The sequence below is a fragment of the Narcine bancroftii genome, chromosome 8 (assembly GCF_036971445.1).
Source record: "Narcine bancroftii isolate sNarBan1 chromosome 8, sNarBan1.hap1, whole genome shotgun sequence".
NCBI classification, from domain to species: Eukaryota; Metazoa; Chordata; class Chondrichthyes; order Torpediniformes; family Narcinidae; genus Narcine; species Narcine bancroftii.
The window spans coordinates 111,983,498-112,055,350 of NC_091476.1; positions in this window are offsets into that span (position 1 = coordinate 111,983,498).

Here is a 71,853-nt window from a genome sequence, read left to right on the forward strand (position 1 = left end):
CAGAGCTGTGGAATCAGAGGCCGGGAATCAGAGGCAGGGAAACAGAGGCGGGGAATCAGATATGGGGAATCAGAGGTGGGGAATTAGAGGTTGCGAATCAGAGGCAGGGAATCCGAGGCGGGGAATCAGAGGCGGGGAAACAGAGGCAGGGAATCGGATGTGCGGAATCAGAGATGGGGAATCAGAGGTGGGGATTCAGAGGTGGTGAATCAGAGAAGGGGAATCAGAGGCTGGGAATCAGAGGCAGGGAATCAGACGCAGGGAATCAGAGGCGGGGAAATCATAGCTGGCGAATTAGAGGAGGGGAATCAGAGTTGGGGAATCAGAGGCGGGGAATCAGATATGGGGAAACAGAGGCGGGGAATCAGAGGCGGGGAAACAGAGGCGGGGAATCATAGGCGGGGAATCAGAGATGGGGAATCAGAGGCGGGGAATCAGAGGCAGGGAATCGGATGCCGGAAATCAGAGGCGGGAAATCAGAGCTGGGGAATCAGAGGCGGGGAATCAGAGTTGGGGAATCAGAGGCGGCAAAGTAGATATGGGGAAAATGAGGCGGGGAATCAGATATGGGGAATCAGAGGCGGGGAATCAGATATGGGGAATCAGAGGCTGGGAATCAGAGCGGGGGAAACAGAGGCGGGGAATAAGATATGGGGAATTAGAGATGTGGAATCAGTGGTGGGGAATCAGTGGCAGGGAATCAGAGGCGGGGAATCAGAGGCGGGGAATCAGAGGCAGGGAATCAGACGCGGGGAATCAGAGGCGGGGAATCAGAGCTGGGGAATCAGAGGTGGGGAATCAGAGTCGGGGAATCAGAGGCAGGGAATCGGATGTGCGGAATCAGAGATGGGGAATCAGAGGTGGGGAATCAGAGGCGGTGAATCAGAGATGGGGAATCAGAGGCGGGGAATCAGAGGCAGGAAATCAGACACGGGGATTCAGAGGCTGGGAATCAGACGGGGGGAATCAAAGGCGGGGAATCAGAGCTGGTGAATCAGAGGCAGGGAATCAGAGTTGGGGATTCAGAGGCGGGGAATCAGATATGGGGAAACAGAGGCGGGGAATCAGAGGCGGGCAAACAGAGGCGGGGAATTAGATATGGGGAATCAGAGGTGGGGAATCAGAGGTGGTGAATCAGAGATGGGGAATCACAGGCGGGGAATCAGAGGCAGGGAATAGAACGCGGGGAATCAGAGGCAGGGAATCAGAGCTGGGGAATCAGAGGCGGGGAATCAGATATGGGGAAACAGAGGCGGGGAATCAGAGGCGGGGAAAAAGAGCAGGGAATCAGACGCGGGGAATCAGAGCCCGGGATTCAGAGCTGGGGAATCAGAGGCGGGGAATCAGAGTTGGGGAATCAGAGGCGGGGAATCAGATATGGGGAATCAGAGGCAGGGAATCAGAGGCGGGAATACAGAGGCGGGGAATCAGATATGGGGAATCAGAGGTGGGGAATCAGGGGCAGGGAATCAGTGGCAGTGAATCAGACGCGGGGAATCAGAGGCGGGGAATCAGAGGCAGGGAATCAGACACGGGGAATCAGAGGCGGGGAATCAGAGATGGGGAATCAGAGGCGGGGAATCAGAGGCAGGGAATCGGATGCCGGGAATCAGAGGCGGGAAATCAGAGCTGGGGAATCAGAGGCGGGGAATCAGAGTTGGGGAATCAGAGGCGGCGAAGCAGATATGGGGAAATAGAGGCGGGGAATCAGATATGGGGAATCAGAGGCAGGGAATCAGATATGGGGAATCAGAGGCTGGGAATCAGAGGGGGGGAAACAGAGGCGGGGAATAAGATATGGGGAATCAGAGGTGGGGAATCAGGGGCGGGGAATCAGTGGCAGGGAATCAGAGGCGGGGAATCAGAGGCGGGGAATCAGAGGCAGGGAATCAGACACGGGGAATCAGAGGTGGGGAATCAGAGATGGGGAATCAGAGGCGGGGAATCAGAGGCAGGGAATCAGACACGGGGAATCAGAGGCGGGGAATAAGAGCTGGGGAATCAGAGGTGGGGAATCAGTGTCGGGGAATCAGAGGCAGGGAATCGGATGTGCGGAATCAGAAATGGGGAATCAGAGGTGGGGAATCAGAGGCGGTGAATCAGAGATGGGGAATCAGAGGCGTGGAATCAGAGGCAGGAATTCAGACACGGGGATTCAGAGGCTGGGAATCGAACGGGGGGAATCAAAGGCGGGGAATCAGAGCTGGTGAATCAGAGGCAGGGAATCAGAGTTGGGGTTTCAGAGGGGGGGAATCAGATATGGGGAAACAGAGGCGGGGAATCAGAGGCGGGCAAACAGAGGCGGGGAATTAGATATGGGGAATCAGAGGTGGGGAATCAGAGGTGGTGAATCAGAGATGGGGAATCACAGGCGGGGAATCAGAGGAAGGGAATGGAATGCGGGGAATCAGAGGCAGGGAATCAGAGCTGGGGAATCAGAGGCGGGGAATCAGATATGGGGAAACAGAGGCGGGGAATCAGAGGCGGGGAAACAGAGGCGGGGAAGCAGACATGGGGAATCGGATGCAGGGAATCAGAGGTGGGGAATCAGAGCTGGGGAATCAGAGGCGGGGAATCAGAGTTGGGGCATCAGAGGTGGGGAATTAGATATGGGGAAACAGAGGCGGGGAATCAGAGGCAGGGAATCAGATGCGGGGAATCAGAGGCGGGGAATCAGAGCTGGCGAATCAGAGGCGGGGAATCAGAGGTGGGCAATCAGAGCCGGGGAATCAGATATGGGGAATCAGAAGCGGGGAATCAGAGGCTGGGAAACAGAGGCGGGGAATCAGATATGGGGAATCAGAGGTGGGGAATCAGAGGTTGTAAATCAGAGATGGGGAATCAAGGCGGGGAATCAGAGGCAGGGAATCAGATGCGGGGAATCAGAGGCGGGGATTCAGAGCTGGGGAATCAGAGGCGGGGAATCAGAGTTGGGGAATCAGAGGCAGGGAATCAGATATGGGGAATCAGAGGCGGGGAATCAGAGGCGGGGAAACAGAGGCGGGGAATCAGATATGGGGAATCAGAAGTGGGGAATCAGGGGCAGGCAATCAGTGGCAGGGAATCAGAGGCGGGGAATCAGAGGCGGGGAATCAGAGGCAGGGAATCAGACACGGGGAATCAGAGGCGGGGAATCAGAGATGGGGAATCAGAGGCGGGGAATCAGAGGCAGGGAATCGGACGCCGGGAATCAGAGGCGGGGAATCAGAGCTGGGGAATCAGAGGCGGGGTATCAGAGTTGGGGAATCAGAGGCGGGGAATCAGATATGGGGAAATAGAGGCGGGGAATCAGATATGGGGAATGAGAGGTGTGGAATCAGAGGTTGGGAATCAGAGGCAGGGAATCAGAGGCGGGGAAACAGAGGCGGGGAATCAGATATGGGGAATCAGAGGTGGTGAATCAAAGGCGGTGAAACAGAGATGGGGAATCAGGGCAGGGAATCAGAGGCAGGGAATCAGAGCTGGGGAAACAGAGGCGGGGAATCAGATATGGGGACTCAGAGGTGGGGAATCAGGGGCGGGGAATCAGTGGCAGGGAATCAGAGCTGGGGAATCAGAGGTGGGGAATCAGAGCTGGGGAAACAGAGGCGGGGAATCAGATATGGGGAATCAGAGGTGGGGAATCAGGGGCGGGGAATCAGTGGCAGGGAATCAGAGGCCGGGAATAAAAGGCGGGGAATCAGAGCTGGGGAATCAGAGGCGGGGAATCAGAGTTGGGGAATCAGAGGAGGGGAATCAGATATGGGGAAACAGAGGCCGGGAATCAGAGGCAGGGAATCGGATGTGCGGAATCAGAGATGGGGAATCAGATGTGGGGAATCAGAGGCGGTGAATCAGAGATGGGGAATCAGAGGCGGGGAATCAGAGGCAGGAAATCAGACACGGGGATTCAGAGGCAGGGAATCAGACACGGGGAATCAGAGGTGGGGAATCAGAGATGGGGAATCAGAGGCGGGGAATCAGAGGCAGGGAATCAGACGCGGGGAATCAGAGGCGGGGAATCAGAGCTGGGGAATCAGAGGTGGGGAATCAGAGTCGGGGAATCAGAGGCAGGGAATCGGATGTGCGGAATCAGAGATGGGGAATCAGAGGTGGGGAATCAGAGGCGGTGAATCAGAGATGGGGAATCAGAGGCGGGGAATCAGAGGCAGGAAATCAGACACGGGGATTCAGAGGCTGGGAATCAGACGGGGGGAATCAAAGGCGGGGAATCAGAGCTGGTGAATCAGAGGCAGGGAATCGGAGTTGGGGATTCAGAGGCGGGGAATCAGATATGGGGAAACAGAGGCGGGGAATCAGAGGCGGGCAAACAGAGGCGGGGAATTAGATATGGGGAATCAGAGGTGGGGAATCAGAGGTGGTGAATCAGAGATGGGGAATCACAGGCGGGGAATCAGAGGCAGGGAATAGAACGCGGGGAATCAGAGGCAGGGTATCAGAGCTGGGGAATCAGAGGCGGGGAATCAGATATGGGGAAACAGAGGCGGGGAATCAGAGGCGGGGAAAAAGAGCAGGGAATCAGACGCGGGGAATCAGAGCCCGGGATTCAGAGCTGGGGAATCAGAGGCGGGGAATCAGAGTTGGGGAATCAGAGGCGGGGAATCAGATATGGGGAATCAGAGGCAGGGAATCAGAGGCGGGAATACAGAGGCGGGGAATCAGATATGGGGAATCAGAGGTGGGGAATCAGGGGCAGGGAATCAGTGGCAGGGAATCAGACGCGGGGAATCAGAGGCGGGGAATCAGAGGCAGGGAATCAGACATGGGGAATCAGAGGTGGGGAATCAGAGATGGGGAATCAGAGGCGGGGAATCAGAGGCAGGGAATCGGATGCCGGGAATCAGAGGCGGGAAATCAGAGCTGGGGAATCAGAGGCGGGGAATCAGAGTTGGGGAATCAGAGGCGGCGAAGCAGATATGGGGAAATAGAGGCGGGGAATCAGATATGGGGAATCAGAGGCAGGGAATCAGATATGGGGAATCAGAGGCTGGGAATCAGAGGGGGGGAAACAGAGGCGGGGAATAAGATATGGGGAATCAGAGGTGGGGAATCAGGGGCGGGGAATCAGTGGCAGGGAATCAGAGGCGGGGAATCAGAGGCGGGGAATCAGAGGCAGGGAATCAGACACGGGGAATCAGAGGTGGGGAATCAGAGATGGGGAATCAGAGGCGGGGAATCAGAGGAAGGGAATCAGACACGGGGAATCAGAGGCGGGGAATAAGAGCTGGGGAATCAGAGGTGGGGAATCAGTGTCGGGGAATCAGAGGCAGGGAATCTGATGTGCGGAATCAGAAATGGGGAATCGGAGGTGGGGAATCAGAGGCGGTGAATCAGAGATGGGGAATCAGAGGCGTGGAATCAGAGGCAGGAATTCAGACACGGGGATTCAGAGGCTGGGAATCAGACGGGGGGAATCAAAGGCGGGGAATCAGAGCTGGTGAATCAGTGGCAGGGAATCAGAGGCGGGGAAACAGAGGCGGGGAATCAGAGGCGGGCAAACAGATGCGGGGAATTAGATATGGGGAATCAGAGGTGGGGAATCAGAGGTGGTGAATCAGAGATGGGGAATCACAGGCGGGGAATCAGAGGCAGGGAATGGAATGCGGGGAATCAGAGGCAGGGAATCAGAGCTGGGGAATCAGAGGCGGGGAATCAGATATGGGGAAACAGAGGCGGGGAATCAGAGGCGGGGAAACAGAGGCGGGGAAGCAGACATGGGGAATCGGATGCAGGGAATCAGAGGTGGGGAATCAGAGCTGGGGAATCAGAGGCGGGGAATCAGAGTTGGGGCATCAGAGGTGGGGAATTAGATATGGGGAAACAGAGGCGGGGAATCAGAGGCGGGGAAACAGAGGCGGGGAATCAGATATTGGGAATCAGAGGTGGGGAATCAGAGGCAGGGAATCAGATGTGCGGAATCAGAGATGGGGAAACAGAGGCAGGGAATCAGAATCAGAAGCGGGGAATCAGATGCCGGGAATCAGAGGCCGGGAATCAAATGCTGGGAATAAGAGGCCGGGAATCAGAGGTGGGGAATCAGAGTCCGGGAATCAGAGATGGGGATTCAGAGGCGGGGAATGAGATATGGAGAATCAGAGGCGGGGAATCAGAGGCGGGGAAACAGAGGTGGGGAATCAGATATGGGGAATCAGAGGTGGCGAATCAAAGGCGGTGAATCAGAGATGGGGAATCAGAGGCGGGGAATCAGAGGCAGGGAATCAGACGCGGGGAATCAGAGGCGGGGAATCAGAGCTGGCGAATCAGAGGCGGGGAATCGGAGGTGGGCAATCACAGCCGGGGAATCAGATATGGGGAATCAGAAGCGGGGAATCAGAGGCTGGGAAACAGAGGCGGGGAATCAGATATGGGGAATCAGAGGTGGGGAATCAGAGGTTGTAAATCAGAGATGGGGAATCAAGGCGGGGAATCAGAGGCAGGGAATCAGACGCGGGGAATCAGAGGCGGGGATTCAGAGCTGGGGAATCAGAGGCGGGGAATCAGAGTTGGGGAATCAGAGGCAGGGAATCAGATATGGGGAATCAGAGGCGGGGAATCAGAGGCGGGGAAACAGAGGCGGGGAATCAGATATGGGGAATCAGAAGTGGGGAATCAGGGGCAGGCAATCAGTGGCAGGGAATCAGAGGCGGGGAATCAGAGGCGGGGAATCAGAGGCAGGGAATCAGACACGGGGAATCAGAGGCGGGGAATCAGAGATGGGGAATCAGAGGCCGGGAATCAGAGGCAGGGAATCGGACGCCGGGAATCAGAGGCGGGGAATCAGAGCTGGGGAATCAGAGGCGGGGAATCAGAGTTGGGGAATCAGAGGCGGGGAATCAGATATGGGGAAATAGAGGCGGGGAATCAGATATGGGGAATGAGAGGTGTGGAATCAGAGGTTGGGAATCAGAGGCAGGGAATCAGAGGCGGGGAAACAGAGGCGGGGAATCAAATATGGGGAATCAGAGGTGGTGAATCAAAGGCGGTGAAACAGAGATGGGGAATCAGGGCAGGGAATCAGAGGCAGGGAATCAGAGCTGGGGAAACAGAGGCGGGGAATCAGATATGGGGAATCAGAGGTGTGGAATCAGGGGCGGGGAATCAGTGGCAGGGAATCAGAGCTGGGGAATCAGAGGTGGGGAATCAGAGCTGGGGAAACAGAGGCGGGGAATCAGATATGGGGAATCAGAGGTTGGGAATCAGGGGCGGGGAATCAGTGGCAGGGAATCAGAGTTGGGGAATCAGAGGCGGCGAAGCAGATATGGGGAAATAGAGGCGGGGAATCAGATATGGGGAATCAGAGGCAGGGAATCAGATATGGGGAATCAGAGGCTGGGAATCAGAGGGGGGGAAACAGAGGCGGGGAATAAGATATGTGGAATCAGAGGTGGGGAATCAGGGGCGGGGAATCAGTGGCAGGGAATCAGAGGCGTGGAATCAGAGGCGGGGAATCAGAGGCAGGGAATCAGACACGGGGAATCAGAGGTGGGGAATCAGAGATGGGGAATCAGAGGCGGGGAATCAGAGGCAGGGAATCAGACACGGGGAATCAGAGGCGGGGAATAAGAGCTGGGGAATCAGAGGTGGGGAATCAGTGTCGGGGAATCAGAGGCAGGGAATCGGATGTGCGGAATCAGAAATGGGGAATCAGAGGTGGGGAATCAGAGGCGGTGAATCAGAGATGGGGAATCAGAGGCGTGGAATCAGAGGCAGGAATTCAGACACGGGGATTCAGAGGCTGGGAATCAGACGGGGGGAATCAAAGGCGGGGAATCAGAGCTGGTGAATCAGAGGCAGGGAATCAGGGTTGGGGATTCAGAGGCGGGGAATCAGATATGGGGAAACAGAGGCGGGGAATCAGAGGCGGGCAAACAGAGGCGGGGAATTAGATATGGGGAATCAGAGGTGGGGAATCAGAGGTGGTGAATCAGAGATGGGGAATCACAGGCGGGGAATCAGAGGCAGGGAATGGAATGCGGGGAATCAGAGGCAGGGAATCAGAGCTGGGGAATCAGAGGCGGGGAATCAGATATGGGGAAACAGAGGCGGGGTATCAGAGGCGGGGAAACAGAGGCGGGGAAGCAGACATGGGGAATCGGATGCAGGGAATCAGAGGTGGGGAATCAGAGCTGGGGAATCAGAGGCGGGGAATCAGAGTTGGGGCATCAGAGGTGGGGAATTAGATATGGGGAAACAGAGGCGGGGAATCAGAGGCGGGGAAACAGACACGGGGAATCAGAGGTGGGGAATCAGAGATGGGGAATCAGAGGCAGGGAATCAGAATCAGAAGCGGGGAATCAGATGCCGGGAATCAGAGGCCGGGAATCAAATGCTGGGAATAAGAGGCCGGGAATCAGAGGTGGGGAATCAGAGTCCGGGAATCAGAGATGGGGATTCGGAGGCGGGGAATGAGATATGGAGAATCAGAGGCGGGGAATCAGAGGCAGGGAAACAGAGGTGGGGAATCAGATATGGGGAATCAGAGGTGGCGAATCAAAGGCGGTGAATCAGAGATGGGGAATCAGAGGCGGGGAATCAGAGGCAGGGAATCAGATGCGGGGAATCAGAGGCGGGGAATCAGAGGCGGGGAATCAGAGGTGGGCAATCAGAGCCGGGGAATCAGATATGGGGAATCAGAAGCGGGGAATCAGAGGCTGGGAAACAGAGGCGGGGAATCAGATATGGGGAATCAGAGGTGGGGAATCAGAGGTTGTAAATCAGAGATGGGGAATCAAGGCGGGGAATCAGAGGCAGGGAATCAGACGCGGGGAATCAGAGGCGGGGATTCAGAGCTGGGGAATCAGAGGCGGGGAATCAGAGTTGGGGAATCAGAGGCAGGGAATCAGATATGGGGAATCAGAGGCGGGGAATCAGAGGCGGGGAAACAGAGGCGGGGTATCAGATATGGGGAATCAGAAGTGGGGAATCAGGGGCAGGCAATCAGTGGCAGGGAATCAGATGCGGGGAATCAGAGGCGGGGAATCAGAGGCAGGGAATCAGACACGGGGAATCAGAGGTGGGGAATCAGAGATGGGGAATCAGAGGCGGGGAATCAGAGGCAGGGAATCGGACGCCGGGAATCAGAGGCGGGGAATCAGAGCTGGGGAATCAGAGGCGGGGAATCAGAGTTGGGGAATCAGAGGCGGGGAATCAGATATGGGGAAATAGAGGCGGGGAATCAGATATGGGGAATGAGAGGTGTGGAATCAGAGGTTGGGAATCAGAGGCAGGGAATCAGAGGCGGGGAAACAGAGGCGGGGAATCAGATATGGGGAATCAGAGGTGGTGAATCAAAGGCGGTGAAACAGAGATGGGGAATCAGGGCAGGGAATCAGAGGCAGGGAATCAGAGCTGGGGAAACAGAGGCGGGGAATCAGATATGGGGAATCAGAGGTGGGGAATCAGGGGCGGGGAATCAGTGGCAGGGAATCAGAGCTGGGGAATCAGAGGTGGGGAATCAGAGCTGGGGAAACAGAGGCGGGGAATCAGATATGGGGAATCAGAGGTGGGGAATCAGGGGCGGGGAATCAGTGGCAGGGAATCAGAGGCCGGGAATAAAAGGCGGGGAATCAGAGCTGTGGAATCAGAGGCCGGGAATCAGAGGCAGGGAAACAGAGGCGGGGAATCAGATATGGGGAATCAGAGGTGGGGAATTAGAGGTTGCGAATCAGAGGCAGGGAATCAGAGGCGGGGAATCAGAGGCGGGGAATCAGAGGCAGGGAATCGGATGTGCGGAATCAGAGATGGGGAATCAGACGTGGGGATTCAGAGGTGGTGAATCAGAGAAGGGGAATCAGAGGCAGGGAATCAGACGCAGGGAATCAGAGGCGGGGAATCATAGCTGGCGAATTAGAGGAGGGGAATCAAAGTTGGGGAATCAGAGGCGGGGAATCAGATATGGGGAAACAGAGGCGGGGAATCAGAGGCGGGGAAACAGAGGCGGGGAATCAGAGGCGGGAAATCAGAGCTGGGGAATCAGAGGCGGGGAATCAGAGTTGGGAAATCAGAGGCGGCAAAGCAGATATGGGGAAAATGAGGCGGGGAATCAGATATGGGGAATCAGAGGCGGGGAATCAGATATGGGGAATCAGAGGCTGGGAATCAGAGCGGGGGAAACAGAGGCGGGGAATAAGATATGGGGAATCAGAGGTGGGGAATCAGTGGTGGGGAATCAGTGGCAGGGAATCAGAGGCGGGGAATCAGAGGCGGGGATTCAGAGGCAGGGAATCAGACACGGGGAATCAGAGGTGGGGAATCAGAGATGGGGAATCAGAGGCGGGGAATCAGAGGCAGGGAATCAGACGCGGGGAATCAGAGGCGGGGAATCAGAGGTGGGGAATCAGAGGTGGGGAATCAGAGTCGGCGAATCAGAGGCAGGGAATCGGATGTGCGGAATCAGAGATGGGGAATCAGAGGTGGGGAATCAGAGGCGGTGAATCAGAGATGGGGAATCAGAGTCGGGGAATCAGAGGCAGGAAATCAGACACAGGGATTCAGAGGCTGGGAATCAGACGGGGGGAATCAAAGGCGGGGAATCAGAGCTGGTGAATCAGAGGCAGGGAATCAGAGTTGGGGATTCAGAGGCGGGGAATCAGATATGGGGAAACAGAGGCGGGGAATCAGAGGCGGGCAAACAGAGGCGGGGAATTAGATATGGGGAATCAGAGGTGGGGAATCAGAGGTGGTGAATCAGAGATGGGGAATCACAGGCGGGGAATCAGAGGCAGGGAATAGAACGCGGGGAATCAGAGGCAGGGAATCAGAGCTGGGGAATCAGAGGCGGGGAATCAGATATGGGGAAACAGAGGCGGGGAATCAGAGGCGGGGAAAAAGAGGCAGGGAATCAGACATGGGGAATCGGATGCGGGGAATCAGAGGTGGGGTATCAGAGCTGGGGAATCAGAGGCGGGGAATCAGAGTTGGGGCATCAGAGGTGGGGAATTAGATATGGGGAAACAGAGGCGGGGAATCAGAGGCGGGGAAACAGAGGCGGGGTATCAGATATGGGGAATCAGAGGTGGGGAATCAGAGGCAGGGAATCAGATGTGCGGAATCAGAGATGGGGAATCAGAGGCAGGGAATCAGAATCAGAAGCGGGGAATTAGAGGCCGGGAATCAGAGGCCGGGAATCAGATGCTGGGAATAAGAGGCCGGGAATCAGAGGTGGGGAATCAGAGTCCGGGAATCAGACACGGGGATTCAGAGGCTGGGAATCAGACGGGGGGAATCAAAGGCGGGGAATCAGAGCTGGTGAATCAGGGGCAGGGAATCAGAGTTGGGGATTCAGAGGCGGGGAATCAGACATGGGGAAACAGAGGCGGGGAATCAGAGGCGGGCAAACAGAGGCGGGGAATTAGATATGGGGAATCAGAGGTGGGGAATCAGAAGTGGTGAATCAGAGATGGGGAATCACTGGCGGGGAATCAGAGGCAGGGAATAGAACGCGGGGAATCAGAGGCAGGGAATCAGAGCTGGGGAATCAGAGGCGGGGAATCAGAGGCGGGGAAACAGAGGCGGGGAATCAGACATGGGGAATCGGATGCGAAGAATCAGAGGTGGGGAATCAGAGCTGGGGAATCAGAGGCGGGGAATCAGAGTTGGGGCATCAGAGGTGGGGAATTAGATATGGGGAAACAGAGGCGGGGAATTAGAGGCCGGGAATCAGAGGCCGGGAATCAGATGCTGGGAATAAGAGGCCGGGAATCAGAGGTGGGGAATCAGAGTCCGGGAATCAGAGATGGGGATTCAGAGGCGGGGAATGAGATATGGAGAATCAGAGGCGGGGAATCAGAGGCGGGTCAACAGAGGTGGGGAATCAGATATGGGGAATCAGAGGTGGCGAATCAAAGGCGGTGAATCAGAGATGGGGAAACAGAGGCGGGGAATCAGAGGCGGGTAAACAGAGGTGGGGAATCACATATGGGGAATCAGAGGCGGGGAAACAGAGGCAGGGAATCCGATATGGGGAATCAGAGGCGGGGAATCAGAGGTGGGGAATCATAGGCAGGGAATCAGATGTGCGGAATCAGAGATGGGGAATCAGAGGCCGGGAATCAGAGTTGGTGAATCAGAGATGGGGAATCAGAGGCGGTGAATCACAGGTGCGCAATCAGAGGCGGGGAATCAGATATGGGGAATCAGAGGCGGGGAATCAGAGGCGGGGAAACAGAGGTGGGGAATCAGATATGGGGAATCAGAGGTGGGGCATCAGAGGTTGTGAATCACAGATGGGGAATCAGAGGCGGGGAATCAGAGGCAGGGAATCAGACGCGGGGAATCAGAGCCGTTGATTCAGAGCTGGGGAATCAGAGGCGGGGAATCAGAGTTGGGGAATCAGAGGAGGGGAATCAGATATGGGGAAACAGAGGCCGGGAATCAGAGGCAGGGAAACAGAGGCGGGGAATCAGATATGGTGAATCAGAGCTGGGGAATTAGAGGTTGCGAATCAGAGGCGGGGAATCAGAGGCGGGGAATCAGAGGCAGGGAATCGGATGTGCGGAATCAGAGATGGGGAATCAGAGGTGGGGATTCAGAGGTGGTGAATCAGAGAAGGGGAATCAGAGGCTGGGAATCAGAGGCAGGGAATCAGACGCAGGGAATCAGAGGCGGGGAATCATAGCTGGCGAATTAGAGGAGGGGAATCAGAGTTGGGGAATCAGAGGCGGGGAATCAGATATGGGGAAACAGAGGCGGGGAATCAGAGGCGGGGAAACAGAGGCGGGGAATCAGATATGGGGAATCAGAGGTGGGGAATCAAGGGCAGGGAATCAGTGGCAGGGAATCAGACGCGAGGAATCAGAGGCGGGGAATCAGAGGCAGGTAATCAAGCACGGGGAATCAGAGGCGGGGAATCAGAGATGGGGAATCAGAGGCGGGGAATCAGAGGCAGGGAATCGGATGCCGGAAATCAGAGGCGGGAAATCAGAGCTGGGGAATCAGAGGCGGGGAATCAGAGGCGGCGAATAAGATATGGGGAAATAGAGGCGGGGAATCAGATATGGGGAATCAGAGGCGGGGAATCAGATATGGGGAATCAGAGGCTGGGATTCAGAGGGGGGGAAACAGAGGCGGGGAATAAGATATGGGGAATCAGAGGTGGGGAATCAGGGGCGGGTAATCAGTGGCAGGGAATCAGAGGCGGGGAATCAGAGGCGGGGATTCAGAGGCAGGGAATCAGACACGGGGAATCAGAGGTGGGGAATCAGAGATGGGGAATCAGAGGCGGGGAATCAGAGGCAGGGAATCAGATGCGGGGAATCAGAGGCGGGGAATCAGAGCTGGGGAATCAGAGGTGGGGAATCAGAGTCAGGGAATCAGAGGCAGGGAATCGGATGTGCGGAATCAGAGATGGGGTATCAGAGGCGGTGAATCAGAGATGGGGAATCAGAGGCGGGGAATCAGAGGCAGGAAATCAGACACGGGGATTCAGAGGCTGGGAATCAGACGGGGGGAATCAAAGGCGGGGAATCAAAGCTGGTGAATCAGAGGCAGGGAATCAGAGTTGGGGATTCAGAGGCGTGGAATCAGACATGGGGAAACAGAGGCGGGGAATCAGAGGCGGGCAAACAGAGGCGGGGAATTAGATATGGGGAATCAGAGGTGGTGAATCAGATATGGGGAATCACAGGCGGGGAATCAGAGGCAGGGAATAGAACGCGGGGAATCAGAGGCAGGGAATCAGAGCTGGGGAATCAGAGGCGGGGAATCAGATATGGGGAAACAGAGGCGGGGAATCAGAGGCGGGGAAACAGAGGCGGGGAATCAGACATGGGGAATCGGATGCGGAGAATCAGAGGTGGGGAATCAGAGCTGGGGAATCAGAGGCGGGGAATCAGAGTTGGGGCATCAGAGGTGGGGAATTAGATATGGGGAAACAGAGGCGGGGAATTAGAGGCCGGGAATCAGAGGCCGGGAATCAGATGCTGGGAATAAGAGGCCGGGAATCAGAGGTGGGGAATCAGAGTCCGGGAATCAGAGATGGGGATTCAGAGGCGGGGAATGAGATATGGAGAATCAGAGGCGGGGAATCAGAGGCGGGGAAACAGAGGTGGGGAATCACATATGGGGAATCAGAGGCGGGGAAACAGAGGCAGGGAATCCGATATGGGGAATCAGAGGCGGGGAATCAGAGGTGGGGAATCATAGGCAGGGAATCGGATGTGCGGAATCAGAGATGGGGAATCAGAGGCCGGGAATCAGAGGTGGTGAATCAGAGATGGGGAATCAGAGGCGGTGAATCAGAGGTGCGCAATCAGAGGCGGGGAATCAGATATGGGGAATCAGAGGCGGGGAATCAGAGGCGGGGAAACAGAGGCGGGGAATCAGATATGGGGAATCAGAGGTGGGGCATCAGAGGTTGCGAATCACAGATGGGGAATCAGAGGCGGGGAATCAGAGGCAGGGAATCAGACGCGGGGAATCAGAGCTGGGGATTCAGAGCTGGGAATCAGAGGCGGGGAATCAGAGTTGGGGAATCAGAGGAGGGGAATCAGATATGGGGAAACAGAGGCCGGGAATCAGAGGCAGGGAAACAGAGGCGGGGAATCATATATGGGGAATCAGAGGTGGGGAATTAGAGGTTGCGAATCAGAGGCGGGGAATCAGAGGCGGGGAATCAGAGGCAGGGAATCGGATGTGCGGAATCAGAGATGGGGAATCAGAGGTGGGGATTCAGATGTGGTGAATCAGAGAAGGGGAATCAGAGGCTGGGAATCAGAGGCAGGGAATCAGACGCAGGGAATCAGAGGCGGGGAATCATAGCTGGCCAATTAGAGGAGGGGAATCAGAGTTGGGGAATCAGAGGCGGGGAATCAGATATGGGGAAACAGAGGCGGGGAATCAGAGGCGGGGAAACAGAGGCGGGGAATCAGATATGGGGAATCAGAGGTGGGGAATCAGGGGCAGGGAATCAGTGGCAGGGAATCAGACGCGGGGATTCAGAGGCGGGGAATCAGAGGCAGGTAATCAGACACGGGGAATCAGAGGCGGGAAATCAGAGCTGGGGAATCAGAGGCGGGGAATCAGAGTTGGGGAATCAGAGGCGGCAAAGCAGATATGGGGAAAATGAGGCGGGGAATCAGATATGGGGAATCAGAGGCGGGGAATCAGATATGGGGAATCAGAGGCTGGGAATCAGAGCGGGGGAAACAGAGGCGGGGAATAAGATATGGGGAATCAGAGGTGGGGAATCAGTGGTGGGGAATCAGTGGCAGGGAATCAGAGGTGGGGAATCAGAGGCGGGGATTCAGAGGCAGGGAATCAGACACGGGTAATCAGAGGTGGGGAATCAGAGATGGGGAATCAGAGGCGGGGAATCAGAGGCAGGGAATCAGACGCGGGGAATCAGAGGCGGGGAATCAGAGCTGGGGAATCAGAGGTGGGGAATCAGAGTCGGGGAATCAGAGGCAGGGAATCGGATGTGCGGAATCAGAGATGGGGAATCAGAGGTGGGGAATCAGAGGCGGTGAATCAGAGATGGGGAATCAGAGTCGGGGAATCAGAGGCAGGAAATCAGACACAGGGATTCAGAGGCTGGGAATCAGACGGGGGGAATCAAAGGCGGGGAATCAGAGCTGGTGAATCAGAGGCAGGGAATCAGAGTTGGGTATTCAGAGGCGGGGAATCAGATATGGGGAAACAGAGGCGGGGAATCAGAGGCGGGCAAACAGAGGCGGGGAATTAGATATGGGGAATCAGAGGTGGGGAATCAGAGGTGGTGAATCAGAGATGGGGAATCACAGGCGGGGAATCAGAGGCAGGGAATAGAACGCGGGGAATCAGAGGCAGGGAATCAGAGCTGGGGAATCAGAGGCGGGGAATCAGATATGGGGAAACAGAGGCGGGGAATCAGAGGCGGGGAAAAAGAGGCAGGGAATCAGACATGGGGAATCGGATGCGGGGAATCAGAGGTGGGGTATCAGAGCTGGGGAATCAGAGGCGGGGAATCAGAGTTGGGGCATCAGAGGTGGGGAATTAGATATGGGGAAACAGAGGCGGGGAATCAGAGGCGGGGAAACAGAGGCGGGGTATCAGATATGGGGAATCAGAGGTGGGGAATCAGAGGCAGGGAATCAGATGTGCGGAATCAGAGATGGGGAATCAGAGGCAGGGAATCAGAATCAGAAGCGGGGAATTAGAGGCCGGGAATCAGAGGCCGGGAATCAGATGCTGGGAATAAGAGGCCGGGAATCAGAGGTGGGGAATCAGAGTCCGGGAATCAGAGATGGGGATTCAGAGGCGGGGAATGAGATATGGAGAATCAGAGGCGGGGAATCAGAGGCGGGGAAACAGAGGTGGGGAATCAGATATGGGGAATCAGAGGTGGCGAATCAAAGGCGGTGAATCAGAGATGGGGAAACAGAGGCGGGGAATCAGACACGGGGATTCAGAGGTGGGGAATCAGAGATGGGGAATCAGAGGCGGGGAATCAGAGGCAGGGAATCAGACGCGGGGAATCAGAGGCGGGGAATCAGAGCTGGGGAATCAGAGGTGGGGAATCAGAGTCGGGGAATCAGAGGCAGGGAATCGGATGTGCGGAATCAGAGATGGGGAATCAGAGGCGGTGAATCAGAGATGGGGAATCAGAGGCGGGGTATCAGAGTCAGGAAATCAGACACGGGGATTCAGAGGCTGGGAATCAGACGGGGGGAATCAAAGGCGGGGAATCAGAGCTGGTGAATCAGGGGCAGGGAATCAGAGTTGGGGATTCAGAGGCGGGGAATCAGACATGGGGAAACAGAGGCGGGGAATCAGAGGCGGGCAAACAGAGGCGGGGAATTAGATATGGGGAATCAGAGGTGGGGAATCAGAAGTGGTGAATCAGAGATGGGGAATCACTGGCGGGGAATCAGAGGCAGGGAATAGAACGCGGGGAATCAGAGGCAGGGAATCAGAGCTGGGGAATCAGAGGCGGGGAATCAGAGGCGGGGAAACAGAGGCGGGGAATCAGACATGGGGAATCGGATGCGAAGAATCAGAGGTGGGGAATCAGAGCTGGGGAATCAGAGGCGGGGAATCAGAGTTGGGGCATCAGAGGTGGGGAATTAGATATGGGGAAACAGAGGCGGGGAATTAGAGGCCGGGAATCAGAGGCCGGGAATCAGATGCTGGGAATAAGAGGCCGGGAATCAGAGGTGGGGAATCAGAGTCCGGGAATCAGAGATGGGGATTCAGAGGCGGGGAATGAGATATGGAGAATCAGAGGCGGGGAATCAGAGGCGGGTCAACAGAGGTGGGGAATCAGATATGGGGAATCAGAGGTGGTGAATCAAAGGCGGTGAATCAGAGATGGGGAAACAGAGGCGGGGAATCAGAGGCGGGTAAACAGAGGTGGGGAATCACATATGGGGAATCAGAGGCGGGGAAACAGAGGCAGGGAATCCGATATGGGGAATCAGTGGCGGGGAATCAGAGGTGGGGAATCATAGGCAGGGAATCAGATGTGCGGAATCAGAGATGGGGAATCAGAGGCCGGGAATCAGAGTTGGTGAATCAGAGATGGGGAATCAGAGGCGGTGAATCACAGGTGCGCAATCAGAGGCGGGGAATCAGATATGGGGAATCAGAGGCGGGGAATCAGAGGCGGGGAAACAGAGGTGGGGAATCAGATATGGGGAATCAGAGGTGGGGCATCAGAGGTTGTGAATCACAGATGGGGAATCAGAGGCGGGGAATCAGAGGCAGGGAATCAGACGCGGGGAATCAGAGCCGGGGATTCAGAGCTGGGGAATCAGAGGCGGGGAATCAGAGTTGGGGAATCAGAGGAGGGGAATCAGATATGGGGAAACAGAGGCCGGGAATCAGAGGCAGGGAAACAGAGGCGGGGAATCAGATATGGTGAATCAGAGCTGGGGAATTAGAGGTTGCGAATCAGAGGCGGGGAATCAGAGGCGGGGAATCAGAGGCGGGGAATCAGAGGCAGGGAATCGGATGTGCGGAATCAGAGATGGGGAATTAGAGGTGGGGATTCAGAGGTGGTGAATCAGAGAAGGGGAATCAGAGGCTGGGAATCTGAGGCAGGGAATCAGACGCAGGGAATCAGAGGCGGGGAATCATAGCTGGCGAATTAGAGGAGGGGAATCAGAGTTGGGGAATCAGAGGCGGGGAATCAGATATGGGGAAACAGAGGCGGGGAATCAGAGGCGGGGAAACAGAGGCGGGGAATCAGATATGGGGAATCAGAGGTGGGGAATCAAGGGCAGGGAATCAGTGGCAGGGAATCAGACGCGGGGAATCAGAGGCGGGGAATCAGAGGCAGGTAATCAGACACGGGGAATCAGAGGCGGGGAATCAGAGATGGGGAATCAGAGGCGGGGAATCAGAGGCAGGGAATCGGATGCCGGAAATCAGAGGCGGGAAATCAGAGCTGGGGAATCAGAGGCGGGGAATCAGAGTTGGGGAATCAGAGTCGGCGAATAAGATATGGGGAAATAGAGGCGGGGAATCAGATATGGGGAATCAGAGGCGGGGAATCAGATATGGGGAATCAGAGGCTGGGATTCAGAGGGGGGGAAACAGAGGCGGGGAATAAGATATGGGGAATCAGAGGTGGGGAATCAGGGGCGGGTAATCAGTGGCAGGGAATCAGAGGCGGGGAATCAGAGGCGGGGATTCAGAGGCAGGGAATCAGACACGGGGAATCAGACGTGGGGAATCAGAGATGGGGAATCAGAGGCGGGGAATCAGAGGCAGGGAATCAGACGCGGGGAATCAGAGGCGGGGAATCAGAGCTGGGGAATCAGAGGTGGGGAATCAGAGTCGGGGAATCAGAGGCAGGGAATCGGATGTGCGGAATCAGAGATGGGGAATCAGAGGTGGGGAATCAGAGGCGGTGAATCAGAGATGGGGAATCAGAGTCGGGGAATCAGAGGCAGGAAATCAGACACAGGGATTCAGAGGCTGGGAATCAGACGGGGGGAATCAAAGGCGGGGAATCAGAGCTGGTGAATCAGAGGCAGGGAATCAGAGTTGGGGATTCAGAGGCGGGGAATCAGATATGGGGAAACAGAGGCGGGGAATCAGAGGCGGGCAAACAGAGGCGGGGAATTAGATATGGGGAATCAGAGGTGGGGAATCAGAGGTGGTGAATCAGAGATGGGGAATCACAGGCGGGGAATCAGAGGCAGGGAATAGAACGCGGGGAATCAGAGGCAGGGAATCAGAGCTGGGGAATCAGAGGCGGGGAATCAGATATGGGGAAACAGAGGCGGGGAATCAGAGGCGGGGAAAAAGAGGAAGGGAATCAGACATGGGGAATCGGATGCGGGGAATCAGAGGTGGGGTATCAGAGCTGGGGAATCAGAGGCGGGGAATCAGAGTTGGGGCATCAGAGGTGGGGAATTAGATATGGGGAAACAGAGGCGGGGAATCAGAGGCGGGGAAACAGAGGCGGGGAATCAGATATGGGGAATCAGAGGTGGGGAATCAGAGGCAGGGAATCAGATGTGCGGAATCAGAGATGGGGAATCAGAGGCAGGGAATCAGAATCAGAAGCGGGGAATTAGAGGCCGGGAATCAGAGGCCGGGAATCAGATGCTGGGAATAAGAGGCCGGGAATCAGAGGTGGGGAATCAGAGTCCGGGAATCAGAGATGGGGATTCAGAGGCGGGGAATGAGATATGGAGAATCAGAGGCGGGGAATCAGAGGCGGGGAATCAGAGGCAGGGAATCAGACGCGGGGAATCAGAGGCGGGGAATCAGAGCTGGGGAATCAGAGATGGGGAATCAGAGTCGGGGAATCAGAGGCAGGGAATCGGATGTGCGGAATCAGAGATGGGGAATCAGAGGCGGTGAATCAGAGATGGGGAATCAGAGGCGGGGTATCAGAGGCAGGAAATCAGACACGGGGATTCAGAGGCTGGGAATCAGACGGGGGGAATCAAAGGCGGGGAATCAGAGCTGGTGAATCAGGGGCAGGGAATCAGAGTTGGGGATTCAGAGGCGGGGAATCAGACATGGGGAAACAGAGGCGGGGAATCAGAGGCGGGCAAACAGAGGCGGGGAATTAGATATGGGGAATCAGAGGTGGGGAATCAGAAGTGGTGAATCAGAGATGGGGAATCACTGGCGGGGAATCAGAGGCAGGGAATAGAACGCGGGGAATCAGAGGCAGGAAATCAGAGCTGGGGAATCAGAGGCGGGGAATCAGAGGCGGGGAAACAGAGGCGGGGAATCAGACATGGGGAATCGGATGCGAAGAATCAGAGGTGGGGAATCAGAGCTGGGGAATCAGAGGCGGGGAATCAGAGTTGGGGCATCAGAGGTGGGGAATTAGATATGGGGAAACAGAGGCGGGGAATTAGAGGCCGGGAATCAGAGGCCGGGAATCAGATGCTGGGAATAAGAGGCCGGGAATCAGAGGTGGGGAATCAGAGTCCGGGAATCAGAGATGGGGATTCAGAGGCGGGGAATGAGATATGGAGAATCAGAGGCGGGGAATCAGAGGCGGGTCAACAGAGGTGGGGAATCAGATATGGGGAATCAGAGGTGGCGAATCAAAGGCGGTGAATCAGAGATGGGGAAACAGAGGCGGGGAATCAGAGGTGGGTAAACAGAGGTGGGGAATCACATATGGGGAATCAGAGGCGGGGAAACAGAGGCAGGGAATCCGATATGGGGAATCAGAGGCGGGGAATCAGAGGTGGGGAATCATAGGCAGGGAATCAGATGTGCGGAATCAGAGATGGGGAATCAGAGGCCGGGAATCAGAGTTGGTGAATCAGAGATGGGGAATCAGAGGCGGTGAATCACAGGTGCGCAATCAGAGGCGGGGAATCAGATATGGGGAATCAGAGGCGGGGAATCAGAGGCGGGGAAACAGAGGTGGGGAATCAGATATGGGGAATCAGAGGTGGGGCATCAGAGGTTGTGAATCACAGATGGGGAATCAGAGGCGGGGAATCAGAGGCAGGGAATCAGACGCGGGGAATCAGAGCCGGGGATTCAGAGCTGGGGAATCAGAGGCGGGGAATCAGAGTTGGGGAATCAGAGGAGGGGAATCAGATATGGGGAAACAGAGGCCGGGAATCAGAGGCAGGGAAACAGAGGCGGGGAATCAGATATGGTGAATCAGAGCTGGGGAATTAGAGGTTGCGAATCAGAGGCGGGGAATCAGAGGCGGGGAATCAGAGGCAGGGAATCGGATGTGCGGAATCAGAGATGGGGAATCAGAGGTGGGGATTCAGAGGTGGTGAATCAGAGAAGGGGAATCAGAGGCTGGGAATCAGAGGTAGGGAATCAGACGCAGGGAATCAGAGGCGGGGAATCATAGCTGGCGAATTAGAGGAGGGGAATCAGAGTTGGGGAATCAGAGGCGGGGAATCAGATATGGGGAAACAGAGGCGGGGAATCAGAGGCGGGGAAACAGAGGCGGGGAATCAGATATGGGGAATCAGAGGTGGGGAATCAAGGGCAGGGAATCAGTGGCAGGGAATCAGACGCGGGGAATCAGAGGCGGGGAATCAGAGGCAGGTAATCAGACACGGGGAATCAGAGGCGGGGAATCAGAGATGGGGAATCAGAGGCGGGGAATCAGAGGCAGGGAATCGGATGCCGGAAATAAGAGGCGGGAAATCAGAGCTGGGGAATCAGAGGCGGGGAATCAGAGTTGGGGAATCAGAGGCGGCGAATAAGATATGGGGAAATAGAGGCGGGGAATCAGATATGGGGAATCAGAGGCGGGGAATCAGATATGGGGAATCAGAGGCTGGGATTCAGAGGGGGGGAAACAGAGGCGGGGAATAAGATATGGGGAATCAGAGGTGGGGAATCAGGGGCGGGTAATCAGTGGCAGGGAATCAGAGGCGGGGAATCAGAGGCGGGGATTCAGAGGCAGGGAATCAGACACGGGGAATCAGAGGTGGGGAATCAGAGATGGGGAATCAGAGGCGGGGAATCAGAGGCAGGGAATCAGACGCGGGGAATCAGAGGCGGGGAATCAGAGCTGGGGAATCAGAGGTGGGGAATCAGAGTCAGGGAATCAGAGGCAGGGAATCGGATGTGCGGAATCAGAGATGGGGTATCAGAGGCGGTGAATCAGAGATGGGGAATCAGAGGCGGGGAATCAGAGGCAGGAAATCAGACACGGGGATTCAGAGGCTGGGAATCAGACGGGGGGAATCAAAGGCGGGGAATCAAAGCTGGTGAATCAGAGGCAGGGAATCAGAGTTGGGGATTCAGAGGCGTGGAATCAGACATGGGGAAACAGAGGCGGGTAATCAGAGGCGGGCAAACAGAGGCGGGGAATTAGATATGGGGAATCAGAGGTGGTGAATCAGATATGGGGAATCACAGGCGGGGAATCAGAGGCAGGGAATAGAACGCGGGGAATCAGAGGCAGGGAATCAGAGCTGGGGAATCAGAGGCGGGGAATCAGATATGGGGAAACAGAGGCGGGGAATGAGAGGCGGGGAAACAGAGGCGGGGAATCAGACATGGGGAATCGGATGCGGAGAATCAGAGGTGGGGAATCAGAGCTGGGAATCAGAGGCGGGGAATCAGAGTTGGGGAATCAGAGGAGGGGAATCAGATATGGGGAAACAGAGGCCGGGAATCAGAGGCAGGGAAACAGAGGCGGGGAATCATATATGGGGAATCAGAGGTGGGGAATTAGAGGTTGCGAATCAGTGGCGGGGAATCAGAGGCGGGGAATCAGAGGCAGGGAATCGGATGTGCGGAATCAGAGATGGGTAATCAGAGGTGGGGATTCAGATGTGGTGAATCAGAGAAGGGGAATCAGAGGCTGGGAATCAGAGGCAGGGAATCAGACGCAGGGAATCAGAGGCGGGGAATCATAGCTGGCCAATTAGAGGAGGGGAATCAGAGTTGGGGAATCAGAGGCGGGGAATCAGATATGGGGAAACAGAGGCGGGGAATCAGAGGCGGGGAAACAGAGGCGGGGAATCAGATATGGGGAATCAGAGGTGGGGAATCAGGGGCAGGGAATCAGTGGCAGGGAATCAGACGCGGGGATTCAGAGGCGGGGAATCAGAGGCAGGTAATCAGACACGGGGAATCAGAGGCGGGGAATCAGAGATGGGGAATCAGAGGCGGGGAATCAGAGGCAGGGAATCGGATGCCGGAAATCAGAGGCGGGAAATCAGAGCTGGGGAATCAGAGGCGGGGAATCTGAGTTGGGGAATCAGAGGCGGCGAATAAGATATGGGGAAATAGAGGCGGGGAATCAGATATGGGGAATCAGAGGCAGGGAATCAGATATGGGGAATCAGAGGCTGGGAATCAGAGGGGGGGGAACAGAGGCGGGGAATAAGATATGGGGAATCAGAGGTGGGGAATCAGGGGCGGGTAATCAGTGGCAGGGAATCAGAGGCGGGGAATCAGAGGCGGGGATTCAGAGGCAGGGAATCAGACACGGGGAATCAGAGCCGGGGATTCAGAACTGGGGAATCAGAGGTGGGTAATCAGAGTCGGGGAATCAGAGGCAGGGAATCGGATGTGCGGAATCAGAGATGGGGAATCAGAGGCGGTGAGTCAGAGATGGGGAATCAGAGGCGGGGAATCAGAGGCAGGAAATCAGACACGGGGATTCAGAGGCTGGGAATCAGACGGGGGGAATCAAAGGCGGGGAATCAGAGCTGGTGAATCAGAGGCAGGGAATCAGAGTTGGGGATTCAGAGGCGGGGAATCAGATATGGGGAAACAGAGGCGGGGAATCAGAGGCGGGCAAATAGAGGCGGGGAATTAGATATGGGGAATCAGAGGTGGGGAATCAGAGGTGGTGAATCAGAGATGGGGAATCACAGGTGGGGAATCAGAGGCAGGGAATAGAACGCGGGGAATCAGAGGCAGGGAATCAGAGCTGGGGAATCAGAGGCGGGGAATCAGATATGGGGAAACAGAGGCGGGGAATCAGAGGTGGGGAAACAGAGGCGGGGAATCAGACATGTGGAATCGGATGCGGGGAATCAGAGGTGGGGAATCAGAGCTGGGGAATCAGAGGCGGGGAATCAGAGTTGGGGCATCAGAGGTGGGGAATTAGATATGGGGAAACAGAGGCGGGGAATTAGAGGCCAGGAATCAGAGGCCGGGAATCAGATGCTGGGAATAAGAGGCCGGGAATCAGAGGTGGGGAATCAGAGTCCGGGAATCAGAGATGGGGATTCAGAGGCGGGGAATGAGATATGGAGAATCAGAGGCGGGGAATCAGAGGCGGGGAAACAGAGGTGGGGAATCAGATATGGGGAATCAGAGGTGGCGAATCAAAGGCGGTGAATCTGAGATGGGGAAACAGAGGCGGGGAATCAGAGGCGGGTAAACAGAGGTGGGGAATCACATATGGGGAATCAGAGGCGGGGAAACAGAGGCAGGGAATCCGATATGGGGAATCAGAGGCGGGGAATCAGAGGTGGGGAATCATAGGCAGGGAATCGGATGTGCGGAATCAGAGATGGTGAATCAGAGGCCGGGAATCAGAGGTGGTGAATCAGAGATGGGGAATCAGAGGCGGTGAATCAGAGGTGCACAATCAGAGGCGGGGAATCAGATATGGGGAATCAGAGGTGGGGAATCAGAGGCGGGGAAACAGAGGAGGGGAATCAGATATGGGGAATCAGAGGTGGGGCATCAGAGGTTGTGAATCACAGATGGGGAATCAGAGGCGGGGAATCAGAGGCAGGGAATCAGATGCGGGGAATCAGAGCCGGGGATTCAGAGCTGGGGAATCAGAGGCGGGGAATCAGAGTTGGGGAATCAGAGGCGGGGAATCAGATATGGGGAATCAGAGGCAGGGAATCAGAGGCGGGAAAACAGAGGCGGGGAATCAGATATGGGGAATCAGAGGTGGGGAATCAGGGGCAGGGAATCAGTGGCAGGGAATCAGACGCGGGGAATCAGAGGCGGGGAATCAGAGGCAGGGAATCAGACACGGGGAATCAGAGGCGGGGAATCAGAGATGGGGAATCAGAGGCGGGGAATCAGAGGCAGGGAATCGGATGCCGGGAATCAGAGGCGGGAAATCAGAGCTGGGGAATCAGAGGCGGGGAATCAGAGTTGGGGAATCAGAGGCGGCGAAGCAGATATGGGGAAATAGAGGCGGGGAATCAGATATGGGGAATCAGAGGCAGGGAATCAGATATGGGGAATCAGAGGCTGGGAATCAGAGGTGGGGAAACAGAGGCGGGGAACAAGATATGGGGAATCAGAGGTGGGGAATCAGGGGCGGGGAATCTGTGGCAGGGAATCAGAGGCGGGGAATCAGAGGCGGGGAATCATAGGCAGGGAATCAGACACGGGGAATCAGAGGTGGGGAATCAGAGATGGGGAATCAGAGGCGGGGAATCAGAGGCAGGGAATCAGACGTGGGGAATCAGAGGCGGGGAATAAGAGCTGGGGAATCAGAGGTGGGGAATCAGAGTCGGGGAATCAGAGGCAGGGAATCGGATGTGCGGAATCAGAAATGGGGAATCAGAGGTGGGGAATCAGAGGCGGTGAATCAGAGATGGGGAATCAGAGGCGGGGAATCAGAGGCAGGAATTCAGACACGGGGATTCAGAGGCTGGGAATCAGACGGGGGGAATCAAAGGCGGGGAATCAGAGCTGGTGAATCAGAGGCAGGGAATCAGAGTTGGGGATTCAGAGGCGGGGAATCAGATATGGGGAATCAGAGGTGGGGAATCAGAGGTGGTGAATCAGAGATGGGGAATCACAGGCTGGGAATCAGAGGCAGGGAATGGAACGCGGGGAATCAGAGGCAGGGAATCAGAGCTGGGGAATCAGAGGCGGGGAATCTGATATGGGGAAACAGAGGCGGGGAATCAGAGGCGGGGAAACAGAGGCGGGGAATCAGACATGGGGAATCGGATGCAGGGAATCAGAGGTGGGGAATCAGAGCTGGGGAATCAGAGGCGGGGAATCAGAGTTGGGGCATCAGAGGTGGGGAATTAGATATGGGGAAACAGAGGCGGGGAATCAGAGGCGGGGAAACAGAGGCGGGGAATCAGATATGGGGAATCAGAGGTGGGGAATCAGAGGCAGGGAATCAGATGTGCGGAATCAGAGATGGGGAATCAGAGGCAGGGAATCAGAATCAGAAGCGGGGAATCAGAGGCCGGGAATCAGAGGCCGGGAATCAAATGCTGGGAATAAGAGGCCGGGAATCAGAGGTGGGGAATCAGAGTCCGGGAATCAGAGATGGGGATTCAGAGGCGGGGAATGAGATATGGAGAATCAGAGGCGGGGAATCAGAGGCGGGGAAAAAGAGGTGGGGAATCAGATATGGGGAATCAGAGGTGGCGAATCAAAGGCGGTGAATCAGAAATGGGGAATCAGAGGCGGGGAATCAGAGGCAGGGAATCAGATGCGGGGAATCAGAGGCGGGGAATCAGAGCTGGCGAATCAGAGGCGGGGAATCAGAGGTGGGCAATCAGAGCCGGGGAATCAGATATGGGGAATCAGAGGCCGGGAATCAGAGGCGGGGAAACAGAGGCGGGGAATCAGATATGTGGAATCAGAGGTGGGGAATCAGAGGTTGTAAATCAGAGATGGGGAATCAAGGCGGGGAATCAGAGGCAGGGAATCAGACGCTGGGAATCAGAGGCGGGGATTCAGAGCTGGGGAATCAGAGGCGGGGAATCAGAGTTGGGGAATCAGAGGCAGGGAATCAGATATGGGGAATCAGAGGCGGGGAATCAGAGGCGGGGAAACAGAGGCGGGGAATCAGATATGGGGAATCAGAAGTTTGGAATCAGGGGCAGGGAATCAGTGGCAGGGAATCAGAGGCGGGGAATCAGAGGCGGGGAATCAGAGGCAGGGAATCAGACACGGGGAATCAGAGGCGGGGAATCAGAGATGGGGAATCAGAGGCGGGGAATCAGAGGCAGGGAATCATACGCCGGGAAACAGAGGCGGGGAATCAGAGCTGGGGAATCAGAGGCGGGGAATCAGAGTTGGGGAATCAGAGGCGGGGAATCAGATATGGGGAAATAGAGGCGGGGAATCAGATATGGGGAATGAGAGGTGTGGAATCAGAGGTTGGGAATCAGAGGCAGGGAATCAGAGGCGGGGAAACAGAGGCGGGGAATCAGATATGGGGAATCAGAGGTGGCGAATCAAAGGCGGTGAAACAGAGATGGGGAATCAGGGCAGGGAATCAGAGGCAGGGAATCAGAGCTGGGGAAACAGAGGCGGGGAATCAGATATGGGGAATCAGAGGTGGGGAATCAGGGGCGGGGAATCAGTGGCAGGGAATCAGAGCTGGGGAATCAGAGGTGGGGAATCAGAGCTGGGGAATCAGACGCGGGGAATCAGAGTTGGGGAATCAGAGGCGGGGAATCAGATATGGGGAATCAGAGGCAGGGAATCAGAGGCGCACAATCCGAGGCGGGGAATCAGATATGGCGAATCAGAGGCGGGGAATCAGAGGCGGGGAAACAGAGGCGGGGAATCAGATATGGGGAATCAGAGGTGGGGCATCAGAGGTTGTGAATCACAGATGGGGAATCAGAGGCGGGGAATCAGAGGCAGGGAATCAGACGCGGGGAATCAGAGGCGGGGATTCAGAGCTGGGGAATCAGAGGCGGGGAATCAGAGTTGGGGAATCAGAGGCGGGGAATCAGATATGGGGAAACAGAGGCGGGGAATCAGAGGCGGGCAAACAGAGGCGGGGAATTAGATATGGGGAATCAGAGGTGGGGAATCAGAGGTGGTGAATCAGAGATGGGGAATCACAGGCGGGGAATCAGAGGCAGGGAATGGAATGCGGGGAATCAGAGGCAGGGAATCAGAGCTGGGGAATCAGAGGCGGGGAATCAGATATGGGGAAACAGAGGCGGGGTATCAGAGGCGGGGAAACAGAGGCGGGGAAGCAGACATGGGGAATCGGATGCAGGGAATCAGAGGTGGGGAATCAGAGCTGGGGAATCAGAGGCGGGGAATCAGAGTTGGGGCATCAGAGGTGGGGAATTAGATATGGGGAAACAGAGGCGGGGAATCAGAGGCGGGGAAACAGACACGGGGAATCAGAGGTGGGGAATCAGAGATGGGGAATCAGAGGCAGGGAATCAGAATCAGAAGCGGGGAATCAGATGCCGGGAATCAGAGGCCGGGAATCAAATGCTGGGAATAAGAGGCCGGGAATCAGAGGTGGGGAATCAGAGTCCGGGAATCAGAGATGGGGATTCGGAGGCGGGGAATGAGATATGGAGAATCAGAGGCGGGGAATCAGAGGCAGGGAAACAGAGGTGGGGAATCAGATATGGGGAATCAGAGGTGGCGAATCAAAGGCGGTGAATCAGAGATGGGGAATCAGAGGCGGGGAATCAGAGGCAGGGAATCAGATGCGGGGAATCAGAGGCGGGGAATCAGAGGCGGGGAATCAGAGGTGGGCAATCAGAGCCGGGGAATCAGATATGGGGAATCAGAAGCGGGGAATCAGAGGCTGGGAAACAGAGGCGGGGAATCAGATATGGGGAATCAGAGGTGGGGAATCAGAGGTTGTAAATCAGAGATGGGGAATCAAGGCGGGGAATCAGAGGCAGGGAATCAGACGCGGGGAATCAGAGGCGGGGATTCAGAGCTGGGGAATCAGAGGCGGGGAATCAGAGTTGGGGAATCAGAGGCAGGGAATCAGATATGGGGAATCAGAGGCGGGGAATCAGAGGCGGGGAAACAGAGGCGGGGTATCAGATATGGGGAATCAGAAGTGGGGAATCAGGGGCAGGCAATCAGTGGCAGGGAATCAGATGCGGGGAATCAGAGGCGGGGAATCAGAGGCAGGGAATCAGACACGGGGAATCAGAGGTGGGGAATCAGAGATGGGGAATCAGAGGCGGGGAATCAGAGGCAGGGAATCGGACGCCGGGAATCAGAGGCGGGGAATCAGAGCTGGGGAATCAGAGGCGGGGAATCAGAGTTGGGGAATCAGAGGCGGGGAATCAGATATGGGGAAATAGAGGCGGGGAATCAGATATGGGGAATGAGAGGTGTGGAATCAGAGGTTGGGAATCAGAGGCAGGGAATCAGAGGCGGGGAAACAGAGGCGGGGAATCAGATATGGGGAATCAGAGGTGGTGAATCAAAGGCGGTGAAACAGAGATGGGGAATCAGGGCAGGGAATCAGAGGCAGGGAATCAGAGCTGGGGAAACAGAGGCGGGGAATCAGATATGGGGAATCAGAGGTGGGGAATCAGGGGCGGGGAATCAGTGGCAGGGAATCAGAGCTGGGGAATCAGAGGTGGGGAATCAGAGCTGGGGAAACAGAGGCGGGGAATCAGATATGGGGAATCAGAGGTGGGGAATCAGGGGCGGGGAATCAGTGGCAGGGAATCAGAGGCCGGGAATAAAAGGCGGGGAATCAGAGCTGTGGAATCAGAGGCCGGGAATCAGAGGCAGGGAAACAGAGGCGGGGAATCAGATATGGGGAATCAGAGGTGGGGAATTAGAGGTTGCGAATCAGAGGCAGGGAATCAGAGGCGGGGAATCAGAGGCGGGGAATCAGAGGCAGGGAATCGGATGTGCGGAATCAGAGATGGGGAATCAGACGTGGGGATTCAGAGGTGGTGAATCAGAGAAGGGGAATCAGAGGCAGGGAATCAGACGCAGGGAATCAGAGGCGGGGAATCATAGCTGGCGAATTAGAGGAGGGGAATCAAAGTTGGGGAATCAGAGGCGGGGAATCAGATATGGGGAAACAGAGGCGGGGAATCAGAGGCGGGGAAACAGAGGCGGGGAATCAGAGGCGGGAAATCAGAGCTGGGGAATCAGAGGCGGGGAATCAGAGTTGGGAAATCAGAGGCGGCAAAGCAGATATGGGGAAAATGAGGCGGGGAATCAGATATGGGGAATCAGAGGCGGGGAATCAGATATGGGGAATCAGAGGCTGGGAATCAGAGCGGGGGAAACAGAGGCGGGGAATAAGATATGGGGAATCAGAGGTGGGGAATCAGTGGTGGGGAATCAGTGGCAGGGAATCAGAGGCGGGGAATCAGAGGCGGGGATTCAGAGGCAGGGAATCAGACACGGGGAATCAGAGGTGGGGAATCAGAGATGGGGAATCAGAGGCGGGGAATCAGAGGCAGGGAATCAGACGCGGGGAATCAGAGGCGGGGAATCAGAGGTGGGGAATCAGAGGTGGGGAATCAGAGTCGGCGAATCAGAGGCAGGGAATCGGATGTGCGGAATCAGAGATGGGGAATCAGAGGTGGGGAATCAGAGGCGGTGAATCAGAGATGGGGAATCAGAGTCGGGGAATCAGAGGCAGGAAATCAGACACAGGGATTCAGAGGCTGGGAATCAGACGGGGGGAATCAAAGGCGGGGAATCAGAGCTGGTGAATCAGAGGCAGGGAATCAGAGTTGGGGATTCAGAGGCGGGGAATCAGATATGGGGAAACAGAGGCGGGGAATCAGAGGCGGGCAAACAGAGGCGGGGAATTAGATATGGGGAATCAGAGGTGGGGAATCAGAGGTGGTGAATCAGAGATGGGGAATCACAGGCGGGGAATCAGAGGCAGGGAATAGAACGCGGGGAATCAGAGGCAGGGAATCAGAGCTGGGGAATCAGAGGCGGGGAATCAGATATGGGGAAACAGAGGCGGGGAATCAGAGGCGGGGAAAAAGAGGCAGGGAATCAGACATGGGGAATCGGATGCGGGGAATCAGAGGTGGGGTATCAGAGCTGGGGAATCAGAGGCGGGGAATCAGAGTTGGGGCATCAGAGGTGGGGAATTAGATATGGGGAAACAGAGGCGGGGAATCAGAGGCGGGGAAACAGAGGCGGGGTATCAGATATGGGGAATCAGAGGTGGGGAATCAGAGGCAGGGAATCAGATGTGCGGAATCAGAGATGGGGAATCAGAGGCAGGGAATCAGAATCAGAAGCGGGGAATTAGAGGCCGGGAATCAGAGGCCGGGAATCAGATGCTGGGAATAAGAGGCCGGGAATCAGAGGTGGGGAATCAGAGTCCGGGAATCAGACACGGGGATTCAGAGGCTGGGAATCAGACGGGGGGAATCAAAGGCGGGGAATCAGAGCTGGTGAATCAGGGGCAGGGAATCAGAGTTGGGGATTCAGAGGCGGGGAATCAGACATGGGGAAACAGAGGCGGGGAATCAGAGGCGGGCAAACAGAGGCGGGGAATTAGATATGGGGAATCAGAGGTGGGGAATCAGAAGTGGTGAATCAGAGATGGGGAATCACTGGCGGGGAATCAGAGGCAGGGAATAGAACGCGGGGAATCAGAGGCAGGGAATCAGAGCTGGGGAATCAGAGGCGGGGAATCAGAGGCGGGGAAACAGAGGCGGGGAATCAGACATGGGGAATCGGATGCGAAGAATCAGAGGTGGGGAATCAGAGCTGGGGAATCAGAGGCGGGGAATCAGAGTTGGGGCATCAGAGGTGGGGAATTAGATATGGGGAAACAGAGGCGGGGAATTAGAGGCCGGGAATCAGAGGCCGGGAATCAGATGCTGGGAATAAGAGGCCGGGAATCAGAGGTGGGGAATCAGAGTCCGGGAATCAGAGATGGGGATTCAGAGGCGGGGAATGAGATATGGAGAATCAGAGGCGGGGAATCAGAGGCGGGTCAACAGAGGTGGGGAATCAGATATGGGGAATCAGAGGTGGCGAATCAAAGGCGGTGAATCAGAGATGGGGAAACAGAGGCGGGGAATCAGAGGCGGGTAAACAGAGGTGGGGAATCACATATGGGGAATCAGAGGCGGGGAAACAGAGGCAGGGAATCCGATATGGGGAATCAGAGGCGGGGAATCAGAGGTGGGGAATCATAGGCAGGGAATCAGATGTGCGGAATCAGAGATGGGGAATCAGAGGCCGGGAATCAGAGTTGGTGAATCAGAGATGGGGAATCAGAGGCGGTGAATCACAGGTGCGCAATCAGAGGCGGGGAATCAGATATGGGGAATCAGAGGCGGGGAATCAGAGGCGGGGAAACAGAGGTGGGGAATCAGATATGGGGAATCAGAGGTGGGGCATCAGAGGTTGTGAATCACAGATGGGGAATCAGAGGCGGGGAATCAGAGGCAGGGAATCAGACGCGGGGAATCAGAGCCGTTGATTCAGAGCTGGGGAATCAGAGGCGGGGAATCAGAGTTGGGGAATCAGAGGAGGGGAATCAGATATGGGGAAACAGAGGCCGGGAATCAGAGGCAGGGAAACAGAGGCGGGGAATCAGATATGGTGAATCAGAGCTGGGGAATTAGAGGTTGCGAATCAGAGGCGGGGAATCAGAGGCGGGGAATCAGAGGCAGGGAATCGGATGTGCGGAATCAGAGATGGGGAATCAGAGGTGGGGATTCAGAGGTGGTGAATCAGAGAAGGGGAATCAGAGGCTGGGAATCAGAGGCAGGGAATCAGACGCAGGGAATCAGAGGCGGGGAATCATAGCTGGCGAATTAGAGGAGGGGAATCAGAGTTGGGGAATCAGAGGCGGGGAATCAGATATGGGGAAACAGAGGCGGGGAATCAGAGGCGGGGAAACAGAGGCGGGGAATCAGATATGGGGAATCAGAGGTGGGGAATCAAGGGCAGGGAATCAGTGGCAGGGAATCAGACGCGAGGAATCAGAGGCGGGGAATCAGAGGCAGGTAATCAAGCACGGGGAATCAGAGGCGGGGAATCAGAGATGGGGAATCAGAGGCGGGGAATCAGAGGCAGGGAATCGGATGCCGGAAATCAGAGGCGGGAAATCAGAGCTGGGGAATCAGAGGCGGGGAATCAGAGGCGGCGAATAAGATATGGGGAAATAGAGGCGGGGAATCAGATATGGGGAATCAGAGGCGGGGAATCAGATATGGGGAATCAGAGGCTGGGATTCAGAGGGGGGGAAACAGAGGCGGGGAATAAGATATGGGGAATCAGAGGTGGGGAATCAGGGGCGGGTAATCAGTGGCAGGGAATCAGAGGCGGGGAATCAGAGGCGGGGATTCAGAGGCAGGGAATCAGACACGGGGAATCAGAGGTGGGGAATCAGAGATGGGGAATCAGAGGCGGGGAATCAGAGGCAGGGAATCAGATGCGGGGAATCAGAGGCGGGGAATCAGAGCTGGGGAATCAGAGGTGGGGAATCAGAGTCAGGGAATCAGAGGCAGGGAATCGGATGTGCGGAATCAGAGATGGGGTATCAGAGGCGGTGAATCAGAGATGGGGAATCAGAGGCGGGGAATCAGAGGCAGGAAATCAGACACGGGGATTCAGAGGCTGGGAATCAGACGGGGGGAATCAAAGGCGGGGAATCAAAGCTGGTGAATCAGAGGCAGGGAATCAGAGTTGGGGATTCAGAGGCGTGGAATCAGACATGGGGAAACAGAGGCGGGGAATCAGAGGCGGGCAAACAGAGGCGGGGAATTAGATATGGGGAATCAGAGGTGGTGAATCAGATATGGGGAATCACAGGCGGGGAATCAGAGGCAGGGAATAGAACGCGGGGAATCAGAGGCAGGGAATCAGAGCTGGGGAATCAGAGGCGGGGAATCAGATATGGGGAAACAGAGGCGGGGAATCAGAGGCGGGGAAACAGAGGCGGGGAATCAGACATGGGGAATCGGATGCGGAGAATCAGAGGTGGGGAATCAGAGCTGGGGAATCAGAGGCGGGGAATCAGAGTTGGGGCATCAGAGGTGGGGAATTAGATATGGGGAAACAGAGGCGGGGAATTAGAGGCCGGGAATCAGAGGCCGGGAATCAGATGCTGGGAATAAGAGGCCGGGAATCAGAGGTGGGGAATCAGAGTCCGGGAATCAGAGATGGGGATTCAGAGGCGGGGAATGAGATATGGAGAATCAGAGGCGGGGAATCAGAGGCGGGGAAACAGAGGTGGGGAATCACATATGGGGAATCAGAGGCGGGGAAACAGAGGCAGGGAATCCGATATGGGGAATCAGAGGCGGGGAATCAGAGGTGGGGAATCATAGGCAGGGAATCGGATGTGCGGAATCAGAGATGGGGAATCAGAGGCCGGGAATCAGAGGTGGTGAATCAGAGATGGGGAATCAGAGGCGGTGAATCAGAGGTGCGCAATCAGAGGCGGGGAATCAGATATGGGGAATCAGAGGCGGGGAATCAGAGGCGGGGAAACAGAGGCGGGGAATCAGATATGGGGAATCAGAGGTGGGGCATCAGAGGTTGCGAATCACAGATGGGGAATCAGAGGCGGGGAATCAGAGGCAGGGAATCAGACGCGGGGAATCAGAGCTGGGGATTCAGAGCTGGGAATCAGAGGCGGGGAATCAGAGTTGGGGAATCAGAGGAGGGGAATCAGATATGGGGAAACAGAGGCCGGGAATCAGAGGCAGGGAAACAGAGGCGGGGAATCATATATGGGGAATCAGAGGTGGGGAATTAGAGGTTGCGAATCAGAGGCGGGGAATCAGAGGCGGGGAATCAGAGGCAGGGAATCGGATGTGCGGAATCAGAGATGGGGAATCAGAGGTGGGGATTCAGATGTGGTGAATCAGAGAAGGGGAATCAGAGGCTGGGAATCAGAGGCAGGGAATCAGACGCAGGGAATCAGAGGCGGGGAATCATAGCTGGCGAATTAGAGGAGGGGAATCAAAGTTGGGGAATCAGAGGCGGGGAATCAGACGGGGGGAATCAAAGGCGGGGAATCAGAGCTGGTGAATCAGGGGCAGGGAATCAGAGTTGGGGATTCAGAGGCGGGGAATCAGACATGGGGAAACAGAGGCGGGGAATCAGAGGCGGGCAAACAGAGGCGGGGAATTAGATATGGGGAATCAGAGGTGGGGAATCAGAAGTGGTGAATCAGAGATGGGGAATCACTGGCGGGGAATCAGAGGCAGGGAATAGAACGCGGGGAATCAGAGGCAGGGAATCAGAGCTGGGGAATCAGAGGCGGGGAATCAGAGGCGGGGAAACAGAGGCGGGGAATCAGACATGGGGAATCGGATGCGAAGAATCAGAGGTGGGGAATCAGAGCTGGGGAATCAGAGGCGGGGAATCAGAGTTGGGGCATCAGAGGTGGGGAATTAGATATGGGGAAACAGAGGCGGGGAATTAGAGGCCGGGAATCAGAGGCCGGGAATCAGATGCTGGGAATAAGAGGCCGGGAATCAGAGGTGGGGAATCAGAGTCCGGGAATCAGAGATGGGGATTCAGAGGCGGGGAATGAGATATGGAGAATCAGAGGCGGGGAATCAGAGGCGGGTCAACAGAGGTGGGGAATCAGATATGGGGAATCAGAGGTGGTGAATCAAAGGCGGTGAATCAGAGATGGGGAAACAGAGGCGGGGAATCAGAGGCGGGTAAACAGAGGTGGGGAATCACATATGGGGAATCAGAGGCGGGGAAACAGAGGCAGGGAATCCGATATGGGGAATCAGTGGCGGGGAATCAGAGGTGGGGAATCATAGGCAGGGAATCAGATGTGCGGAATCAGAGATGGGGAATCAGAGGCCGGGAATCAGAGTTGGTGAATCAGAGATGGGGAATCAGAGGCGGTGAATCACAGGTGCGCAATCAGAGGCGGGGAATCAGATATGGGGAATCAGAGGCGGGGAATCAGAGGCGGGGAAACAGAGGTGGGGAATCAGATATGGGGAATCAGAGGTGGGGCATCAGAGGTTGTGAATCACAGATGGGGAATCAGAGGCGGGGAATCAGAGGCAGGGAATCAGACGCGGGGAATCAGAGCCGGGGATTCAGAGCTGGGGAATCAGAGGCGGGGAATCAGAGTTGGGGAATCAGAGGAGGGGAATCAGATATGGGGAAACAGAGGCCGGGAATCAGAGGCAGGGAAACAGAGGCGGGGAATCAGATATGGTGAATCAGAGCTGGGGAATTAGAGGTTGCGAATCAGAGGCGGGGAATCAGAGGCGGGGAATCAGAGGCGGGGAATCAGAGGCAGGGAATCGGATGTGCGGAATCAGAGATGGGGAATTAGAGGTGGGGATTCAGAGGTGGTGAATCAGAGAAGGGGAATCAGAGGCTGGGAATCTGAGGCAGGGAATCAGACGCAGGGAATCAGAGGCGGGGAATCATAGCTGGCGAATTAGAGGAGGGGAATCAGAGTTGGGGAATCAGAGGCGGGGAATCAGATATGGGGAAACAGAGGCGGGGAATCAGAGGCGGGGAAACAGAGGCGGGGAATCAGATATGGGGAATCAGAGGTGGGGAATCAAGGGCAGGGAATCAGTGGCAGGGAATCAGACGCGGGGAATCAGAGGCGGGGAATCAGAGGCAGGTAATCAGACACGGGGAATCAGAGGCGGGGAATCAGAGATGGGGAATCAGAGGCGGGGAATCAGAGGCAGGGAATCGGATGCCGGAAATCAGAGGCGGGAAATCAGAGCTGGGGAATCAGAGGCGGGGAATCAGAGTTGGGGAATCAGAGTCGGCGAATAAGATATGGGGAAATAGAGGCGGGGAATCAGATATGGGGAATCAGAGGCGGGGAATCAGATATGGGGAATCAGAGGCTGGGATTCAGAGGGGGGGAAACAGAGGCGGGGAATAAGATATGGGGAATCAGAGGTGGGGAATCAGGGGCGGGTAATCAGTGGCAGGGAATCAGAGGCGGGGAATCAGAGGCGGGGATTCAGAGGCAGGGAATCAGACACGGGGAATCAGACGTGGGGAATCAGAGATGGGGAATCAGAGGCGGGGAATCAGAGGCAGGGAATCAGACGCGGGGAATCAGAGGCGGGGAATCAGAGCTGGGGAATCAGAGGTGGGGAATCAGAGTCGGGGAATCAGAGGCAGGGAATCGGATGTGCGGAATCAGAGATGGGGAATCAGAGGTGGGGAATCAGAGGCGGTGAATCAGAGATGGGGAATCAGAGTCGGGGAATCAGAGGCAGGAAATCAGACACAGGGATTCAGAGGCTGGGAATCAGACGGGGGGAATCAAAGGCGGGGAATCAGAGCTGGTGAATCAGAGGCAGGGAATCAGAGTTGGGGATTCAGAGGCGGGGAATCAGATATGGGGAAACAGAGGCGGGGAATCAGAGGCGGGCAAACAGAGGCGGGGAATTAGATATGGGGAATCAGAGGTGGGGAATCAGAGGTGGTGAATCAGAGATGGGGAATCACAGGCGGGGAATCAGAGGCAGGGAATAGAACGCGGGGAATCAGAGGCAGGGAATCAGAGCTGGGGAATCAGAGGCGGGGAATCAGATATGGGGAAACAGAGGCGGGGAATCAGAGGCGGGGAAAAAGAGGAAGGGAATCAGACATGGGGAATCGGATGCGGGGAATCAGAGGTGGGGTATCAGAGCTGGGGAATCAGAGGCGGGGAATCAGAGTTGGGGCATCAGAGGTGGGGAATTAGATATGGGGAAACAGAGGCGGGGAATCAGAGGCGGGGAAACAGAGGCGGGGAATCAGATATGGGGAATCAGAGGTGGGGAATCAGAGGCAGGGAATCAGATGTGCGGAATCAGAGATGGGGAATCAGAGGCAGGGAATCAGAATCAGAAGCGGGGAATTAGAGGCCGGGAATCAGAGGCCGGGAATCAGATGCTGGGAATAAGAGGCCGGGAATCAGAGGTGGGGAATCAGAGTCCGGGAATCAGAGATGGGGATTCAGAGGCGGGGAATGAGATATGGAGAATCAGAGGCGGGGAATCAGAGGCGGGGAATCAGAGGCAGGGAATCAGACGCGGGGAATCAGAGGCGGGGAATCAGAGCTGGGGAATCAGAGATGGGGAATCAGAGTCGGGGAATCAGAGGCAGGGAATCGGATGTGCGGAATCAGAGATGGGGAATCAGAGGCGGTGAATCAGAGATGGGGAATCAGAGGCGGGGTATCAGAGGCAGGAAATCAGACACGGGGATTCAGAGGCTGGGAATCAGACGGGGGGAATCAAAGGCGGGGAATCAGAGCTGGTGAATCAGGGGCAGGGAATCAGAGTTGGGGATTCAGAGGCGGGGAATCAGACATGGGGAAACAGAGGCGGGGAATCAGAGGCGGGCAAACAGAGGCGGGGAATTAGATATGGGGAATCAGAGGTGGGGAATCAGAAGTGGTGAATCAGAGATGGGGAATCACTGGCGGGGAATCAGAGGCAGGGAATAGAACGCGGGGAATCAGAGGCAGGAAATCAGAGCTGGGGAATCAGAGGCGGGGAATCAGAGGCGGGGAAACAGAGGCGGGGAATCAGACATGGGGAATCGGATGCGAAGAATCAGAGGTGGGGAATCAGAGCTGGGGAATCAGAGGCGGGGAATCAGAGTTGGGGCATCAGAGGTGGGGAATTAGATATGGGGAAACAGAGGCGGGGAATTAGAGGCCGGGAATCAGAGGCCGGGAATCAGATGCTGGGAATAAGAGGCCGGGAATCAGAGGTGGGGAATCAGAGTCCGGGAATCAGAGATGGGGATTCAGAGGCGGGGAATGAGATATGGAGAATCAGAGGCGGGGAATCAGAGGCGGGTCAACAGAGGTGGGGAATCAGATATGGGGAATCAGAGGTGGCGAATCAAAGGCGGTGAATCAGAGATGGGGAAACAGAGGCGGGGAATCAGAGGTGGGTAAACAGAGGTGGGGAATCACATATGGGGAATCAGAGGCGGGGAAACAGAGGCAGGGAATCCGATATGGGGAATCAGAGGCGGGGAATCAGAGGTGGGGAATCATAGGCAGGGAATCAGATGTGCGGAATCAGAGATGGGGAATCAGAGGCCGGGAATCAGAGTTGGTGAATCAGAGATGGGGAATCAGAGGCGGTGAATCACAGGTGCGCAATCAGAGGCGGGGAATCAGATATGGGGAATCAGAGGCGGGGAATCAGAGGCGGGGAAACAGAGGTGGGGAATCAGATATGGGGAATCAGAGGTGGGGCATCAGAGGTTGTGAATCACAGATGGGGAATCAGAGGCGGGGAATCAGAGGCAGGGAATCAGACGCGGGGAATCAGAGCCGGGGATTCAGAGCTGGGGAATCAGAGGCGGGGAATCAGAGTTGGGGAATCAGAGGAGGGGAATCAGATATGGGGAAACAGAGGCCGGGAATCAGAGGCAGGGAAACAGAGGCGGGGAATCAGATATGGTGAATCAGAGCTGGGGAATTAGAGGTTGCGAATCAGAGGCGGGGAATCAGAGGCGGGGAATCAGAGGCAGGGAATCGGATGTGCGGAATCAGAGATGGGGAATCAGAGGTGGGGATTCAGAGGTGGTGAATCAGAGAAGGGGAATCAGAGGCTGGGAATCAGAGGTAGGGAATCAGACGCAGGGAATCAGAGGCGGGGAATCATAGCTGGCGAATTAGAGGAGGGGAATCAGAGTTGGGGAATCAGAGGCGGGGAATCAGATATGGGGAAACAGAGGCGGGGAATCAGAGGCGGGGAAACAGAGGCGGGGAATCAGATATGGGGAATCAGAGGTGGGGAATCAAGGGCAGGGAATCAGTGGCAGGGAATCAGACGCGGGGAATCAGAGGCGGGGAATCAGAGGCAGGTAATCAGACACGGGGAATCAGAGGCGGGGAATCAGAGATGGGGAATCAGAGGCGGGGAATCAGAGGCAGGGAATCGGATGCCGGAAATAAGAGGCGGGAAATCAGAGCTGGGGAATCAGAGGCGGGGAATCAGAGTTGGGGAATCAGAGGCGGCGAATAAGATATGGGGAAATAGAGGCGGGGAATCAGATATGGGGAATCAGAGGCGGGGAATCAGATATGGGGAATCAGAGGCTGGGATTCAGAGGGGGGGAAACAGAGGCGGGGAATAAGATATGGGGAATCAGAGGTGGGGAATCAGGGGCGGGTAATCAGTGGCAGGGAATCAGAGGCGGGGAATCAGAGGCGGGGATTCAGAGGCAGGGAATCAGACACGGGGAATCAGAGGTGGGGAATCAGAGATGGGGAATCAGAGGCGGGGAATCAGAGGCAGGGAATCAGACGCGGGGAATCAGAGGCGGGGAATCAGAGCTGGGGAATCAGAGGTGGGGAATCAGAGTCAGGGAATCAGAGGCAGGGAATCGGATGTGCGGAATCAGAGATGGGGTATCAGAGGCGGTGAATCAGAGATGGGGAATCAGAGGCGGGGAATCAGAGGCAGGAAATCAGACACGGGGATTCAGAGGCTGGGAATCAGACGGGGGGAATCAAAGGCGGGGAATCAAAGCTGGTGAATCAGAGGCAGGGAATCAGAGTTGGGGATTCAGAGGCGTGGAATCAGACATGGGGAAACAGAGGCGGGTAATCAGAGGCGGGCAAACAGAGGCGGGGAATTAGATATGGGGAATCAGAGGTGGTGAATCAGATATGGGGAATCACAGGCGGGGAATCAGAGGCAGGGAATAGAACGCGGGGAATCAGAGGCAGGGAATCAGAGCTGGGGAATCAGAGGCGGGGAATCAGATATGGGGAAACAGAGGCGGGGAATGAGAGGCGGGGAAACAGAGGCGGGGAATCAGACATGGGGAATCGGATGCGGAGAATCAGAGGTGGGGAATCAGAGCTGGGAATCAGAGGCGGGGAATCAGAGTTGGGGAATCAGAGGAGGGGAATCAGATATGGGGAAACAGAGGCCGGGAATCAGAGGCAGGGAAACAGAGGCGGGGAATCATATATGGGGAATCAGAGGTGGGGAATTAGAGGTTGCGAATCAGTGGCGGGGAATCAGAGGCGGGGAATCAGAGGCAGGGAATCGGATGTGCGGAATCAGAGATGGGTAATCAGAGGTGGGGATTCAGATGTGGTGAATCAGAGAAGGGGAATCAGAGGCTGGGAATCAGAGGCAGGGAATCAGACGCAGGGAATCAGAGGCGGGGAATCATAGCTGGCCAATTAGAGGAGGGGAATCAGAGTTGGGGAATCAGAGGCGGGGAATCAGATATGGGGAAACAGAGGCGGGGAATCAGAGGCGGGGAAACAGAGGCGGGGAATCAGATATGGGGAATCAGAGGTGGGGAATCAGGGGCAGGGAATCAGTGGCAGGGAATCAGACGCGGGGATTCAGAGGCGGGGAATCAGAGGCAGGTAATCAGACACGGGGAATCAGAGGCGGGGAATCAGAGATGGGGAATCAGAGGCGGGGAATCAGAGGCAGGGAATCGGATGCCGGAAATCAGAGGCGGGAAATCAGAGCTGGGGAATCAGAGGCGGGGAATCTGAGTTGGGGAATCAGAGGCGGCGAATAAGATATGGGGAAATAGAGGCGGGGAATCAGATATGGGGAATCAGAGGCAGGGAATCAGATATGGGGAATCAGAGGCTGGGAATCAGAGGGGGGGGAACAGAGGCGGGGAATAAGATATGGGGAATCAGAGGTGGGGAATCAGGGGCGGGTAATCAGTGGCAGGGAATCAGAGGCGGGGAATCAGAGGCGGGGATTCAGAGGCAGGGAATCAGACACGGGGAATCAGAGCCGGGGATTCAGAACTGGGGAATCAGAGGTGGGTAATCAGAGTCGGGGAATCAGAGGCAGGGAATCGGATGTGCGGAATCAGAGATGGGGAATCAGAGGCGGTGAGTCAGAGATGGGGAATCAGAGGCGGGGAATCAGAGGCAGGAAATCAGACACGGGGATTCAGAGGCTGGGAATCAGACGGGGGGAATCAAAGGCGGGGAATCAGAGCTGGTGAATCAGAGGCAGGGAATCAGAGTTGGGGATTCAGAGGCGGGGAATCAGATATGGGGAAACAGAGGCGGGGAATCAGAGGCGGGCAAATAGAGGCGGGGAATTAGATATGGGGAATCAGAGGTGGGGAATCAGAGGTGGTGAATCAGAGATGGGGAATCACAGGTGGGGAATCAGAGGCAGGGAATAGAACGCGGGGAATCAGAGGCAGGGAATCAGAGCTGGGGAATCAGAGGCGGGGAATCAGATATGGGGAAACAGAGGCGGGGAATCAGAGGTGGGGAAACAGAGGCGGGGAATCAGACATGTGGAATCGGATGCGGGGAATCAGAGGTGGGGAATCAGAGCTGGGGAATCAGAGGCGGGGAATCAGAGTTGGGGCATCAGAGGTGGGGAATTAGATATGGGGAAACAGAGGCGGGGAATTAGAGGCCAGGAATCAGAGGCCGGGAATCAGATGCTGGGAATAAGAGGCCGGGAATCAGAGGTGGGGAATCAGAGTCCGGGAATCAGAGATGGGGATTCAGAGGCGGGGAATGAGATATGGAGAATCAGAGGCGGGGAATCAGAGGCGGGGAAACAGAGGTGGGGAATCAGATATGGGGAATCAGAGGTGGCGAATCAAAGGCGGTGAATCTGAGATGGGGAAACAGAGGCGGGGAATCAGAGGCGGGTAAACAGAGGTGGGGAATCACATATGGGGAATCAGAGGCGGGGAAACAGAGGCAGGGAATCCGATATGGGGAATCAGAGGCGGGGAATCAGAGGTGGGGAATCATAGGCAGGGAATCGGATGTGCGGAATCAGAGATGGTGAATCAGAGGCCGGGAATCAGAGGTGGTGAATCAGAGATGGGGAATCAGAGGCGGTGAATCAGAGGTGCACAATCAGAGGCGGGGAATCAGATATGGGGAATCAGAGGTGGGGAATCAGAGGCGGGGAAACAGAGGAGGGGAATCAGATATGGGGAATCAGAGGTGGGGCATCAGAGGTTGTGAATCACAGATGGGGAATCAGAGGCGGGGAATCAGAGGCAGGGAATCAGATGCGGGGAATCAGAGCCGGGGATTCAGAGCTGGGGAATCAGAGGCGGGGAATCAGAGTTGGGGAATCAGAGGCGGGGAATCAGATATGGGGAATCAGAGGCAGGGAATCAGAGGCGGGAAAACAGAGGCGGGGAATCAGATATGGGGAATCAGAGGTGGGGAATCAGGGGCAGGGAATCAGTGGCAGGGAATCAGACGCGGGGAATCAGAGGCGGGGAATCAGAGGCAGGGAATCAGACACGGGGAATCAGAGGCGGGGAATCAGAGATGGGGAATCAGAGGCGGGGAATCAGAGGCAGGGAATCGGATGCCGGGAATCAGAGGCGGGAAATCAGAGCTGGGGAATCAGAGGCGGGGAATCAGAGTTGGGGAATCAGAGGCGGCGAAGCAGATATGGGGAAATAGAGGCGGGGAATCAGATATGGGGAATCAGAGGCAGGGAATCAGATATGGGGAATCAGAGGCTGGGAATCAGAGGTGGGGAAACAGAGGCGGGGAACAAGATATGGGGAATCAGAGGTGGGGAATCAGGGGCGGGGAATCTGTGGCAGGGAATCAGAGGCGGGGAATCAGAGGCGGGGAATCATAGGCAGGGAATCAGACACGGGGAATCAGAGGTGGGGAATCAGAGATGGGGAATCAGAGGCGGGGAATCAGAGGCAGGGAATCAGACGTGGGGAATCAGAGGCGGGGAATAAGAGCTGGGGAATCAGAGGTGGGGAATCAGAGTCGGGGAATCAGAGGCAGGGAATCGGATGTGCGGAATCAGAAATGGGGAATCAGAGGTGGGGAATCAGAGGCGGTGAATCAGAGATGGGGAATCAGAGGCGGGGAATCAGAGGCAGGAATTCAGACACGGGGATTCAGAGGCTGGGAATCAGACGGGGGGAATCAAAGGCGGGGAATCAGAGCTGGTGAATCAGAGGCAGGGAATCAGAGTTGGGGATTCAGAGGCGGGGAATCAGATATGGGGAATCAGAGGTGGGGAATCAGAGGTGGTGAATCAGAGATGGGGAATCACAGGCTGGGAATCAGAGGCAGGGAATGGAACGCGGGGAATCAGAGGCAGGGAATCAGAGCTGGGGAATCAGAGGCGGGGAATCTGATATGGGGAAACAGAGGCGGGGAATCAGAGGCGGGGAAACAGAGGCGGGGAATCAGACATGGGGAATCGGATGCAGGGAATCAGAGGTGGGGAATCAGAGCTGGGGAATCAGAGGCGGGGAATCAGAGTTGGGGCATCAGAGGTGGGGAATTAGATATGGGGAAACAGAGGCGGGGAATCAGAGGCGGGGAAACAGAGGCGGGGAATCAGATATGGGGAATCAGAGGTGGGGAATCAGAGGCAGGGAATCAGATGTGCGGAATCAGAGATGGGGAATCAGAGGCAGGGAATCAGAATCAGAAGCGGGGAATCAGAGGCCGGGAATCAGAGGCCGGGAATCAAATGCTGGGAATAAGAGGCCGGGAATCAGAGGTGGGGAATCAGAGTCCGGGAATCAGAGATGGGGATTCAGAGGCGGGGAATGAGATATGGAGAATCAGAGGCGGGGAATCAGAGGCGGGGAAAAAGAGGTGGGGAATCAGATATGGGGAATCAGAGGTGGCGAATCAAAGGCGGTGAATCAGAAATGGGGAATCAGAGGCGGGGAATCAGAGGCAGGGAATCAGATGCGGGGAATCAGAGGCGGGGAATCAGAGCTGGCGAATCAGAGGCGGGGAATCAGAGGTGGGCAATCAGAGCCGGGGAATCAGATATGGGGAATCAGAGGCCGGGAATCAGAGGCGGGGAAACAGAGGCGGGGAATCAGATATGTGGAATCAGAGGTGGGGAATCAGAGGTTGTAAATCAGAGATGGGGAATCAAGGCGGGGAATCAGAGGCAGGGAATCAGACGCTGGGAATCAGAGGCGGGGATTCAGAGCTGGGGAATCAGAGGCGGGGAATCAGAGTTGGGGAATCAGAGGCAGGGAATCAGATATGGGGAATCAGAGGCGGGGAATCAGAGGCGGGGAAACAGAGGCGGGGAATCAGATATGGGGAATCAGAAGTTTGGAATCAGGGGCAGGGAATCAGTGGCAGGGAATCAGAGGCGGGGAATCAGAGGCGGGGAATCAGAGGCAGGGAATCAGACACGGGGAATCAGAGGCGGGGAATCAGAGATGGGGAATCAGAGGCGGGGAATCAGAGGCAGGGAATCATACGCCGGGAAACAGAGGCGGGGAATCAGAGCTGGGGAATCAGAGGCGGGGAATCAGAGTTGGGGAATCAGAGGCGGGGAATCAGATATGGGGAAATAGAGGCGGGGAATCAGATATGGGGAATGAGAGGTGTGGAATCAGAGGTTGGGAATCAGAGGCAGGGAATCAGAGGCGGGGAAACAGAGGCGGGGAATCAGATATGGGGAATCAGAGGTGGCGAATCAAAGGCGGTGAAACAGAGATGGGGAATCAGGGCAGGGAATCAGAGGCAGGGAATCAGAGCTGGGGAAACAGAGGCGGGGAATCAGATATGGGGAATCAGAGGTGGGGAATCAGGGGCGGGGAATCAGTGGCAGGGAATCAGAGCTGGGGAATCAGAGGTGGGGAATCAGAGCTGGGGAATCAGACGCGGGGAATCAGAGTTGGGGAATCAGAGGCGGGGAATCAGATATGGGGAATCAGAGGCAGGGAATCAGAGGCGCACAATCCGAGGCGGGGAATCAGATATGGCGAATCAGAGGCGGGGAATCAGAGGCGGGGAAACAGAGGCGGGGAATCAGATATGGGGAATCAGAGGTGGGGCATCAGAGGTTGTGAATCACAGATGGGGAATCAGAGGCGGGGAATCAGAGGCAGGGAATCAGACGCGGGGAATCAGAGGCGGGGATTCAGAGCTGGGGAATCAGAGGCGGGGAATCAGAGTTGGGGAATCAGAGGCGGGGAATCAGATATGGGGAATCAGAGGCAGGGAATCAGAGGCGGGAAAACAGAGGCGGGGAATCAGATATGGGGAATCAGAGGTGGGGAATCAGGGGCAGGGAATCAGTGCCAGGGAATCAGACGCGGGGAATCAGAGGTGGGGAATCAGAGGCAGGGAATCAGACACGGGGAATCAGGGCGGGGAATCAGAGATGGGGAATCAGAGGCGGGGAATCAGAGGCAGGGAATCGGATGCCGGGAATCAGAGGCGGGAAATCAGAGCTGGGGAATCAGAGGCGGGGAATCAGAGTTGGGGAATCAGAGGCGGCGAAGCAGATGTGGGGAAATAGAGGCGGGGAATCAGATATGGGAATTCAGAGGCAGGGAATCAGATATGGGGAATCAGAGGGTGGGAATCAGAGGGGGGGAAACAGAGGCGGGGAATAAGATATGGGGAATCAGAGGTGGGGAATCAGGGGCGGGGAATCAGTGGCAGGGAATCAGAGGCGGGGAATCAGAGGCGGGGAATCAGAGGCAGGGAATCAGACACGGGGAATCAGAGGTGGGGAATCAGAGATGGGGAATCAGAGGCGGGGAATCAGAGGCAGGGAATCAGACGCGGGGAATCAGAGGCGGGGAATAAGAGCTGGGGAATCAGAGGTGGGGAATCAGAGTCGGGGAATCAGAGGCAGGGAATCGGATGTGCGGAATCAGAAATGGGGAATCAGAGGTGGGGAATCAGAGGCGGTGAATCAGAGATGGGGAATCAGAGGCGGGGAATCAGAGGCAGGAATTCAGACACGGGGATTCAGAGGCTGGGAATCAGACGGGGGGAATCAAAGGCGGGGAATCAGAGCTGGTGAATCAGAGGCAGGGAATCAGAGTTGGGGATTCAGAGGCGGGGAATCAGATATGGGGAAACAGAGGCGGGGAATCAGAGGCGGGCAAACAGAGGCGGGGAATTAGATATGGGGAATCAGAGGTGGGGAATCAGAGGTGGTGAATAAGAGAAGGGGAATCACAGGCGGGGAATCAGAGGCAGGGAATGGAACGCGGGGAATTCGAGGCAGGGAATCAGAGCTGGGGAATCAGAGGCGGGGTATCAGATATGGGGAAACAGAGGCGGGGAATCAGAGGCGGGGAAACAGAGGCGGGGAATCAGACATGGGGAATCGGATGCAGGGAATCAGAGGCGGGGAATCAGAGGCAGGAATTCAGACACGGGGATTCAGAGGCTGGGAATCAGACGGGGGGAATCAAAGGCGGGGAATCAGAGCTGGTGAATCAGAGGCAGGGAATCAGAGTTGGGGATTCAGAGGCGGGGAATCAGATATGGGGAATCAGAGGTGGGGAATCAGAGGTGGTGAATCAGAGATGGGGAATCTCAGGCTGGGAATCAGAGGCAGGGAATGGAACGCGGGGAATCAGAGGCAGGGAATCAGAGCTGGGGAATCAGAGGCGGGGAATCTGATATGGGGAAACAGAGGCGGGGAATCAGAGGCGGGGAAACAGAGGCGGGGAATCAGACATGGGGAATCGGATGCAGGGAATCAGAGGTGGGGAATCAGAGCTGGGGAATCAGAGGCGGGGAATCAGAGTTGGGGCATCAGAGGTGGGGAATTAGATATGGGGAAACAGAGGCGGGGAATCAGAGGCGGGGAAACAGAGGCGGGGAATCAGATATGGGGAATCAGAGGTGGGGAATCAGAGGCAGGGAATCAGATGTGCGGAATCAGAGATGGGGAATCAGAGGCAGGGAATCAGAATCAGAAGCGGGGAATCAGAGGCCGGGAATCAGAGGCCGGGAATCAAATGCTGGGAATAAGAGGCCGGGAATCAGAGGTGGGGAATCAGAGTCCGGGAATCAGAGATGGGGATTCAGAGGCGGGGAATGAGATATGGAGAATCAGAGGCGGGGAATCAGAGGCGGGGAAAAAGAGGTGGGGAATCAGATATGGGGAATCAGAGGTGGCGAATCAAAGGCGGTGAATCAGAAATGGGGAATCAGAGGCGGGGAATCAGAGGCAGGGAATCAGATGCGGGGAATCAGAGGCGGGGAATCAGAGCTGGCGAATCAGAGGCGGGGAATCAGAGGTGGGCAATCAGAGCCGGGGAATCAGATATGGGGAATCAGAGGCCGGGAATCAGAGGCGGGGAAACAGAGGCGGGGAATCAGATATGTGGAATCAGAGGTGGGGAATCAGAGGTTGTAAATCAGAGATGGGGAATCAAGGCGGGGAATCAGAGGCAGGGAATCAGACGCTGGGAATCAGAGGCGGAGATTCAGAGCTGGGGAATCAGAGGCGGGGAATCAGAGTTGGGGAATCAGAGGCAGGGAATCAGATATGGGGAATCAGAGGCGGGGAATCAGAGGCGGGGAAACAGAGGCGGGGAATCAGATATGGGGAATCAGAAGTTTGGAATCAGGGGCAGGGAATCAGTGGCAGGGAATCAGAGGCGGGGAATCAGAGGCGGGGAATCAGAGGCAGGGAATCAGACACGGGGAATCAGAGGCGGGGAATCAGAGATGGGGAATCAGAGGCGGGGAATCAGAGGCAGGGAATCATACGCCGGGAATCAGAGGCGGGGAATCAGAGCTGGGGAATCAGAGGCGGGGAATCAGAGTTGGGGAATCAGAGGCGGGGAATCAGATATGGGGAAATAGAGGCGGGGAATCAGATATGGGGAATGAGAGGTGTGGAATCAGAGGTTGGGAATCAGAGGCAGGGAATCAGAGGCGGGGAAACAGAGGCGGGGCATCAGATATGGGGAATCAGAGGTGGCGAATCAAAGGCGGTGAAACAGAGATGGGGAATCAGGGCAGGGAATCAGAGGCAGGGAATCAGAGCTGGGGAAACAGAGGCGGGGAATCAGATATGGGGAATCAGAGGTGGGGAATCAGGGGCGGGGAATCAGTGGCAGGGAATCAGAGCTGGGGAATCAGAGGTGGGGAATCAGAGCTGGGGAATCAGACGCGGGGAATCAGAGTTGGGGAATCAGAGGCGGGGAATCAGATATGGGGAATCAGAGGCAGGGAATCAGAGGCGCACAATCCGAGGCGGGGAATCAGATATGGCGAATCAGAGGCGGGGAATCAGAGGCGGGGAAACAGAGGCGGGGAATCAGATATGGGGAATCAGAGGTGGGGCATCAGAGGTTGTGAATCACAGATGGGGAATCAGAGGCGGGGAATCAGAGGCAGGGAATCAGACGCGGGGAATCAGAGGCGGGGATTCAGAGCTGGGGAATCAGAGGCGGGGAATCAGAGTTGGGGAATCAGAGGCGGGGAATCAGATATGGGGAATCAGAGGCAGGGAATCAGAGGCGGGAAAACAGAGGCGGGGAATCAGATATGGGGAATCAGAGGTGGGGAATCAGGGGCAGGGAATCAGTGCCAGGGAATCAGACGCGGGGAATCAGAGGTGGGGAATCAGAGGCAGGGAATCAGACACGGGGAATCAGGGCGGGGAATCAGAGATGGGGAATCAGAGGCGGGGAATCAGAGGCAGGGAATCGGATGCCGGGAATCAGAGGCGGGAAATCAGAGCTGGGGAATCAGAGGCGGGGAATCAGAGTTGGGGAATCAGAGGCGGCGAAGCAGATGTGGGGAAATAGAGGCGGGGAATCAGATATGGGAATTCAGAGGCAGGGAATCAGATATGGGGAATCAGAGGGTGGGAATCAGAGGGGGGGAAACAGAGGCGGGGAATAAGATATGGGGAATCAGAGGTGGGGAATCAGGGGCGGGGAATCAGTGGCAGGGAATCAGAGGCGGGGAATCAGAGGCGGGGAATCAGAGTCAGGGAATCAGACACGGGGAATCAGAGGTGGGGAATCAGAGATGGGGAATCAGAGGCGGGGAATCAGAGGCAGGGAATCAGACGCGGGGAATCAGAGGCGGGGAATAAGAGCTGGGGAATCAGAGGTGGGGAATCAGAGTCGGGGAATCAGAGGCAGGGAATCGGATGTGCGGAATCAGAAATGGGGAATCAGAGGTGGGGAATCAGAGGCGGTGAATCAGAGATGGGGAATCAGAGGCGGGGAATCAGAGGCAGGAATTCAGACACGGGGATTCAGAGGCTGGGAATCAGACGGGGGGAATCAAAGGCGGGGAATCAGAGCTGGTGAATCAGAGGCAGGGAATCAGAGTTGGGGATTCAGAGGCGGGGAATCAGATATGGGGAAACAGAGGCGGGGAATCAGAGGCGGGCAAACAGAGGCGGGGAATTAGATATGGGGAATCAGAGGTGGGGAATCAGAGGTGGTGAATAAGAGAAGGGGAATCACAGGCGGGGAATCAGAGGCAGGGAATGGAACGCGGGGAATTCGAGGCAGGGAATCAGAGCTGGGGAATCAGAGGCGGGGTATCAGATATGGGGAAACAGAGGCGGGGAATCAGAGGCGGGGAAACAGAGGCGGGGAATCAGACATGGGGAATCGGATGCAGGGAATCAGAGGTGGGGAATCAGAGCTGGGGAATCAGAGGCGGGGAATCAGAGTTGGGGCATCAGAGGTGTGGAATTAGATATGGGGAAACAGAGGCGGGGAATCAGAGGCGGGGAAACAGAGGCGGGGAATCAGATATGGGGAATCAGAGGCAGGGAATCAGATGTGCGGAATCAGAGATGGGGAATCAGAGGCAGGGAATCAGAATCAGAAGCGGGGAATCAGAGGCCGGGAATCAGAGGCCGGGAATCAAATGCTGGGAATAAGAGGCCGGGAATCAGAGGTGGGGAATCAGAGTCCGGGAATCAGAGATGGGGATTCAGAGGTGGGGAATGAGATATGGAGAATCAGAGGCGGGGAATCAGAGGCGGAGAAACAGAGTTGGGGAATCAGATATGGGGAATCAGAGGTGGCGAATCAAAGGCGGTGAATCAGAGATGGGGAATCAGAGGCGGGGAATCAGAGGCAGGGAATAAGATGCGGGGAATCGGAGGCGGGGAATCAGAGCTGGCGAATCAGAGGCGGGGAATCAGAGTTGGGCAATCAGAGCCGGGGAATCAGATATGGGGAATCAGAGGCGGGGAATCAGAGGCGGGGAAACAGAGGCGGGGAATCAGATATGGGGAATCAGAGGTGGGGAATCAGAGGTTGTAAATCAGAGATGGGGAATCAAGGCGGGGAATCAGAGGCAGGGAATCAGACGCGGGGAATCAGAGGCGGGGATTCAGAGCTGGGGAATCAGAGGCGGGGAATCAGAGTTGGGGAATCAGAGGCAGGGAATCAGATATGGGGAATCAGAGGCGGGGAATCAGAGGCGGGGAAACAGAGGCGGGGAATCAGATATGGGGAATCAGAAGTGGGGAATCAGGGGCAGGGAATCAGTGGCAGGGAATCAGAGGCGGGGAATCAGAGGCGGGGAATCAGAGGCAGGGAATCAGACACGGGGAATCAGAGGCGGGGAATCAGAGATGGGGAATCAGAGGCGGGGAATCAGAGGCAGGGAATCGGACGCCGGGAATCAGAGGCGGGGAATCAGAGCTGGGGAATCAGAGGCGGGGAATCAGAGTTGGGGAATCAGAGGCGGGGAATCAGATATGGGGAAATAGAGGCGGGGAATCAGATATGGGGAATGAGAGGTGTGGAATCAGAGGTTGGGAATCAGAGGCAGGGAATCAGAGGCGGGGAAACAGAGGCAGGGAATCAGATATGGGGAATCAGAGGTGGCGAATCAAAGGCGGTGAAACAGAGATGGGGAATCAGGGCAGGGAATCAGAGGCAGGGAATCAGAGCTGGGGAAACAGAGGCGGGGAATCAGATATGGGGAATCAGAGGTGGGGAATCAGGGGCGGGGAATCAGTGGCAGGGAATCAGAGCTGGGGAATCAGAGGTGGGGAATCAGAGCTGGGGAAACAGAGGCGGGGAATCAGATATGGGGAATCAGAGGTGGGGAATCAGGGTCGGGGAATCAGTGGCAGGGAATCAGAGGCCGGGAATAAAAGGCGGGGAATCAGAGCTGTGGAATCAGAGGCCGGGAATCAGAGGCAGGGAAACAGAGGCGGGGAATCAGATATGGGGAATCAGAGGTGGGGAATTAGAGGTTGCGAATCAGAGGCAGGGAATCAGAGGAGGGGAATCAGAGGCGGGGAATCAGAGGCGGGGAAACAGAGGCGGGGAATCAGATATGGGGAATCAGAGGTGGGGAATCAGAGGTTGCAAATCAGAGATGGGGAATCAAGGCGGGGAATCAGAGGCAGGGAATCAGACGCGGGGAATCAGAGCCGGGGATTCAGAGCTGGGGAATCAGAGGCGGGGAATCAGAGTTGGGGAATCAGAGGCGGGGAATCAGATATGGGGAATCAGAGGCAGGGAATCAGAGGCGGGAAAACAGAGGCGGGGAATCAGATATGGGGAATCAGAGGTGGGGAATCAGGGGCAGGGAATCAGTGGCAGGGAATCAGACGCGGGGAATCAGAGGCGGGGAATCAGAGGCAGGGAATCAGACACGGGGAATCAGATGCGGGGAATCAGAGATGGGGAATCAGAGGCGGGGAATCAGAGGCAGGGAATCGGATGCCGGGAATCAGAGGCGGGAAATCAGAGCTGGGGAATCAGAGGCGGGGAATCAGAGTTGGGGAATCAGAGGCGGCGAAGCAGATATGGGGAAATAGAGGCGGGGAATCAGATATGGGAATTCAGAGGCAGGGAATCAGATATGGGGAATCAGAGGCTGGGAATCAGAGGGGGGGAAACAGAGGCGGGGAATAAGATATGGGGAATCAGAGGTGGGGAATCAGGGGCGGGGAATCAGTGGCAGGGAATCAGAGGCGGGGAATCAGAGGCGGGGAATCAGAGGCAGGGAATCAGACACGGGGAATCAGAGGTGGGGAATCAGAGATGGGGAATCAGAGGCGGGGAATCAGAGGCAGGGAATCAGACGCGGGGAATCAGATGCGGGGAATAAGAGCTGGGGAATCAGAGGTGGGGAATCAGAGTCGGGGAATCAGAGGCAGGGAATCGGATGTGCGGAATCAGAAATGGGGAATCAGAGGTGGGGAATCAGAGGCGGTGAATCAGAGATGGGGAATCAGAGGCGGGGAATCAGAGGCAGGAATTCAGACACGGGGATTCAGAGGCTGGGAATCAGACGGGGGGAATCAAAGGCGGGGAATCAGAGCTGGTGAATCAGAGGCAGGGAATCAGAGTTGGGGATTCAGAGGCGGGGAATCAGATATGGGGAAACAGAGGCGGGGAATCAGAGGCGGGCAAACAGAGGCGGGGAGTTAGATATGGGGAATCAGAGGTGGGGAATCAGAGGTGGTGAATCAGAGATGGGGAATCACAGGCGGGGAATCAGAAGCAGGGAATGGAACGCGGGGAATTCGAGGCAGGGAATCAGAGCTGGGGAATCAGAGGCGGGGAATCAGATATGGGGAAACAGAGGCGGGGAATCAGAGGCGGGGAAACAGAGGCGGGGAATCAGACATGGGGAATCGGATGCAGGGAATCAGAGGTGGGGAATCAGAGCTGGGGAATCAGAGGCGGGGAATCAGAGTTGGGGCATCAGAGGTGTGGAATTAGATATGGGGAAACAGAGGCGGGGAATCAGAGGCGGGCAAACAGAGGCGGGGAATCAGATATGGGGAATCAGAGGTGGGGAATCAGAGGCAGGGAATCAGATGTGCGGAATCAGTGATGGGGAATCTGAGGCAGGGAATCAGAATCAGAAGCGGGGAATCAGAGGCCGGGAATCAGAGGCCGGGAATCAAATGCTGGGAATAAGAGGCCGGGAATCAGAGGTGGGGAATCAGAGTCCGGGAATCAGAGGCAGGGAAACAGAGGCGGGGAATCAGATATGGGGAATCAGAGGTGGGGAATTAGAGGTTGCGAATCAGAGGCAGGGAATCAGAGGCGGGGAATCAGAGGCGGGGAATCAGAGGCAGGGAATCGGATGTGCGGAATCAGAGATGGGGAATCAGAGGTGGTGAATCAGAGATGGGGAATCAGAGGCGGTGAATCAGAGGTGCACAATCCGAGGCGGGGAATCAGATATGGGGAATCAGAGGCGGGGAATCAGAGGCGGGGAAACAGAGGCGGGGAATCAGATATGGGGAATCAGAGGTGGGGCATCAGAGGTTGTGAATCACAGATGGGGAATCAGAGGCGGGGAATCAGAGGCAGGGAATCAGACGCGGGGAATCAGAGCCGGGGATTCAGAGCTGGGGAATCAGAGGCGGGAAATCAGAGCTGGGGAATCAGAGGCGGGGAATCAGACTTGGGGAATCAGAGGCGGCGAAGCAGATATGGGGAAATAGAGGCGGGGAATCAGATATGGGAATTCAGAGGCAGGGAATCAGATATGGGGAATCAGAGGCTGGGAATCAGAGGGGGGGAAACAGAGGCGGGGAATAAGATATGGGGAATCAGAGGTGGGGAATCAGGGGCGGGGAATCAGTGGCAGGGAATCAGAGGCGGGGAATCAGACGCGGGGAATCAGAGGCAGGGAATCAGACACGGGGAATCAGAGGTGGGGAATCAGAGATGGGGAATCAGAGGCGGGGAATCAGAGGCAGGGAATCAGACGTGGGGAATCAGAGGCGGGGAATAAGAGCTGGGGAATCAGAGGTGGGGAATCAGAGTCGGGGAATCAGAGGCAGGAAATCGGATGTGCGGAATCAGAAATGGGGAATCAGAGGTGGGGAATCAGAGGCGGTGAATCAGAGATGGGGAATCAGAGGCGGGGAATCAGAGGCAGGAATTCAGACACGGGGATTCAGAGGCTGGGAATCAGACGGGGGGAATCAAAGGCGGGGAATCAGAGCTGGTGAATCAGAGGCAGGGAATCAGAGTTGGGGATTCAGAGGCGGGGAATCAGATATGGGGAAACAGAGGCGGGGAATCAGAGGCGGGCAAACAGAGGCGGGGAGTTAGATATGGGGAATCAGAGGTGGGGAATAAGAGGTGGTGAATCAGAGATGGGGAATCACAGGCGGGGAATCAGAGGCAGGGAATGGAACGCGGGGAATTCGAGGCAGGGAATCAGAGCTGGGGAATCAGAGGCGGGGAATCAGATATGGGGAAACAGAGGCGGGGAATCAGAGGCGGGGAAACAGAGGCGGGGAATCAGACATGGGGAATCGGATGCAGGGAATCAGAGGTGGGGAATCAGAGCTGGGGAATCAGAGGCGGGGAATCAGAGTTGGGGCATCAGAGGTGTGGAATTAGATATGGGGAAACAGAGGCGGGGAATCAGAGGCGGGGAAACAGAGGCGGGGAATCAGATATGGGGAATCAGAGGTGGGGAATCAGAGGCAGGGAATCAGATGTGCGGAATCAGTGATGGGGAATCTGAGGCAGGGAATCAGAATCAGAAGCGGGGAATCAGAGGCCGGGAATCAGAGGCCGGGAATCAAATGCTGGGAATAAGAGGCCGGGAATCAGAGGTGGGGAATCAGAGTCCGGGAATCAGAGGCAGGGAAACAGAGGCGGGGAATCAGATATGGGGAATCAGAGGTGGGGAATTAGAGGTTGCGAATCAGAGGCAGGGAATCAGAGGCAGGGAATCAGAGGCGGGGAATCAGAGGCAGGGAATCGGATGTGCGGAATCAGAGATGGGGAATCAGAGGTGGTGAATCAGAGATGGGGAATCAGAGGCGGTGAATCAGAGGTGCACAATCCGAGGCGGGGAATCAGATATGGGGAATCAGAGGCGGGGAATCAGAGGCGGGGAAACAGAGGCGGGGAATCAGATATGGGGAATCAGAGGTGGGGCATCAGAGGTTGTGAATCACAGATGGGGAATCAGAGGCGGGGAATCAGAGGCAGGGAATCAGACGCGGGGAATCAGAGCCGGGGAATCAGAGCTGGGGAATCAGAGGCGGGGAATCAGAGTTGGGGAATCAGAGGCGGGGAATCAGATATGGGGAATCAGAGGCAGGGAATCAGAGGCGGGAAAACAGAGGCGGGGAATCAGATATGGGGAATCAGAGGTGGGGAATCAGGGGCAGGGAATCAGTGGCAGGGAATCAGACGCGGGGAATCAGAGGTGGGGAATCAGAGGCAGGGAATCAGACACGGGGAATCAGGGCGGGGAATCAGAGATGGGGAATCAGAGGCGGGGAATCAGAGGCAGGGAATCGGATGCCGGGAATCAGAGGCGGGAAATCAGAGCTGGGGAATCAGAGGCGGGGAATCAGAGTTGGGGAATCAGAGGCGGCGAAGCAGATGTGGGGAAATAGAGGCGGGGAATCAGATATGGGAATTCAGAGGCAGGGAATCAGATATGGGGAATCAGCGGCTGGGAATCAGAGGGGGGGAAACAGAGGCGGGGAATAAGATATGGGGAATCAGAGGTGGGGAATCAGGGGCGGGGAATCAGTGGCAGGGAATCAGAGGCGGGGAATCAGAGGCGGGGAATCAGAGGCAGGGAATCAGACACGGGGAATCAGAGGTGGGGAATCAGAGATGGGGAATCAGAGGCGGGGAATCAGAGGCAGGGAATCAGACGCGGGGAATCAGAGGCGGGGAATAAGAGCTGGGGAATCAGAGGTGGGGAATCAGAGTCGGGGAATCAGAGGCAGGGAATCGGATGTGCGGAATCAGAAATGGGGAATCAGAGGTGGGGAATCAGAAGCGGTGAATCAGAGATGGGGAATCAGAGGCGGGGAATCAGAGGCAGGAATTCAGACACGGGGATTCAGAGGCTGGGAATCAGACGGGGGGAATCAAAGGCGGGGAATCAGAGCTGGTGAATCAGAGGCAGGGAATCAGAGTTGGGGATTCAGAGGCGGGGAATCAGATATGGGGAAACAGAGGCGGGGAATCAGAGGCGGGCAAACAGAGGCGGGGAATTAGATATGGGGAATCAGAGGTGGGGAATCAGAGGTGGTGAATCAGAGAAGGGGAATCACAGGCGGGGAATCAGAGGCAGGGAATGGAACGCGGGGAATTCGAGGCAGGGAATCAGAGCTGGGGAATCAGAGGCGGGGAATCAGATATGGGGAAACAGAGGCGGGGAATCAGAGGCGGGGAAACAGAGGCGGGGAATCAGACATGGGGAATCGGATGCAGGGAATCAGAGGTGGGGAATCAGAGCTGGGGAATCAGAGGCGGGGAATCAGAGGCAGGGAATCAGACGCGGGGAATCAGAGCCGGGGATTCAGAGCTGGGGAATCAGAGGCGGGGAATCAGAGTTGGGGAATCAGAGGAGGGGAATCAGATATGGGGAAACAGAGGCCGGGAATCAGAGGCAGGGAAACAGAGGCGGGGAATCAGATATGGTGAATCAGAGCTGGGGAATTAGAGGTTGCGAATCAGAGGCGGGGAATCAGAGGCGGGGAATCAGAGGCGGGGAATCAGAGGCAGGGAATCGCATGTGCGGAATCAGAGATGGGGAATCAGAGGTGGGGATTCAGAGGTGGTGAATCAGAGAAGGGGAATCAGAGGCTGGGAATCAGAGGCAGGGAATCAGACGCAGGGAATCAGAGGCGGGGAATCATAGCTGGCGAATTAGAGGAGGGGAATCAGAGTTGGGGAATCAGAGGCGGGGAATCAGATATGGGGAAACAGAGGCGGGGAATCAGAGGCGGGGAAACAGAGGCGGGGAATCAGATATGGGGAATCAGAGGTGGGGAATCAAGGGCAGGGAATCAGTGGCAGGGAATCAGACGCGGGGAATCAGAGGCGGGGAATCAGAGGCAGGTAATCAGACACGGGGAATCAGAGGCGGGGAATCAGAGATGGGGAATCAGAGGCGGGGAATCAGAGGCAGGGAATCGGATGCCGGAAATCAGAGGCGGGAAATCAGAGCTGGGGAATCAGAGGCGGGGAATCAGAGTTGGGGAATCAGAGGCGGCGAATAAGATATGGGGAAATAGAGGCGGGGAATCAGATATGGGGAATCAGAGGCGGGGAATCAGATATGGGGAATCAGAGGCTGGGATTCAGAGGGGGGGAAACAGAGGCGGGGAATAAGATATGGGGAATCAGAGGTGGGGAATCAGGGGCGGGTAATCAGTGGCAGGGAATCAGAGGCGGGGAATCAGAGGCGGGGATTCAGAGGCAGGGAATCAGACACGGGGAATCAGAGGTGGGGAATCAGAGATGGGGAATCAGAGGCGGGGAATCAGAGGCAGGGAATCAGACGCGGGGAATCAGAGGCGGGGAATCAGAGCTGGGGAATCAGAGGTGGGGAATCAGAGTCGGGGAATCAGAGGCAGGGAATCGGATGTGCGGAATCAGAGATGGGGAATCAGAGGTGGGGAATCAGAGGCGGTGAATCAGAGATGGGGAATCAGAGTCGGGGAATCAGAGGCAGGAAATCAGACACAGGGATTCAGAGGCTGGGAATCAGACGGGGGGAATCAAAGGCGGGGAATCAGAGCTGGTGAATCAGAGGCAGGGAATCAGAGTTGGGGATTCAGAGGCGGGGAATCAGATATGGGGAAACAGAGGCGGGGAATCAGAGGCGGGCAAACAGAGGCGGGGAATTAGTTATGGGGAATCAGAGGTGGGGAATCAGAGGTGGTGAATCAGAGATGGGGAATCACAGGCGGGGAATCAGAGGCAGGGAATAGAACGCGGGGAATCAGAGGCAGGGAATCAGAGCTGGGGAATCAGAGGCGGGGAATCAGATATGGGGAAACAGAGGCGGGGAATCAGAGGCGGGGAAAAAGAGGCAGGGAATCAGACATGGGGAATCGGATGCGGGGAATCAGAGGTGGGGTATCAGAGCTGGGGAATCAGAGGCGGGGAATCAGAGTTGGGGCATCAGAGGTGGGGAATTAGATATGGGGAAACAGAGGCGGGGAATCAGAGGCGGGGAAACAGAGGCGGGGAATCAGATATGGGGAATCAGAGGTGGGGAATCAGAGGCAGGGAATCAGATGTGCGGAATCAGAGATGGGGAATCAGAGGCAGGGAATCAGAATCAGAAGCGGGGAATTAGAGGCCGGGAATCAGAGGCCGGGAATCAGATGCTGGGAATAAGAGGCCGGGAATCAGAGGTGGGGAATCAGAGTCCGGGAATCAGAGATGGGGATTCAGAGGCGGGGAATGAGATATGGAGAATCAGAGGCGGGGAATCAGAGGCGGGGAAACAGAGGTGGGGAATCAGATATGGGGAATCAGAGGTGGCGAATCAAAGGCGGTGAATCAGAGATGGGGAAACAGAGGCGGGGAATCAGACACGGGGATTCAGAGGTGGGGAATCAGAGATGGGGAATCAGAGGCGGGGAATCAGAGGCAGGGAATCAGACGCGGGGAATCAGAGGCGGGGAATCAGAGCTGGGGAATCAGAGATGGGGAATCAGAGTCGGGGAATCAGAGGCAGGGAATCGGATGTGCGGAATCAGAGATGGGGAATCAGAGGCGGTGAATCAGAGATGGGGAATCAGAGGCGGGGTATCAGAGGCAGGAAATCAGACACGGGGATTCAGAGGCTGGGAATCAGACGGGGGGAATCAAAGGCGGGGAATCAGAGCTGGTGAATCAGGGGCAGGGAATCAGAGTTGGGGATTCAGAGGCGGGGAATCAGACATGGGGAAACAGAGGCGGGGAATCAGAGGCGGGCAAACAGAGGCGGGGAATTAGATATGGGGAATCAGAGGTGGGGAATCAGAAGTGGTGAATCAGAGATGGGGAATCACTGGCGGGGAATCAGAGGCAGGGAATAGAACGCGGGGAATCAGAGGCAGGGAATCAGAGCTGGGGAATCAGAGGCGGGGAATCAGAGGCGGGGAAACAGAGGCGGGGAATCAGACATGGGGAATCGGATGCGAAGAATCAGAGGTGGGGAATCAGAGCTGGGGAATCAGAGGCGGGGAATCAGAGTTGGGGCATCAGAGGTGGGGAATTAGATATGGGGAAACAGAGGCGGGGAATTAGAGGCCGGGAATCAGAGGCCGGGAATCAGATGCTGGGAATAAGAGGCCGGGAATCAGAGGTGGGGAATCAGAGTCCGGGAATCAGAGATGGGGATTCAGAGGCGGGGAATGAGATATGGAGAATCAGAGGCGGGGAATCAGAGGCGGGTCAACAGAGGTGGGGAATCAGATATGGGGAATCAGAGGTGGCGAATCAAAGGCGGTGAATCAGAGATGGGGAAACAGAGGCGGGGAATCAGAGGCGGGTAAACAGAGGTGGGGAATCACATATGGGGAATCAGAGGCGGGGAAACAGAGGCAGGGAATCCGATATGGGGAATCAGAGGCGGGGAATCAGAGGTGGGGAATCATAGGCAGGGAATCAGATGTGCGGAATCAGAGATGGGGAATCAGAGGCCGGGAATCAGAGTTGGTGAATCAGAGATGGGGAATCAGAGGCGGTGAATCACAGGTGCGCAATCAGAGGCGGGGAATCAGATATGGGGAATCAGAGGCGGGGAATCAGAGGCGGGGAAACAGAGGTGGGGAATCAGATATGGGGAATCAGAGGTGGGGCATCAGAGGTTGTGAATCACAGATGGGGAATCAGAGGCGGGGAATCAGAGGCAGGGAATCAGACGCGGGGAATCAGAGCCGGGGATTCAGAGCTGGGGAATCAGAGGCGGGGAATCAGAGTTGGGGAATCAGAGGAGGGGAATCAGATATGGGGAAACAGAGGCCGGGAATCAGAGGCAGGGAAACAGAGGCGGGGAATCAGATATGGTGAATCAGAGCTGGGGAATTAGAGGTTGCGAATCAGAGGCGGGGAATCAGAGGCGGGGAATCAGAGGCAGGGAATCGGATGTGCGGAATCAGAGATGGGGAATCAGAGGTGGGGATTCAGAGGTGGTGAATCAGAGAAGGGGAATCAGAGGCTGGGAATCAGAGGCAGGGAATCAGACGCAGGGAATCAGAGGCGGGGAATCATAGCTGGCGAATTAGAGGAGGGGAATCAGAGTTGGGGAATCAGAGGCGGGGAATCAGATATGGGGAAACAGAGGCGGGGAATCAGAGGCGGGGAAACAGAGGCGGGGAATCAGATATGGGGAATCAGAGGTGGGGAATCAAGGGCAGGGAATCAGTGGCAGGGAATCAGACGCGGGGAATCAGAGGCGGGGAATCAGAGGCAGGTAATCAGACACGGGGAATCAGAGGCGGGGAATCAGAGATGGGGAATCAGAGGCGGGGAATCAGAGGCAGGGAATCGGATGCCGGAAATCAGAGGCGGGAAATCAGAGCTGGGGAATCAGAGGCGGGGAATCAGAGTTGGGGAATCAGAGGCGGCGAATAAGATATGGGGAAATAGAGGCGGGGAATCAGATATGGGGAATCAGAGGCGGGGAATCAGATATGGGGAATCAGCGGCTGGGATTCAGAGGTGGGGAAACAGAGGCGGGGAATAAGATATGGGGAATCAGAGGTGGGGAATCAGGGGCGGGTAATCAGTGGCAGGGAATCAGAGGCGGGGAATCAGAGGCGGGGATTCAGAGGCAGGGAATCAGACACGGGGAATCAGAGGTGGGGAATCAGAGATGGGGAATCAGAGGCGGGGAATCAGAGGCAGGGAATCAGACGCGGGGAATCAGAGGCGGGGAATCAGAGCTGGGGAATCAGAGGTGGGGAATCAGAGTCAGGGAATCAGAGGCAGGGAATCGGATGTGCGGAATCAGAGATGGGGTATCAGAGGCGGTGAATCAGAGATGGGGAATCAGAGGCGGGGAATCAGAGGCAGGAAATCAGACACGGGGATTCAGAGGCTGGGAATCAGACGGGGGGAATCAAAGGCGGGGAATCAAAGCTGGTGAATCAGAGGCAGGGAATCAGAGTTGGGGATTCAGAGGCGTGGAATCAGACATGGGGAAACAGAGGCGGGGAATCAGAGGCGGGCAAACAGAGGCGGGGAATTAGATATGGGGAATCAGAGGTGGTGAATCAGATATGGGGAATCACAGGCGGGGAATCAGAGGCAGGGAATAGAACGCGGGGAATCAGAGGCAGGGAATCAGAGCTGGGGAATCAGAGGCGGGGAATCAGATATGGGGAAACAGAGGCGGGGAATCAGAGGCGGGGAAACAGAGGCGGGGAATCAGACATGGGGAATCGGATGCGGAGAATCAGAGGTGGGGAATCAGAGCTGGGGAATCAGAGGCGGGGAATCAGAGTTGGGGCATCAGAGGTGGGGAATTAGATATGGGGAAACAGAGGCGGGGAATTAGAGGCCGGGAATCAGAGGCCGGGAATCAGATGCTGGGAATAAGAGGCCGGGAATCAGAGGTGGGGAATCAGAGTCCGGGAATCAGAGATGGGGATTCAGAGGCGGGGAATGAGATATGGAGAATCAGAGGCGGGGAATCAGAGGCGGGGAAACAGAGGTGGGGAATCACATATGGGGAATCAGAGGCGGGGAAACAGAGGCAGGGAATCCGATATGGGGAATCAGAGGCGGGGAATCAGAGGTGGGGAATCATAGGCAGGGAATCGGATGTGCGGAATCAGAGATGGGAAATCAGAGGCCGGGAATCAGAGGTGGTGAATCAGAGATGGGGAATCAGAGGCGGTGAATCAGAGGTGCGCAATCAGAGGCGGGGAATCAGATATGGGGAATCAGAGGCGGGGAATCAGAGGCGGGGAAACAGAGGCGGGGAATCAGATATGGGGAATCAGAGGTGGGGCATCAGAGGTTGTGAATCACAGATGGGGAATCAGAGGCGGGGAATCAGAGGCAGGGAATCAGACGCGGGGAATCAGAGCCGGGGATTCAGAGCTGGGAATCAGAGGCGGGGAATCAGAGTTGGGGAATCAGAGGAGGGGAATCAGATATGGGGAAACAGAGGCCGGGAATCAGAGGCAGGGAAACAGAGGCGGGGAATCATATATGGGGAATCAGAGGTGGGGAATTAGAGGTTGCGAATCAGAGGCGGGGAATCAGAGGCGGGGAATCAGAGGCAGGGAATCGGATGTGCGGAATCAGAGATGGGGAATCAGAGGTGGGGATTCAGATGTGGTGAATCAGAGAAGGGGAATCAGAGGCTGGGAATCAGAGGCAGGGAATCAGACGCAGGGAATCAGAGGCGGGGAATCATAGCTGGCCAATTAGAGGAGGGGAATCAGAGTTGGGGAATCAGAGGCGGGGAATCAGATATGGGGAAACAGAGGCGGGGAATCAGAGGCGGGGAAACAGAGGCGGGGAATCAGATATGGGGAATCAGAGGTGGGGAATCAGAGGCAGGGAATCAGTGGCAGGGAATCAGACGCGGGGATTCAGAGGCGGGGAATCAGAGGCAGGTAATCAGACACGGGGAATCAGAGGCGGGGAATCAGAGATGGGGAATCAGAGGCGGGGAATCAGAGGCAGGGAATCGGATGCCGGAAATCAGAGGCGGGAAATCAGAGCTGGGGAATCAGAGGCGGGGAATCTGAGTTGGGGAATCAGAGGCGGCGAATAAGATATGGGGAAATAGAGGCGGGGAATCAGATATGGGGAATCAGAGGCGGGGAATCAGATATGGGGAATCAGAGGCTGGGAATCAGAGGGGGGGGGAACAGAGGCGGGGAATAAGATATGGGGAATCAGAGGTGGGGAATCAGGGGCGGGTAATCAGTGGCAGGGAATCAGAGGCGGGGAATCAGAGGCGGGGATTCAGAGGCAGGGAATCAGACACGGGGAATCAGAGCCGGGGATTCAGAGCTGGGGAATCAGAGGTGGGTAATCAGAGTCGGGGAATCAGAGGCAGGGAATCGGATGTGCGGAATCAGAGATGGGGAATCAGAGGCGGTGAATCAGAGATGGGGAATCAGAGGCGGGAAATCAGAGGCAGGAAATCAGACACGGGGATTCAGAGGCTGGGAATCAGACGGGGGGAATCAAAGGCGGGGAATCAGAGCTGGTGAATCAGAGGCAGGGAATCAGAGTTGGGGATTCAGAGGCGGGGAATCAGATATGGGGAAACAGAGGCGGGGAATCAGAGGCGGGCAAATAGAGGCGGGGAATTAGATATGGGGAATCAGAGGTGGGGAATCAGAGGTGGTGAATCAGAGATGGGGAATCACAGGTGGGGAATCAGAGGCAGGGAATAGAACGCGGGGAATCAGAGGCAGGGAATCAGAGCTGGGGAATCAGAGGCGAGGAATCAGATATGGGGAAACAGAGGCGGGGAATCAGAGGTGGGGAAACAGAGGCGGGGAATCAGACATGTGGAATCGGATGCGGGGAATCAGAGGTGGGGAATCAGAGCTGGGGAATCAGAGGCGGGGAATCAGAGTTGGGGCATCAGAGGTGGGGAATTAGATATGGGGAAACAGAGGCGGGGAATTAGAGGCCAGGAATCAGAGGCCGGGAATCAGATGCTGGGAATAAGAGGCCGGGAATCAGAGGTGGGGAATCAGAGTCCGGGAATCAGAGATGGGGATTCAGAGGCGGGGAATGAGATATGGAGAATCAGAGGCGGGGAATCAGAGGCGGGGAAACAGAGGTGGGGAATCAGATATGGGGAATCAGAGGTGGCGAATCAAAGGCGGTGAATCTGAGATGGGGAAACAGAGGCGGGGAATCAGAGGCGGGTAAACAGAGGTGGGGAATCACATATGGGGAATCAGAGGCGGGGAAACAGAGGCAGGGAATCCGATATGGGGAATCAGAGGCGGGGAATCAGAGGTGGGGAATCATAGGCAGGGAATCGGATGTGCGGAATCAGAGATGGTGAATCAGAGGCCGGGAATCAGAGGTGGTGAATCAGAGATGGGGAATCAGAGGCGGTGAATCAGAGGTGCACAATCAGAGGCGGGGAATCAGATATGGGGAATCAGAGGTGAGGAATCAGAGGCGGGGAAACAGAGGAGGGGAATCAGATATGGGGAATCAGAGGTGGGGCATCAGAGGTTGTGAATCACAGATGGGGAATCAGAGGCGGGGAATCAGAGGCAGGGAATCAGACGCGGGGAATCAGAGCCGGGGATTCAGAGCTGGGGAATCAGAGGCGGGGAATCAGAGTTGGGGAATCAGAGGCGGGGAATCAGATATGGGGAATCAGAGGCAGGGAATCAGAGGTGGGAAAACAGAGGCGGGGAATCAGATATGGGGAATCAGAGGTGGGGAATCAGGGGCAGGGAATCAGTGGCAGGGAATCAGACGCGGGGAATCAGAGGCGGGGAATCAGAGGCAGGGAATCAGACACGGGGAATCAGAGGCGGGGAATCAGAGATGGGGAATCAGAGGCGGGGAATCAGAGGCAGGGAATTGGATGCCGGGAATCAGAGGCGGGAAATCAGAGCTGGGGAATCAGAGGCGGGGAATCAGAGTTGGGGAATCAGAGGCGGCGAAGCAGATATGGGGAAATAGAGGCGGGGAATCAGATATGGGGAATCAGAGGCAGGGAATCAGATATGGGGAATCAGAGGCTGGGAATCAGAGGGGGGGAAACAGAGGCGGGGAACAAGATATGGGGAATCAGAGGTGGGGAATCAGGGGCGGGGAATCTGTGGCAGGGAATCAGAGGCGGGGAATCAGAGGCGGGGAATCATAGGCAGGGAATCAGACACGGGGAATCAGAGGTGGGGAATCAGAGATGGGGAATCAGAGGCGGGGAATCAGAGGCAGGGAATCAGACGCGGGGAATCAGAGGCGGGGAATAAGAGCTGGGGAATCAGAGGTGGGGAATCAGAGTCGGGGAATCAGAGGCAGGGAATCGGATGTGCGGAATCAGAAATGGGGAATCAGAGGTGGGGAATCAGAGGCGGTGAATCAGAGATGGGGAATCAGAGGCGGGGAATCAGAGGCAGGAATTCAGACACGGGGATTCAGAGGCTGGGAATCAGACGGGGGGAATCAAAGGCGGGGAATCAGAGCTGGTGAATCAGAGGCAGGGAATCAGAGTTGGGGATTCAGAGGCGGGGAATCAGATATGGGGAATCAGAGGTGGGAAATCAGAGGTGGTGAATCAGAGATGGGGAATCACAGGCTGGGAATCAGAGGCAGGGAATGGAACGCGGGGAATCAGAGGCAGGGAATCAGAGCTGGGGAATCAGAGGCGGGGAATCTGATATGGGGAAACAGAGGCGGGGAATCAGAGGCGGGGAAACAGAGGCGGGGAATCAGACATGGGGAATCGGATGCAGGGAATCAGAGGTGGGGAATCAGAGCTGGGGAATCAGAGGCGGGGAATCAGAGTTGGGGCATCAGAGGTGGGGAATTAGATATGGGGAAACAGAGGCGGGGAATCAGAGGCGGGGAAACAGAGGCGGGGAATCAGATATGGGGAATCAGAGGTGGGGAATCAGAGGCAGGGAATCAGATGTGCGGAATCAGAGATGGGGAATCAGAGGCAGGGAATCAGAATCAGAAGTGGGGAATCAGAGGCCGGGAATCAGAGGCCGGGAATCAAATGCTGTGAATAAGAGGCCGGGAATCAGAGGTGGGGAATCAGAGTCCGGGAATCAGAGATGGGGATTCAGAGGCGGGGAATGAGATATGGAGAATCAGAGGCGGGGAATCAGAGGCGGGGAATCAGATGCGGGGAATCAGAGGCGGGGAATCAGAGCTGGCGAATCAGAGGCGGGGAATCAGAGGTGGGCAATAAGAGCCGGGGAATCAGATATGGGGAATCAGAGGCCGGGAATCAGAGGCGGGGAAACAGAGGCGGGGAATCAGATATGTGGAATCAGAGGTGGGGAATCAGAGGTTGTAAATCAGAGATGGGGAATCAAGGCGGGGAATCAGAGGCAGGGAATCAGACGCGGGGAATCAGAGGCGGGGATTCAGAGCTGGGGAATCAGAGGCTGGGAATCAGAGTTGGGGAATCAGAGGCAGGGAATCAGATATGGGGAATCAGAGGCGGGGAATCAGAGGCGGGGAAACAGAGGCGGGGATTCAGATATGGGGAATCAGAAGTTTGGAATCAGGGGCAGGGAATCAGTGGCAGGGAATCAGAGGCGGGGAATCAGAGGCGGGGAATCAGAGGCAGGGAATCAGACACGGGGAATCAGAGGCGGGGAATCAGAGATGGGGAATCAGAGGCGGGGAATCAGAGGCAGGGAATCATACGCCGGGAATCAGAGGCGGGGAATCAGAGCTGGGGAATCAGAGGCGGGGAATCAGAGTTGGGGAATCAGAGGCGGGGAATCAGATATGGGGAAATAGAGGCGGGGAATCAGATATGGGGAATGAGAGGTGTGGAATCAGAGGTTGGGAATCAGAGGCAGGGAATCAGAGGCGGGGAAACAGAGGCGGGGAATCAGATATGGGGAATCAGAGGTGGCGAATCAAAGGCGGTGAAACAGAGATGGGGAATCAGGGCAGGGAATCAGAGGCAGGGAATCAGAGCTGGGGAAACAGAGGCGGGGAATCAGATATGGGGAATCAGAGGTGGGGAATCAGGGGCGGGGAATCAGTGGCAGGGAATCAGAGCTGGGGAATCAGAGGTGGGGAATCAGAGCTGGGGAAACAGAGGCGGGGAATCAGATATGGGGAATCAGAGGTGGGGAATCAGGGTCGGGGAATCAGTGGCAGGGAATCAGAGGCCGGGAATAAAAGGCGGGGAATCAGAGCTGTGGAATCAGAGGCTGGGAATCAGAGGCAGGGAAACAGGCGGGGAATCAGATATGGGGAATCAGAGGTGGGGAATTAGAGGTTGCGAATCAGAGGCAGGGAATCAGAGGCGCGGAATCAGAGGCGGGGAATCAGAGGCGGGGAAACAGAGGCGGGGAATCAGATATGGGGAATCAGAGGTGGGGAATCAGAGGTTGTAAATCAGAGATGGGGAATCAAGGCGGGGAATCAGAGGCAGGGAATCAGACGCGGGGAATCAGAGGCGGGGATTCAGAGCTGGGGAATCAGAGGCGGGGAATCAGAGTTGGGGAATCAGAGGCAGGGAATCAGATATGGGGAATCAGAGGCGGGGAATCAGAGGCGGGGAAACAGAGGCGGGGAATCAGATATGGGGAATCAGAAGTGGGGAATCAGGGGCAGGGAATCAGTGGCAGGGAATCAGAGGCGGGGAATCAGAGGCGGGGAATCAGAGGCAGGGAATCAGACACGGGGAATCAGAGGCGGGGAATCAGAGATGGGGAATCAGAGGCGGGGAATCAGAGGCAGGGAATCGGACGCCGGGAATCAGAGGCGGGGAATCAGAGCTGGGGAATCAGAGGCGGGGAATCAGAGTTGGGGAATCAGAGGCGGGGAATCAGATATGGAGAAATAGAGGCGGGGAATCAGATATGGGGAATGAGAGGTGTGGAATCAGAGGTTGGGAATCAGAGGCAGGGAATCAGAGGCGGGGAAACAGAGGCGGGGAATCAGATATGGGGAATCAGAGGTGGCGAATCAAAGGCGGTGAAACAGAGATGGGGAATCAGGGCAGGAAATCAGAGGCAGGGAATCAGAGCTGGGGAAACAGAGGCGGGGAATCAGATATGGGGAATCAGAGGTGGGGAATCAGGGGCGGGGAATCAGTGGCAGGGAATCAGAGCTGGGGAATCAGAGGTGGGGAATCAGTGGCAGGGAATCAGAGGCCGGGAATAAAAGGCGGGGAATCAGAGCTGTGGAATCAGAGGCCAGGAATCAGAGGCGGGGAAACAGAGGCGGGGAATCAGATATGGGGAATCAGAGGTGGGGAATTAGAGGTTGCGAATCAGAGGCAGGGAATCAGAGGCGGGGAATCAGAGGCGGGGAATCAGAGGCAGGGAATCGGATGTGCGGAATCAGAGATGGGGAATCAGAGGTGGTGAATCAGAGATGGGGAATCAGAGGCGGTGAATCAGAGGTGCACAATCCGAGGCGGGGAATCAGATATGGGGAATCAGAGGCGGGGAATCAGAGGCGGGGAAACAGAGGCGGGGAATCAGATATGGGGAATCAGAGGTGGGGCATCAGAGGTTGTGAATCACAGATGGGGAATCAGAGGCGGGGAATCAGAGGCAGGGAATCAGACGCGGGGAATCAGAGCCGGGGATTCAGAGCTGGGGAATCAGAGGCGGGGAATCAGAGTTGGGGAATCAGAGGCGGGGAATCAGATATGGGGAATCAGAGGCAGGGAATCAGAGGCGGGAAAACAGAGGCGGGGAATCAGATATGGGGAATCAGAGGTGGGGAATCAGGGGCAGGGAATCAGTGGCAGGGAATCAGACGCGGGGAATCAGAGGCGGGGAATCAGAGGCAGGGAATCAGACACGGGGAATCAGAGGCGGGGAATCAGAGATGGGGAATCAGAGGCGGGGAATCAGAGGCAGGGAATCGGATGCCGGGAATCAGAGGCGGGAAATCAGAGCTGGGGAATCAGAGGCGGGGAATCAGAGTTGGGGAATCAGAGGCGGCGAAGCAGATATGGGGAAATAGAGGCGGGGAATCAGATATGGGAATTCAGAGGCAGGGAATCAGATATGGGGAATCAGAGGCTGGGAATCAGAGGGGGGGAAACAGAGGCGGGGAATAAGATATGGGGAATCAGAGGTGGGGAATCAGGGGCGGGGAATCAGTGGCAGGGAATCAGAGGCGGGGAGTCAGAGGCGGGGAATCAGAGGCAGGGAATCAGACACGGGGAATCAGAGGTGGGGAATCAGAGATGGGGAATCAGAGGCGGGGAATCAGAGGCAGGGAATCAGACGCGGGGAATCAGAGGCGGGGAATAAGAGCTGGGGAATCAGAGGTGGGGAATCAGAGTCGGGGAATCAGAGGCAGGGAATCGGATGTGCGGAATCAGAAATGGGGAATCAGAGGTGGGGAATCAGAGGCGGTGAATCAGAGATGGGGAATCAGAGGCGGGGAATCAGAGGCAGGAATTCAGACACGGGGATTCAGAGGCTGGGAATCAGACGGAGGGAATCAAAGGCGGGGAATCAGAGCTGGTGAATCAGAGGCAGGGAATCAGAGTTGGGGATTCAGAGGCGGGGAATCAGATATGGGGAAACAGAGGCGGGGAATCAGAGGCGGGCAAACAGAGGCGGGGAGTTAGATATGGGGAATCAGAGGTGGGGAATCAGAGGTGGTGAATCAGAGATGGGGAATCACAGGCGGGGAATCAGAGGCAGGGAATGGAACGCGGGGAATTCGAGGCAGGGAATCAGAGCTGGGGAATCAGAGTCGGGGAATCAGATATGGGGAAACAGAGGCGGGGAATCAGAGGCGGGGAAACAGAGGCGGGGAATCAGACATGGGGAATCGGATGCAGGGAATCAGAGGTGGGGAATCAGATCTGGGGAATCAGAGGCGGGGAATCAGAGTTGGGGCATCAGAGGTGTGGAATTAGATATGGGGAAACAGAGGCGGGGAATCAGAGGCGGGGAAACAGAGGCGGGGAATCAGATATGGGGAATCAGAGGTGGGGAATCAGAGGCAGGGAATCAGATGTGCGGAATCAGTGATGGGGAATCTGAGGCAGGGAATCAGAATCAGAAGCGGGGAATCAGAGGCCGGGAATCAGAGGCCGGGAATCAAATGCTGGGAATAAGAGGCCGGGAATCAGAGGTGGGGAATCAGAGTCCGGGAATCAGAGGCAGGGAAACAGAGGCGGGGAATCAGATATGGGGAATCAGAGGTGGGGAATTAGAGGTTGCGAATCAGAGGCAGGGAATCAGAGGCGGGGAATCAGAGGCGGGGAATCAGAGGCAGGGAATCGGATGTGCGGAATCAGAGATGGGGAATCAGAGGTGGTGAATCAGAGATGGGGAATCAGAGGCGGTGAATCAGAGGTGCACAATCCGAGGCGGGGAATCAGATATGGCGAATCAGAGGCGGGGAATCAGAGGCGGGGAAACAGAGGCGGGGAATCAGATATGGGGAATCAGAGGTGGGGCATCAGAGGTTGTGAATCACAGATGGGGAATCAGAGGCGGGGAATCAGAGGCAGGGAATCAGACGCGGGGAATCAGAGGCGGGGATTCAGAGCTGGGGAATCAGAGGCGGGGAATCAGAGTTGGGGAATCAGAGGCGGGGAATCAGATATGGGGAATCAGAGGCAGGGAATCAGAGGCGGGAAAACAGAGGCGGGGAATCAGATATGGGGAATCAGAGGTGGATAATCAGGGGCAGGGAATCAGTGGCAGGGAATCAGACGCGGGGAATCAGAGGTGGGGAATCAGAGGCAGGGAATCAGACACGGGGAATCAGGGCGGGGAATCAGAGATGGGGAATCAGAGGCGGGGAATCAGAGGCAGGGAATCGGATGCCGGGAATCAGAGGCGGGAAATCAGAGCTGGGGAATCAGAGGTGGGGAATCAGAGTTGGGGAATCAGAGGCGGCGAAGCAGATGTGGGGAAATAGAGGCGGGGAATCAGATATGGGAATTCAGAGGCAGGGAATCAGATATGGGGAATCAGAGGGTGGGAATCAGAGGGGGGGAAACAGAGGCGGGGAATAAGATATGGGGAATCAGAGGTGGGGAATCAGGGGCGGGGAATCAGTGGCAGGGAATCAGAGGCGGGGAATCAGAGGCGGGGAATCAGAGGCAGGGAATCAGACACGGGGAATCAGAGGTGGGGAATCAGAGATGGGGAATCAGAGGCGGGGAATCAGAGGCAGGGAATCAGACGCGGGGAATCAGAGGCGGGGAATAAGAGCTGGGGAATCAGAGGTGGGGAATCAGAGTCGGGGAATCAGAGGCAGGGAATCGGATGTGCGGAATCAGAAATGGGGAATCAGAGGTGGGGAATCAGAGGCGGTGAATCAGAGATGGGGAATCAGAGGCGGGGAATCAGAGGCAGGAATTCAGACACGGGGATTCAGAGGCTGGGAATCAGACGGGGGGAATCAAAGGCGGGGAATCAGAGCTGGTGAATCAGAGGCAGGGAATCAGAGTTGGGGATTCAGAGGCGGGGAATCAGATATGGGGAAACAGAGGCGGGGAATCAGAGGCGGGCAAACAGAGGCGGGGAATTAGATATGGGGAATCAGAGGTGGGGAATCAGAGGTGGTGAATAAGAGAAGGGGAATCACAGGCGGGGAATCAGAGGCAGGGAATGGAACGCGGGGAATTCGAGGCAGGGAATCAGAGCTGGGGAATCAGAGGCGGGGAATCAGATATGGGGAAACAGAGGCGGGGAATCAGAGGCGGGGAAACAGAGGCGGGGAATCAGACATGGGGAATCGGATGCAGGGAATCAGAGGTGGGGAATCAGAGCTGGGGAATCAGAGGCGGGGAATCAGAGTTGGGGCATCAGAGGTGTGGAATTAGATATGGGGAAACAGAGGTGGGGAATCAGAGGCGGGGAAACAGAGGCGGGGAATCAGATATGGGGAATCAGAGGCAGGGAATCAGATGTGCGGAATCAGAGATGGGGAATCAGAGGCAGGGAATCAGAATCAGAAGCGGGGAATCAGAGGCCGGGAATCAGAGGCCGGGAATCAAATGCTGGGAATAAGAGGCCGGGAATCAGAGGTGGGGAATCAGAGTCCGGGAATCAGAGATGGGGATTCAGAGGCGGGGAATGAGATATGGAGAATCAGAGGCGGGGAATCAGAGGCGGAGAAACAGAGGTGGGGAATCAGATATGGGGAATCAGAGGTGGCGAATCAAAGGCGGTGAATCAGAGATGGGGAATCAGAGGCGGGGAA